Source organism: Lepidothrix coronata, unplaced genomic scaffold, assembly GCF_001604755.1.
Source record: "Lepidothrix coronata isolate B3197 unplaced genomic scaffold, Lepidothrix_coronata-1.0 Scaffold40, whole genome shotgun sequence".
Lineage (NCBI taxonomy): Eukaryota > Metazoa > Chordata > Aves > Passeriformes > Pipridae > Lepidothrix > Lepidothrix coronata.
Genome location: NW_016690220.1, coordinates 2,757,265 through 2,818,283, shown reverse-complemented (window position 1 = coordinate 2,818,283; position 61,019 = coordinate 2,757,265). Strand labels below are relative to the sequence as shown.

At 38.4% G+C, this 61,019-nt stretch overlaps 1 protein-coding gene and 1 long non-coding RNA gene across 4 annotated transcripts; one reads left to right on the top strand and one right to left on the bottom strand.

The window, feature by feature from the left end:
* Positions 1-7,261: 7,261 nt before the first annotated feature.
* Positions 7,262-45,815, bottom strand: ELP2 (elongator acetyltransferase complex subunit 2). Of its 3 annotated transcripts, none has more exons than XM_017813269.1 (22): positions 45,666-45,815; positions 45,485-45,563; positions 43,667-43,752; positions 41,772-41,922; positions 40,478-40,555; positions 35,823-35,887; positions 29,976-30,042; positions 28,941-29,075; positions 27,893-27,988; positions 26,034-26,134; positions 24,756-24,887; positions 24,127-24,276; positions 20,678-20,866; positions 18,547-18,616; positions 16,244-16,339; positions 16,058-16,115; positions 12,904-12,976; positions 12,282-12,468; positions 10,543-10,664; positions 9,896-10,038; positions 9,244-9,357; positions 7,262-8,272 (listed from the first exon to the last, which is right to left on the bottom strand). In XM_017813269.1, exons 1-22 carry the CDS (start codon positions 45,795-45,797, stop codon positions 8,116-8,118), a joined length of 2,481 nt encoding a protein of 826 aa, XP_017668758.1. In that variant the 5' UTR covers positions 45,798-45,815; the 3' UTR covers positions 7,262-8,115. The 3 variants fall into 3 exon arrangements, with proteins under 3 accessions (XP_017668758.1, XP_017668759.1, XP_017668760.1); XM_017813270.1 differs by having other exon boundaries at positions 18,547-18,613; XM_017813271.1 differs by lacking the exon at positions 27,893-27,988.
* Positions 45,816-45,903: 88 nt separating this feature from the next.
* LOC108496506 lies at positions 45,904-50,406 on the top strand. Its single transcript, XR_001874496.1, has 3 exons — positions 45,904-46,340; positions 47,906-48,100; positions 50,063-50,406. It is a non-coding gene; the product is annotated as an uncharacterized LOC108496506 (long non-coding RNA).
* Positions 50,407-61,019: the final 10,613 nt, after the last annotated feature.

The following is a 61,019-nucleotide window of genomic DNA, read 5'->3' as shown; positions in this document are numbered from 1 at the left end:
AAACGACGTAAGAACAAAACAGTCCAAAGATAAGATACTACACTCTGTCACAAATACCCAAAAGACAGCACCTTAAATGCTTCAAATAAGAAAGTTTTGACTTGTTTAAAAAAAAAAAACCATAACAAAACAAAAAAAAGAGAAAATTATTTGCCAGCACAAACAGTGTTGTTGACTAGGCTCCCAGATAAACATGAATAAATAAAAAGGTGCAAAACCAGTAATAAATATTTCTTTATTGGTAGAAATTTTGTAGCACTGAGGAAGAGGAAATAAGTTCAATGAAAGGAAGAGTACAGCTGCCATGAAAGGAACACTTAATTACAACAGGACTCTTCAGACTGGAAAAGAAATCCATGGGTGGGAAATATACTAAAGGTCTATAAAATCAGGAATAACAAGAAGACAGTGAAAAACAACTAATCCTTTTCTAGTATAAAACCAAGGAGGCATTAAATGTTCAAAACAAACAAGACATGCATCTTCTTATTGGTAGAGACTGAGGATTTCCCTCTAATTTCCCTGAGGATTTCTCACTAATCACTAGGGGAATTATGGGTTTGCATGGATTCAAAAAGCAGTTGGACAAACACATGGAAGGAAAAGGAAATTCTTCAATAGCTAATAGGCATTAGGGCTCTTCCTCTGGTTGAAAATGTTCCTGAAACATAAGTCACTGGAATCTGGGAGAGTTTCATCATATGATCCAATACGGTGACTCTTTACTTACAAATTATAGAGTCATGGAACGGTTTGGCTTGGAAGAGACCTTAAAGACCATCAAGTTCCAACCCCCCTGCCACACACAGGGACACCTCTCACTGGGTCACACTCCTCAAAGCCCCACCTGACCTGGCCTTGAACACTTCTAGGGATCAGTCACACACAACTTCTATGGGCAATCTGTTCTAGAGCCTCACCACCCTCAAAGTAAAGAATGTCTTCCTAATATCTCATCTAAATCTACCCTCTAATCTAATCACAGCTGTCTACAGGAGGTGCATGAGACTTCATTAGCTTAAACCCTTCCCAGGGGCATCCACATGGTTAGACAGCCTTTTAGAACACAAAACACAGACCACAAAACACACATAGGAAAAAAAGTCCCATTTTACACTTCAACAAGGTAAAGTAAGAAAATTACCATTTTTAAAAATCTTCTTCAAATTGATACGTTGCAGTGAGGGAGAATATCTATAGCAGACAATAAGACCCTGTGTGATTAGGCGGTGCTCATCATTTTCTGAAGTTTACAGTCAGTTTCCTGACTGCAGGACAAAAACAGAAGAAAGAATGCTTTCAAAATCAGTATTTCATAAGAAATCCTTATCACTGAAACACTGCATTTAAACATCTCAGAGGAGACCAAATACCTGTGTTTGATTGATAAATTTCTATTTTATTTTGATTTTTTGGGTATATATGACAGGTGCTGGAAATTCGCACTTATCTTTTTTCTTATATTGCCACCTGGTGGTCCTTGGCATGTGGAAGCAATCAACTCACTGATTTTTCAGTGAAATGACCACAGTTTAAGCATTTAAAATAGCATCAATTTCTTCTCCTCTGAGACAGACAATAAGTAATTTTTTTAATATAGAATTTGTAGGGGTGAGGGGCTGTTTGGGTTTACAACCAATACGACAGCTCCTGTCTGTAGTGCAGTCAGCTCTTAGTTATCTAAACACAGGGCTGCTCTGGCCACCCCAGGTCACAGGGAAACAATTAATATGGATTGCAGCTCTGCTGTGGGCTCTGGACAAAAACTTGGGCTGGGTGCCTTGCTCCCTACTGGCAGACTCCCCATGCTCAGATGGAGGCAGGAGACAAGCAGAGCTTCCAGCCAGACCCAAAACATCTTATCTTTCTTCTGCCCTTTCCACCTTGCCAGTGGTGGAAACGTGGCGTAAGGACACTCAGTAGTGTGATGGGGGCTCTTTTGTTCCCAGAAGCTGTGTTGCCACATGGTCAGAGCAATGTCTGAATTCACATCTGGCAGAGATGTTGGAGCACATTGCACAGTGGATACAGGAAAGGCCCAGCTCTGCAGACACAATGTTAAAATCTGCTGCTCTTGGTCATGGCATTGCATCACTACCACACACAGTCAAGTGCATGCAAAGGAATAGTGTAGGAAAGGGACATGGTAAGTTTAAAGAAGAGAGTTATAGATTTGAACTTCGTAGGGGAGGAAACTGTACAACAGACTTTAGACACACCATTGTAATAAGACGCTACTGTAATGAGACCATGGGTACCTGTCCAGTTTGGAGTTTCCCAATACAGGAAAGATGATGTAAACTGTCGCAAGTGCGGCAGAGGGCCACCAAGGTGGAGGGAGCAGGGGGCAGTTGCCCTGTAGGGGGAGGCAGAAGAATGGGGCAGGTTCAGCTGGGGAAGAGGGGTCTTTGTAGGCACCTGGTAGCAGCCTTTTAACACTTAGGAGGAGACTGTGAAGATGATGGAGCTCAGCTCTACACAGTGGTGAGCTGAAGGAAGGTAAGAGAGGGCATAAACTGAAACGAGAGGTTCAGAACTGAGAGAAGAACAGTTTTCACCATGAAGACAGTCAGCAGTGAAACAGGTTGCTCAGAGCAACTGTGCAGTCTCCACTCTGAGATTTTCAAGATCAGATTGGAAGAAGCTCTGAGCAACCTGGTGTGATTTCATACCTGACCCTGCCTGGAGCAGAAGCATGGACTACAGATTTCCTGAGCTCCCTTTCAATTTTAATAATCCTGTGATCCTATTGCTCTGTGAAACACAATCCGGTTTTATTTCAGGTCTGAGCTAAAAATTTTCAGTACTATTAACCTGTGGAAATGCACTTTTGCACAATTAAGAGGAATTGCAGAATTTCACGTCACAGAGCTATGTTTTGAGCTATGACAATACTTTTTACACGAAAAAACACACTAGATTTCTTTTCAATGGGTAGAAAAAGTTGAAGCGGGCCTTTGTCTAGCAGTAGCTAAGCAAACCCAACATTTATACCTTTTTATTAGCTTTAATATTAGCTTTAATATTAGCTTTTATATTATAGTTACAGGTACATTTCATGTACCTGTAACTATAGGGGAGGTCCACCAGCCTGAATCAATGCTCACCAGCTGTAAAGGGGTTCTCACCTTGACTAGTCCCCTTGGGTTTAGTGAACCAGAACTGTTACTGAAGGCACAGTAATGTTTGCGGTATAAAGAGACTGTATGCACACACCGCAGAAGCAGAAGTTTGACCAAAGGATCCCTGGCAGGCTTCTACATTGCACCTTTAGCAACTGTGTAGGTCAGACTGACCCATCCTGAAGACCCACACAGAGCAACCTACAGGCATCTCAGGCACTTCCCTGAACTGCAGCTGTTTCAACCTTGCTGGCTGAACCTCTTCTGCAGAGAAAGAGAAATGTGTGGTAGAGCTCAGTGCTCTCTGTGGACAGTGGTGAAAACTAGTAGCACCCAGAAATACGAATATAGAAATGCCTGCCATGTCAAAGCAAAGAACTTAAACAGCAGAAAGCTCCCATGCTCTAAAAAGTGCATCCATGCAGTACAGATATTCTCTCAGAAGTACATCTTTATATGATAACTCACAGGAAGGAGACTCTCCAAGATTATGAAATGGAAAGACAAACATAACTATTGTTTCATCTTGAAAAGCACTTGGAAAGCTTCCCTTGAGGGGACTGCAGTCAATTCATTTTTGTGGAGGAGAAAAGTTCTCCCCACTGGCAGGTAGATAGCTTATGCTTCAGCAAGGGAGGAAGGGCGTGCTGCTCACACGTATGCCAGCAATTTGCCGTCAGGGAGAAAGTAGGTAATGAGACTGGACAGACTGTATAAATACCAAAAGCCCAAAACATAGCAAAGGAAGAATCAGGGACATAGAAGGTAGAACAGAAAATACCAAGAGGATGTTATACTATATATGAATTCTCTTAGGATCCCGTATTAGAAAGGATAGGATTATCTTACAAGAACAATAGGAAGAGAGACGAGGCTGTTGAGAAAATAAGGATTGATTAAGTGAGGATTTAGGGGCCAGCAAGAATGGAGAAGGGACTAAGAAGGCAAAACATCTCCTTAGAAGAAGGGTGGGTGAGAGAAAAGAGAGAAAAGGCTTAGAAAAAAACCAAAATGAGGCAAGACAACAAGATCTGTGTTTGCACAAGCTCTTGATTCAAGGGGAATAGCTCCTCTGCAGTAAAAAAATCTCTTTGCTGCATCCCTCATTATTTCACTCGGGATCTGCTGGAGTCTATGCTGAAGTCTATTGTAACATGGTCATTACCTTGGCCATAGCACCTCCTCTCATCTGTACAGCAGTAATGTTGGCTGAATCATGCAAACACCATATACATGGTGGAGCTTTCTTAGAGGACTTCAAGTCCAGGGCACATGTGGTTGGCATAGCTACCCCAGGGTACTGGAACTAACCCCATTATTACGGTACAGCATCGGGCTTTGTCACATGGTCTACCCTTTTCCCTCCAGGAAGAGCAAGTGATCATTTCTAGTTTTATTATTGCATTATATATTATTTTATTATTGCATTACAGCATAGATCAGTTACTGCAGAAAATAAAATGATGCTGCTAAGTTTGTATGTGCCATTGAGGACAAACTGCTTGCATACCGTCACTAGAGCTGGTCGCACAAGGTGAGAGCAGGAGCCATGCTTGAGTGAGAGTCTCAGGGGCTGGCAAAGGGAGGCCACAGCCCTCCAGGCTCTCTACCAGCAAAGGCAGAAGCAGGATAAGAAAATCGGGTGGTTGGCACGGGCAAAAAGGCAGACCCTGGCTGGGGAAAAGAAGCGTATGAAGGGATGTCCCAGAACTCTCTGAGGATGTGCCAGTACACAGGGCAAAACCAGGAATGGCTGGAGGGTCAAGGGCTGGGAAAGTCATGGGGTAAACACGCTACCCTGCCATCCCAAAACTATCACTGTAGATCCTGATACAGTACTGCTGCTAAAATAGCAGTAGTAGAGCATCATTAAAATGTGCTCAACAACTCCCACCTCTACCAGCTTCCTAAGGCACTAAAGGCAAATTCTGATTTCTGTCCTGTCAGTGATTTTGTCTCATCTTTTGTACAGCTCCAGATGCTCCCTAAAACAGAGCAAGTAATATTTTTGCTTCCCATTTCAGTTATTTTAAAGTTTCCTTATTTGCAACAGCCACTTCTTTAAAGATTCGATTCTAAATGAGGACACAGCTGCTGCCTCCTCTTTTCTCATCTCTGCATTAGCTGCAATTGGCAGTGAGCCTCAGAGCATTCTCATTTTTTCCCATTAAATATTTTGGAAAACAGAGATTACTCAGAGTTACCAAAGTGATGTTTTCAATGGCTGAGAGTTCAATAATTGACTTCCTTGAAATTTTCAACAGCTTCTAGTTACTTCTGAAGTCCCAGCCCACCAGGCAACAGCAGAAAATTATACTTTCTTTTTAAGGCTTAGCATGATGTATAACCTGCTTGTTCTTTCCCATTTCATAACAGAAAAAATTAACACAATCAATAGCAGTAGTGTGTAGGGAGCCTGCCATGTGGAGCCCACGCAGGAGTTCCTACGGCTGAATGTCAGTATCTCTCATCTTCCCAGTTTACACACACAGTATATTTTGTCCTTCTAATCCAGTAGACACCACAGCATCCTCACCTCTAAAGTCAGTGTTTCCATGCCTTTTTGGTCCAACACAGACTTCAGGATGCCTACATCCTGGACTGAAAGACTTGAGATTGCTTTGGATCACCTCAATAACCATTTGATTTTAGTTACAGATCTCAGATTACAAATAACAAGATCCGTGCCATTTCTTGCTTGCTTTTTCATAGATATCTCTCCTGTAAGACAAGACAATCTTCCTCCTTTAAGTCTGACTACATAAAACAGTTTGTTCATATCCTTGGCCACAAAGTCTTCTCAGAACAAGCATAAAGCCAGTAAAATACTTTTGATAATGTGCATCCAAAATATTAATGGAATGGTTTTACCTCAAATGTATCAAAAGATATTAGAATATTCTATGCAAAACTTTAGTTTATCCCATCAGTTTTCTCAACTCTACTTTCAATGGCACTGTACAACAAGCAGAGAATTTGAGTGCCACATACATGGCCAGCAGCTCATTTCTAATTTTTTTTTAAAATGCTGATTTACATGCTGGTTTTAAAAGACTTTAGTGGACTTACTGAGAAGGTAAAGGTGTATGTAAAAGTCATGCCCACTAAATGCTTAGCAAAGATATATATAAGCAAAGATAATATCGTACATAAAATACCAATAATGTGTCAAGGTCTCTCTTGACAATCTCTAACTTAATCAAAAATTAATAGTGTCTATTATAAACATTTAGACTTGTGAGACCAACAGACTAATCTGATGTATTTAAAGTTGGAACAACGAGGTATTTGATTTGATTGAGTCACAAAAGTCCCAGGGATAATGGAAAGGATTACTAAATCATCTAACAGCTGATGCTTGTTTAATGACAGCATTTCAGCAAATAAAAGAGAGGGACAACTAATATGATGTTTCACTTTAAACTATACATAAGAATGGCCACATGGCAAGACATACTAGTATTGGAAAGAATTATCTGGTACGATCATCAAATTGGAGGTAAGACACCAAATGACAACTGTGACATAGAATGAAGTTCCACCTTTGGCAGCTTTTTGAAACCTCATGAGTGATAAGTTATATCTTTTGCTTGCCAGGACACGACTGCTTAAAAATTCCCAGACAAGTAAAATACACTACTCAAATGCTTAAATGCTTAAAGCACACAAGTAAGGAAAGCACTGGGTAAACCACAAGTAAAATATAGCAAATCACCTTTATTAACAAGTCATTTTTTATTCCCCTGCCCCCACATTAAAAGTTGATTTTTTAGTTGTTGAAAAATGAAACTGAAAATTAAAAGCTAAAACACAAAATTGTTTAAAATATAAACTATTATTATCTGGAAAGAGCACGGCCCACTCTGAAAGAACTGTACTCTTAATTTGAAGATGCAACACAGTAAAAAGTTAGACGCAATTCCAATTACCTCTGCACTACCAGTTCTGGGTAGCAAGTGTTTCTGGAATAACAAGAATTTCATTCTCAAAGTTTAACAAATTTCTGAATTAGACTTTGGAATTAGATACAGACTTGCTGAGGTAAAGGCTTCTTTCTGAAGTACTAACTGTCTTAGTAACATTCTGCTTAAATTACAACACTACTGGACAACCAAGCTAATCTGTTTTCACCAGAACAGATAAGGAGCTGTCAAAAGTCAGGAAGAGTCCAAAGGCAGTGGTAAGGAATGGCTGCCTCCTTTTAGCTCCTGCCTAGTGATATCTGTAAGTTTTTCCAGTCCAAACTGTAGAGGACAGCCCTCCAAGAGATTAAGAGGTGGCTCTTCTACAGCCCTCTCTTCAGAGAGAGCTCACTGGTACACAGGGGAGATATCAGAAGATTTAAATGGTCTGTGAGTTTGGCTTTAAGCCCCACATGACCAAGAAGCACAAGCTCAGCACTCTGCACAGCAGAATAAAGGAATAAAATCAAACACGCAGGCCTGTCCAAGCATACAGACACAACTACTCCTTCTAACGTCAGGTGGCCTAAGACTTGGAACAAGACTGTAATACACATTCAGAAGGCAATCAGAGAAAGCTGTACGTTTAACTCTGATCTCTGTTTGACTGCACATCCTGAAACACGTCAGCACTGGCAAGCCAATTGACAGTAAAAGTTTGATAGGAATAGGAGTTTAAAAAAAATTCAGTACTCCACTTGGAATCCCAAGTACATAACCCAAGCGTCGCCAGCTTCCCACCCACCCTTGGAGCCAGTGACTAAAGCTGTCTCATTATCCTTCTCCCATCTCCCATGCCTCAGTTCCAGGATATCCACCAACCAAAACATATAAAATATTTCATATTTCCAGAACTGCAGGATTATAAAAATATTTGACATTTCAAACTTCCACCAAAGTTGCTTTAATAAGTTACATGTCAGATGTTTCACTTCCCAGAGCAGAAAACAGAAAATTCAATAATCAAAATGGCTAAAAGTTGACATAAAATATTGTGAATCTGTTTGGCACAGACAGGCCTGCTGTCTTTGCTAAAGAGCAAATCTGTTGACATTGAATACTTTAACACAGTGATCAGCTCCACAACTTGCAAGCTGCAACCACTCGCTGCTGTTCTGATCATTATGTCCAGCTCTGCCTGCATGATGTCTCCAACATAAACGCTTCACAGCAAGAGCATGACTTTGGCTGCAACAAAAAGAAATCCATACATAACTGCAAAATGTCAAACACAGTTGGGCATGTGACTGTAAACATCAACATTCATATAATTAGTACTCTTCAGTTAACACTACCAACTGAGGAAAAACTGATTTGTGACAACCAGCAGGTATTAAATTCTTAAAATAAGTAGGGCCATTAACACTAATGACATTTTATCCTCTCGCTCATCAATAATTCAAACAGCTATTGATTTCCAGTTTTACCACATTAAGCTACAGGTCTAGCATCTCAGTTACTGAGATATGACAGAGTTTTGGCTTTTAGCCTACAATTTCCTGTTATCTGGTATCCCTTCCCAATTCACTTCACACACATACAGGCCAAAGTCACCATCAACTTTCATTTCTGTTACTATCAATGCCAGTATGTGACAGAAGAATCTAGGAGAGTGCTTCAAGTGAAACATTCAAAGTCTTTCTACAGAGTCTCTCTAGCTGTCACTGCAGCAGCACCGCATAGATCTTGTCATTCCTTTGGTTTCTGGTAGAAGCTGCTCTTGAAAGCTTGCTGTCATCCACTCCAAAATGTTTTGCTGATGTATATAGACAGGGATTCTTTCCCCCGTCTCTTCAGTGTTTTTTATCATCTTATTTTATGACTTTTTTATTTTTATTTCTTTTTAAGTAGGGCCAACAAAGAGAAATATTTCTCAAAGCATTTGCATAGCATGAAGTATTTATTTTGGGGTTTAACCCCCTCTTGTTTTTTGTTCACATTCATGGGTGAGTTTTTTAATACATCTAAATGACCAATATTTTTTTTTCCCCGAGTTTTGCTTTAAGGTATCTTTACACTTTCAGGGATCAAAGGATAACAATTTTGGTATACAAATAAACCAGTTTCATATCATTTTATATATTACAAGAGCATAACTCCAGCACTATTAGTCTCAAGAATAATATTTCATTGCTCCTAACTTACTTCAAAAGACATACCTGTTACCTATCTCAACACATGTGGTCCAGTCAGCTGCTGCCAGTTCTTGTCCACTTTGCTTCCACGTGTACAAGACAATCTTCCCAATCTCTAAGCCTACTGCAACAATATATCTATCAAGAGAATAACTGCATTAGTTAACAGAAATTACAGTAGGTAGCTCAGCAAGGCCTAGTTCTAATGCAGGATAGAAAGAAGTAGCACTCAAGTACTGTTTTGCACTTGCCCTTCAAATCAGTATTTACTTTTCCATGAAAATTAATAAATCACAATTAAATCAAAGCCATTTCATTAAAAAAACCAGCAAAGCAGAAACCTGCAAAATATATTTGGTTAGGAAAAAGTAAGGAGCTTATTACAACATCAGATCAGTCAATACTGCTGGAAAAATTAATGCATTTCAGGTGTGTTCATGCCTTTCTCCCTCCCGCTCCCACTTCCTTTTTTTATTGTTACACTGTTTGGAGAAGTCACTATACAGCTGAAAAGGTGGCTAGGAAGGAAAAAAAAGTAGAGGTCGTTGAGTTAAAGAATGGTTGAAATAATTGACAGGTAGATTTCAGGAGCTGTTTAGCCACAGAACATCAGTTGACTATGAAAATATTAATTTTGAATTAAATACAAAATGACATTACAGAAAACCAGCAATACCTTCCATCGGGGGTAAGCACACGGCTGATACTAACAGCAGTTACAGAATCCCCAGCATCTAGTACTGTTGAACAAGGCTTGACTAAATCCAGCATATTCCCTTCAATATTCACAGATAAATCACACTGGCCCCAGATAACGACCTGTAAGAAAACAGAGTCATCTAGGAATTTTCACTTTGAACTTCTTGTAAATGCACTTACAAAACATAAGAAATAACTTAACTAAAGGAATTCTAGGACACAGAACAAAGTAGATGACTCTGAAAATAGTAAAAAATCTCTATCTACAAAGATTCGTCTTTGTAGACAGTCTGTCTGATATCATTAAAGTTACTGACAACAAAAACAGATTCTGTTATGAAAGTTGAAGAAAAACTTGAGACCCATAGAATTATGCGACATATGCTTGTCTTACTGCATGAAAGAAGAAGGGAGAAAGTCCAACTGGCAGCCCACAGTCTTGTGTATATATATATATATTCAAGCACTTTATTTAGCTTATGAAAGTATCACTGATTTCTGCGCTAAAACACACAATAAGACTTTTTTGTATTTATAGAAAAAGGGCTCATTAGAACAAAGCATTTGCTAATCTAAAATACATTAAAATAATTCTGGGCTTTCCAAACCTTTAATATTAATTACCTTTTTGTCCCGACTACCAGTAATAAAATACTTGCTATCTGGTGTCCAATCACAAGACCAAATGATTCGACTGTGAACAGCTGTATTTTTGTCTGTGTATGAACAGCAAGCGAAGACTGCTCCTGGAATAAAACATACAGAGCAAAACCTTGCTTCAACTACTTTACATATTAAAAGTAATCGTTACTCTTACCTAACTCTATGTAAAAACTGCAGGAATACTTGGATATAATTCCATTCCTCTTTAAAGCAACTGGGAATACTTAGGACCATATGGGTATTTTTTGCAACACTTACTACTACTAGTGATAACGAGCAACTGTTCAAGACAGTATCAGTCAGCCCTTATAGCCCTAAAACAGTAGGAAAAGTTCAATCTTTTACATACATTTCTGTTTCAGAAGAATTTAAGTCCAAGTATAACACCTTCAGGTTATTTCTATCAAGTTTTTTGTAAGAACACCGACTTCAGAAGTTTTTGAATAGTGCAACATTTACCATGTGTTCACATATTCCCAGTAATTTCACCACAGTTCTTATTTACCAGTAAAGCCCCAAGAGCTGAAATTATAATGGTCTAATTGTAAAGATTCACGTGTTCCCAAAGAGACAGGCTGCCATTTCAGCATGTATACAATTAAGAACTAAATCTGATCAGCAGATCATTAAATGGAACTGCTTTTCCTAAGTAGGAAAGGTTGCCATTTTGGAGCACAGACTTTGAATAACCACTTCTGGGGATGCCAATACCAGCACTTTCTCTTTACACTGATAATGATGTTATTTGTAGACAGAAGGGTTATTGATGAAGAGATGAAAAGAGGATTTCCTCTGCTTGCTGTGAGTATTCATGATCCTTATTCTGAAACATTGTGTAACTACTGTGGACAATATGCCAGGCTTTAGAATAGAAGTCTGAATAGAACAGAAATTCAAGCCAGGATACAACTGGACACTGTCTGAAGGGGCCAAAACTCACTGCCAAGTCTCTAGGAACATTCTATAGAGCACAGCAGTGTTTATATGCTATTAAGCCAACAGAGCAACGATAATCACTTTCAGCACAAGCATCTGGTCTAGGATTCCATTAAAGTGTTCAACAGCAATCTCCTCATGATTTTGCAAGGCTCAAAGTCTTAATGAGAGGGTCAACTGAATCCTTACTATGAGCATTTTTTCCAGACAGAGACAGTCCTAGTCAAATTAATCAATTGTGTAGGATTATCAGAAAGCCACACCAAAGACAGAGATTAATCCTGTCAAGAGTCTCAAAGTGCCATGCCCTGCAAACAGGGACAAGGCAGCTCTATGCAGGATATGGGTGTAGCAATGAACCCTCCAGCTATGCCTGCATAGAACACCGCGATGAAGGCTTTTCTTGACAGAATGCCAACTGGAAGTTCAGGCATCACACGCCAGCTTGTATACTTGATTTCAATAAGTCAAACATACAATCACATGCAGAAGGCAGAATAGTAGACTTCATTACATCCATCAATTAAACAGCATTTAAAGCCTGATTATATTCTTCTCTGCATTTTAATTTAATTTCTAGCTTTCCATACATTATTAATTGCATTTCTTAAAACCACAAGAGTCTACAACAATTAATTCTTCAAAGTTGTAAGGAAAATGTCCATTAAAATATTACATCAATTCTATTTCAAATATTCTGCAGCCAAAAATATTGAACAAACTACAAAGTCTTCAAATGTGTATATCCACTTTGCATATCTTACCTGACTCTGAGGAGTCTTCTTTCCTCCACAGTGACCAATTCCTGTCTCTAGAAACTGCTAGTAAAAATCTGTCATTAGGAGAAAATGCCAGCTGAGTAACAGTCAGATTGTGAAAAGACAAACTCTGCAGTTTTTTCCAAGAAGTAGTGCTCCACAAAATAATTGCTGCATGTTCTTTTTTGGAAGCCTGTATAGATGGAAAAAAAATATCAGTAAGAATTAATGAAAGCAAATATAAAAATCGCACATTTCAAAATACTGAGATGTTAGGGGGCTTGTTTTAAGGCTTGCAATCAAGCAAGATCCAGCTTTCCTCTGGGAATTGTCAAGATTGTTTTACTATTTTTTACTAATGCTGACAATATATCAGCAAGAAAATATTTCAGACTTATATTTGTTAGAATTTATCTTATTAGTGTCTTCAAATGAATCATACATAATTTAGGAATAATTTATTTGCATTCACTCTCACCTTTGCAAGGCAACTGCCATCTATAAAAAAATCTTTCACATTTATGTAAAAGAACAGAATTCAGCCCAAACTGAATTCTGATTTCTGCTCTGTCAGCCCTAGAAATCTGGTGGGCACTTTTCACTAGATGGTGCTAGAATCTTTTCTTACCTTACATGCTGAAGCAATTACAGTGTTTGAATTATTGCAAGCAACACAAAATATTTCATATCCATGTCCATATCTGAAATACATGTGAAAAGATATTTAATGCATCATAGCCATTTTCAGTATTACATCCCAAATAATTCCAAATAATGTTCAGCATTCAGTTTAAACATCTGCATAAATTCTTTCAGAATTAGAAACTGACTACAGAAAAATCTCTCCAGCCCATTCCATAGTCCTGCAGAAGCTACACTAATGATTAACAAAGCAAACTAAAGCAGCATTTAATGTACCCTTATTTTCTTGAAAAACAATTTTAACACTACCAATAAAAATCAGAAGCCATATATTTGAATACCACTAAAGAAATATACCAGAAACACCCAGTCTGTTCTGTGAAATACTGAAAGATTTTTGAACCAAAGGACAAGAATCATGTTGGAAAAGGAAAACACAATGATGAAAGTAGTACTGCATGGCTTACTCTTAACTTGCGACCAGCAGGAATTTTATCATAATGCTTAACTTTAAAGCACATTCCTGGAGACTATTTTGTAGTGGAAACCACTGAAAGTCAATTTTCTAAAACTAAAAAATATTTATTCCATCAAAAGCATAAATTTCCTGAAATTCCATGAAGGAAAAATAACCTGTGGAACAAGTCATGAAACAAGTCCTCGGTTGTTTTGGTTTTATCTCCTAAATGTAGTACTGAAGAGGACTTGACGGAAAGACTTCAAGCTTCTGCATGCAACTTTGTTTTTGCTAAATGGAAGCTCCAAAATGTAACATTTCTTGTTAAATTAACAGAAAATATAAAATACTGTCTTTGGCAGAGTCACATGAGCAGGACTGTCTTAGGTCAGACCAGCTGCCTGTGCAGGCCAGTGGTGTCTCCAGTAAAGCAAATTAAGATAGCAGCAATAGGAGATGCTGTCTACATGAGTATATACGCCTTGCCAGTATAGGAGCTCTAGTACCACTCTTTTCCCTGATCCCATACACACAGTCTGATTTCTTCATTATGTAGTACACCACCAAATAAAGGTTCACAATGGAGAGAAGTAACTGCATGAAAGAATAATGAAATGATATTTTCACACAAACCGTTTTGCCTTAGCATTGTGCAGTTCATAGCATTTTTTTAGGCACAGGTAAACTGACTGGACCTTCAAAGTGTCCAGACAAATGAATACAGTAATTTTCTAGTGTCAAAAAGGATCTCTTAGACTTTCAAGTGTATTACATGAAATGCACATACATATGCAGATAAACACATGTCAACACTCACACTTTAATCTCAGTAGGATGCCTACAAACTCTCTACAGTAATTTTCAAAGAGGATAAAGATTAGCACATTCTCACAAGATTCACCATATTTTTAAGTTATTAGATTATGTAAAAAATTCAGCAAGTTCTTCACACTAAAACCTCTTCAAGCAAACATTTCGCAAAATCCAACACTAATCCTTCAAAATTTGGTGTCAAGTTAGAGCTAGGAATACAGAAATGTCAATTACAAACAAGCTATTTTTAGCAAGTCAGTGCCTCACACTGGTTTTCTGCTGCTATGGCGACTTGAAATCTACATTATGAGTTTTTATGTTACTGCTTTCAAGATTATTCTGAGCAAAAAACCTCAAAGTCTACGAATGCGTTACATCTTGTTGCTCTTGCATAAAATAATCCCTATCATTAGCTGTGGCTCTGAAAACAGAAAAAAATTGTCAGATAAGTCATCTGAAGACCATCATAAAATGGAACTATTTTAATGAATGCAGGATATACAGGAAGATAGGCAGTACTCCCATAGCAGAGTATCAAATATTAATGTCCCACTAGACTTGGCAAAATGTCAAAGGGAAATGAAGAAAAATCTTGCCCTTGGCTCCGCTTCACTACTTAAACATCCCTTATCAAACTTCTTATGTGAGTGCATTAGCAGCCATAGCATGCACAGAAGAAGCAGTTAATGTAACAGTTAGAATTACAAAGTGTGCAGATATTGTCTAACATCCACTGGCTTTCCTCTCAGGGAACCCTCCTTTGAGTACAAACATAGTAAAAGAGCTTAGAAGTAATCAAAGGAGATTTACTGCCCAGTTGAAAGTAAAGATGAGTTCCCACAGAACTTCCCCCTCAGTCAAATGAAAGCAAGCTGCAAAGTGTTTTTCCAAAGCTTTTTATTTCCTGACCCCCAACTGAAGTCACAAAACTGGTAACGTATAAAGGTAGCTGTAATCATGAGCAAAGGCCCAACATTCTTCTTGTTCCTGCCTCAGACCACTCTTTTAGGAGATTCAGATAAAAAAACTCGTAAGAGATTGAGATTATTAATTTCTTCATGTTGTAGTTTTAAGATTGATACTAAAGCTTTGAAGATTGTGAAAGGATAGCCTCATGTTACTGGGATCCTTAGGGAACAAATTAGGTGACAACCTTCATCTGCAAATTGACAATTTCAGAAAAGGAAGAAAACATAGCTGAAGAATTCTAAAACTCTGTAACCACAAAACAATTATTATGACCATATAAGTCCAATATCTGCAATCCACAACCACCCTGTCAGCATTTAGTACCCAAATTGGGTTTGTAACCATTTTACTCAACATTCATCACTTTGCTCTACCACTAGGCACATCCTATTTTAGCTGCTGCTTCCATCTATCCCACCTTATAACTCTGTTAGGCTTTAGGGGGAAGCTCCTCTATTGATGCCTAAGCCTTTACTTCCATACCAGAAAGACAAACTTCATCTGCAAGCCTGTGCCATGAAGTGGAAAGAAAGCACAAAACTCCTTACAAAGAGACCCTGAGCATAGGCAAGGTTTTAAGGAGAAACAACCAGTAAAATAAAATTGTGACACATCAGTTCTAAATGCCATTTGTGGCACTGTTTCCTAAGGTTTATATATAATTTCCTAATTTTATATACACATAATAACATATATGTTTTATATACATATAATAACATGCATACATGTAGGTATTTTATATTTTCTAATTTTTATACACATATAATGTATTTATTTTACAAGTATTTGTAAAGACAAGGCAAATCAGATAGTAAATAGGAAGAGTTACAAGACCACACTACATTAATATGTTACAATAGTGTTCTGGAAATTTTGTGATTTCAATAAGGAAAAAACTTACAACTTCTGAATTTCAGGCCATAAGGTATTCTGCAGCAAGTGATCCTCTGATGGAGGTTCTAAAAAACATTTGTACAGTGTTTTCAAATTTGGTACTAAATAATCTAAAAATCAGCTAAATAATGCTTCAAGTTTATATCCAACGAACCTCATTCTCTATTTCCTACAACAGAAATGAATCTCATACCTGTAAGGATCATGGGTTGAAAATAAATCTCAGGATACTGATTCGAAATTGTATTAAATGATTCTTCATCCTCTGCTGGTTGAAGAGCCATATCTCCTATTCAAAGTAAGGACTCCATTAGCTAGAGAACATACTTGAAAGGAGGGAAAACATGAGGACTTATTATACGCATAAAAAGCACGTATTGTTTTTACAATACAAGTAACTGAAACCAGGTTTCCCTGCTTGCAGTTACAATAATATGATTATTAGAAGCTAGTTATTCTGATGCATGTGAGAATGAGATTTCTAAAAAAGATAAAATCTAACCTTCGAGAATGACCTCTCTCCATCAGCACAGGTTCTTTCAGATATTCTTAAAGAAAATTTGATTTGACTGAACAAAGCAGTCACCAGGAGTTCAACCTGTGTTTCCTCAATGTTAAACCTTTCCTTCTATATTTGAAAATGTTTAAGACAAAAATCTCTGACAAAAGTGATGAGTTCCTAAATTTAATGTAGATCCCTAAATGAAAAGCCATGCTTGAGCAAGAGTATCTACACCATGCAAACTTCAGCAAAACTGCTGAAGGCTCAGTCCTTAGCTTCAGGCAAAAGTACCAGAAGTAACTGAAAGTAGTTAATTTTAAGTTAAAATTCAACTCTGTCCTTCACTCTGACAGTATTAAGAAAAAGGTACAGAGCTGGGCAACAGTTTCTCTCAGATGTAAACTACCTTTTTGCCAAATGTACATCTCAAATACAGCAGTTTCAAAAAGTAGGTATAGAAAAAGCAAAAAAAAAAAAAAGATTACTTTCTCTTTCATACTGTCTTCTCTCTCCTTGGAAATGAAATGAGCAACGTTTATCTGAGACCACTATCTGATCATCGGTCACCATGAAGATTCCTCTGCAGTGTGAGAACAGAGGTCTGTGGTGCTTTACCCCAAGCCATTAGTGCTGACAGCATTGGGTGAGCAATGGTGGACAAGGCAGGAAAATTCTATTCATAGGGTTGCTTCTGGGTGGGCCATGTGAAATCAGTGGATATTAGTTATTCTCTGTGAGACGATAGAGAAGGAGGGGTTTTTCTCCTCTCTCAGCAGAAGAACTCATTAGAAAGCATGGGAAAAAAAACTTTGCCAAAATATGTTTTATGAGTTATTTCAAGTATGAGTTGTATTTCAAGTACAACAAAGCTGGTTTTTCTCTCACAAATGGCTTAGGAAAATTTGGCTTATTGCCACCAGAGACCCTGGAGACAAAGCTTATTAAAATGCTTCCTTTTTTAGATCACACCTTCTGAAAAAGCTTTAAGAAGACAAAAAACAGGTCTGACCTAATTTGTAGATTCCACTATAGTGCATTTTTACCAGAGACTTTATCAAAAACCAGACTACCAGTCTCATCCTCACTCTCAAGAAAATATTTTTTTATCACCCTACACAGGTGCTTGTCCCTCCTTCCTTGTTCCCCCACAATGTAATTTCCAATGCCCCTCCAAGAAATTCACCTGGTGCCCCACCAGTCTTTACAGACACAACATTACTTGCTGCTGGTTAACTAATTCTTCCCTCCCAATACTTTCTACAAAGCATCATTTACCTGGAGAAATGGCTATTTTCAGTGTAAGAGAAAATCTGACTGATTCCCCTCAAAGAAGCATTACTTCTATAAGCTTCTACAAAGGTGATAACATTTGAGGAGAGTGTGAAAAGGACTCGAGAATGTAGCCAGGTAGGTATTTTACAGAGCAACTGCAAGTAGTAACAGGTAGTTTTGCTTTAATAACTCTGAACCTAGTTTTCACAGTATGCTATTCAATACTAATTTTTTGACTAGAAGTCATTAGTCTTCTTAGGGCAGGGAGGTGGGGGGATAGTGAGCATGGAAAAAGAAGAAAAACGGCAGGTGAGGAATTCTTATAGTATCCTGCCCTGGCTACTCCCAGATGCATCACAGAAGAGCAATCAGGCTCTCAGGAGCCCTGTTCAGACTGAGTGAGGCTAATTCCTACAGAGGTGCAGGACACAATACGGAGAGCGGAGAAAGCATTTTGGGCTTGCACAAGACATTTGGGAATGTGTAGGGGGAAAAAACAAAGGCAGAGAAAGGGAGAAAAGATCCTCACTCGTGCTTTTATTTTTAAGCACCATATTTAGGTGCTACCAGAGAACTAAACACTTTGCACAATTTTATTTCTAGACTCTGAACTTGCAGTAACGCCTGCACTTACAGACCTACAAAAAATATGTACACTAAAACAATCACTTAAAAAACGTTTCCAGATGAAACATCATAACCATTATTTCTCACTGCCATACCTTCAAAAACAGCTTTATTGGATAATCCCAACGCTGGCACAGTTGCACCTTCTGGAAGATCAGATGACTGCTGAATTAAAAAAAAAAAAGGTTACACACAGATTGTTATGTAGGTTTGGATTTCAAAGGCCACAGTTTAAGAAATATCTAAGAGTTACTTTCCTAGAGAAGTGAAAGGGGAAACTTTGAAAAACTTCCAATCCTGGACAAAACAAAGACCACTACTCCACCAGAAAAAAAAGAAAAAAAAAACAAACAAACAAAAAAACCCAAAACCAACCAACCAACAAAAAACCCACATACCTTTTCTTAGGCCTCAGGTCAAGAGTTTTCTTCATCCCTAATTACAGGTTTTCTTCCAGCACATACATGACAATTAATCTATTAACTGAGAGCACTGCAGATTTTAACACAATAGAACTGGAAATAATTGTTCTGAGGTGAAACAATAAAGCAGCATTTTGGAAAAGAGAGGGGGGGGTTGAGTGCCTGTGACCACAACTTCAAACACAACTCAGTAAATAGCTGAGATGTGGCTAGAATACGTGCCTGTTTAAAGCAGCACAGGGGAAAGACAAATCATCAGTCAGAAATTACTTTTATAATGGTACAGGGAAAAAAGTAAAAATTTAGAAAGGGTAAGTGAACTTGCGGACCTTTGTGCAGAGATGAAAAAGATTTAATAGCTGTAAAATCCCTTCCTTACAGTGTCTGAAAAGTTCAAAGACTGTTTTACAGAATTAAATCAATAATTTAGGTGACAGCTTAAAATTTATTTATATGTTCATAATTAGATGAGAAAACATGACAGACACATACAAGTCTAAGGCCCCTAAAACAAAAATGCCTCTTCATTACAACCCTAAGTATAATACAATCCAATGGATTTGAACTGAATATAATCCTATTCAACCCTTTTTGAACATAAAGGTGGCTTTGTTGGTTTTAAGTACTTTTTGGGGGAAGGCATGTGAGCCAAATTACAAAAAAGCTTACCCACTTTAACGATAAAAAGCTTTCACAGAAAACAATTTCAATAAAGCTACTTAAGAGTAGCTGTATCATTAGAGCTCACAAAGCCTTCCTCTTTAACCAAAGCCCATATGAACACTTTGTGATATCATGAATCAAAAAAACAGCACTCAGACGAAGAGCCGATAAGAAAAGTCTACATAAAAGTAAAATAATGGTATCTGCCATCATTATAAAAGCACAGAGTTTTTTGTACAATGGTCATTAATGCAAATGCTTACAAAGTCTTGTGGAACTAAAGCACTAAACAGCTACTTGTGTGACTTCTTGGTATCAAAAATGATTATACTTGTTTCCCAGATATTTCAATTGTTAAATTAAATTGAAAGGCCAATCCATCTCTAAGACACTGCACAGAAAACACTGCTTTTGAGCAAGAAATCCAAAGAGAATGCAAGGCACTGTACAGAGGCATCTATCTTGAACAAGGTCTGCTCTACAAAATGCAGGGAAAACCAGAATTAGATCTTAATGCAAATGGGGAGCAAAGAAAGGACAGCAATGCAGGACAGCATAGGTACCAACAACTAAGAATTGGAATGTAAAGGCCTCAAAAAAATTTTCAGTGTCAAGAGGAAATTAAGCATGAGCAAGTACATCTTTATAAATATTTATATATAAGAACTAACAACAGTGCTGAAAGCTTTATGCTATTTCCAAGCATACAATTAAAAAAAAAAACCAACTAATAATACCAACACATAACCACACAACAATAATTACATCCAGCCAGGACTACTACACCCGTAAATTAAGGAGAAGCACATTCCCAAGCTTTATTGTTTGCTTAATCCCCAAGTGTGTACAGTGGTCTACATGATCTGACTTATTTAAAATTCACCCACACTCTTTACAATCTTTTGACACTAGGTCTTGCTTGGTTTCAAATAGAACCTGTTTCATATGACAACACCACAAAAATACATATGCAACAACACACATGGAAGTAAGCAGAAGGGAAAGGAAAAACAAGGTTAAGGTTTCAGAATGATTAAAGGAATTTATACAGAGTTTAGTGCAATCTGAAATTTTCTAAAGCATTAACTTTATTTACATCTAAGAGGGTCATCTTCATTTAGCATTTCTTTAGCACACTTACATGGGAGCACAGCTTCTCCATTGAAATACCAGTGATGTTACTGAAATTTTCTATAAAATTCCTGGGAGCACGAAAAACTCGAAGCACTTTTTCATCTGCTCCTGACACAAACTGAAACCGGCCAACCATTGCCAGACAACGCATGTCGTATCCATGAACTTGAGGCCTTGCGATTTCATGCCAGGTTACCTAAATGAACACACACAAAGTTAAAACACAATCCTTAACCAGAGAAGCAGTAAGATTTCAAGTTTGAAAAAAGTACTAATCCTTTACTTGCTAACTTCATTAACATAAAGTAGCCTTCTACTGATGTGCATAAAACTGATGTATGATCACATAACATTAGCTGAATACTAGTTTTCCACCACACAATTCCTGTAATTAGTAAACTGTGTCCCTGCCCAGATGTGTTTAAGGCACTTACTGTGACTTCTTTATGCTAGACAGTCAGGAACAGAACATAAATTGCCTAAGCAAAAGGAGGATTGTATGCTACTACTTTAGAAACTGTAGCTCTGAAAGACCTAAATAAGGTAGTGATAATTACCTTGCTTCCTTCATCTGTCTTTCACAAAGCACAGCAGCACTGCTGTTATCAGGATAAAGGTTCCTACTTCCCTCTTTTCTTTAAATACTTGATTTTAGTGAGACCATTTAATATAAGTTCTGAAAAAAAGCTGTCAAAACCAAAATAGTTTCTTGTAGAAAAAACATCTGGAAAATTATAGAAGTGTTTTCATTTAAGTATTAGTTTTTCCTACTTTTCTATATTCATACCCACTCTTCAAGTTTTAACACAAAAAAACGAGAATTAACAGCTAATCAAAATAGATAGACAAGGTAGTTTTATAGTCATACTAAACAAAGAATATTAGTAAAAAATATATTAAATTATTTAAATTGCTTTTCTAAAAATCTGATTTATTCTACACATGAGAAAAATTTTTTTTCAAAAAGCATCTTTGTTTTCTAGCAAATACACTGTCATGAAGAGATTTTTCTGAAGTGTCATTTGCTACTGCTCCTATATGATACTTTAGTTGGAAAAATACAGTGTGCACTTTAGAGTTAACAGCTAACAGAATTAGAATTAATTTCATCGATTAAAATTAATTTAGACTACTTCAGTATTACAATGCCTGTAGCCAAGACAGAATCTACATTGTACTAGATACCATATGAATATAAACAAAGACTGTTATTGACTGTAAACTGCCTCACCCTAAAAATTCAATTGAGTTTTGAATGCTCAAGTTTCTAACAGGACCTAAATGGGAATTTGAGACATCCTACAAAACCTCATGATTTCACAAGGGCTTGATTACTTCCCAATGCAAAAAATAGCATTCATTCTTAAAAAAAAATAAAATCAAACAGTGCAGAAAGCCCTTCTTACCCTTTACATACTTTAGATCACAGCACATAACAGGAATGAAAAAAAAAAAACAAAAACAAACAAAAAAACCCCCCCCCAAAAAAACTCAAACCCCAAAACAAAGAGACAGCTGCATAAGTCACACAATAAGCTTCTTCCAGAAAAATCAGGATGCAAATTTGCATGACAAATTGAAGCTGACCATTATCCCCCATTTCTGATATTCTGTTATCAGAATTGAGACTTTAAGAAGGGATAATTATTTGCATTTAACACTTAGCTTCCTTTTTATAAAGAAAAACATGAATATTGAGCTGTAATACTAACTCTTCATAGATATATGAACCATTCATTGTGTCTTGTTAAGATAAATATCAGATGTCACCTGTTTTAATTTTTCAGATACTAAACTCATACTAAAAAATCTAAGGCATTTTAAAGGCCTGTGTTACCCAAGTTCATAAGCAGCAAAACTAAATGCCTGGTTTTCAGGGTTCAGAAGTCCTGAACAGACTCCTTCAAATGACCCATTTCTATGTCAACCCTCCACTTCATCTCATCAAAAGAATACTATAGCTTTCTCCCATACCCCATGCAGCAAATGCTGACACTACTTGGATGCAAGGTGGCTGCTCTGTGTCAGAACAGAAAGTATAAGAATTCAGTTCACACCAGATTTATATATGAAGACCACAATCTGTCTGCTAAATCAATTGATTCAGGAGTTTCAGGGAGAGCTGATCAGGTAAATCATACAAAGCTCAGTTCTTTCAGAAATAGGATTAAAATTTAGCAAGCAGCATATATAACAAAGAGTGGTACTTCAGCAGGTCACAGAGAAAGTGATATTGACAATTCTTGAAGGCTGCCAACTTACATCATGTGCTAGTCCTGGACTCTGCTTCACTATGTCAAATCCAACGTACTATCTTTTCCACACACAAGTATTGAGGCCATGTTGCTGAGAACACAGCTGTGTTGGGCAGGGCACGTCTCCAGGATGAAGGACCACCGCCTCCCTAGGTGAACTTGCCACTGGCTGCCGCAAGAGAGGAGCCCCAAAGAGAAGATACAAGAACTCCCTGAAACAACATCTCAGCCTTGGCCATATTGATCAACTGGTCTACTCTGGCCTCCAGTCGTGAGGTCTGGAGACACACCATCTATAACGCTGCTGCTTCCTTTGAGAACACACACAGGATCACTCTGGAGGAGAAAAGACAATGCAGAAAGAACCCTGCCTTGCAGAATATACCACCTAAGGAGTCTTTCTGTTGTGCCTTTTGCAATTGGACATGTCTATCTCGTACTGGCCTTATTAGCCACCAGCGTGCTTGGAACAAATGTGGATGGAGCCTTTCCCAAATCTTCGTTTGCGAAGCCTTGCCATGATGATGATCTTTTCCACAAAGCTGCTGTACCCTCCAGATTGGAGATTAAGGAAAAAAGCAGAGAAGGAAACTGGAAATGCCCTTCCTACAACACAACACTTCTCCACTCCTAGACAGGGTTCCCCCCAGTCCAATGCAGGAGGCGTGAGCAAGCACCTGTGCAGTCCTTAGTTTCTGACTGCACTCACGTAGTTCGGATAATCGTTCTAGTAAAACAGTCAGTCATAAACAAACTAGTGTAAAAAAAAAAACATAGTGAGAACTTTTTATAGATTAAGCTTGTGTAAAAAAACCACAACCAAAGTTGAGTTTCTTTATGATTACCTGCAGCAGTGTTTAGCCAATTGTTAAACAACGGCAACAGATGGTTGTTAGAATCAGCCATATATTCCTCCTTCTGAAATACTGCAGAGCCTTTTCCAAGACCCTGGGAGAAGACTAACTGAAGGTAATCTGGAGGTGAACTCAGGATTAAACAGCAGTCATATGTGATTGCAAAAACTCTGCCATTTAATATTTTTACAGTGAAAACAGGACACATTGAATGGTCAAACCAAGCAATTTTGAACAGATCACCTCCTGGGGATATTTAAGGTTTGAGTTATATTCAGGCAACTTATTCCAAACTCAGGACAGACAAGCCCTCTTAACCAAACTCACAAAATCTTTGAAGATCATACCTGTGTCTCTTCTTTTCTTTTCCATGGAGCAAAGAGTCTAGTAGTTTGATCAGAGCCCACACTGATGATAAACTCTCCTTCTGGATCCCACTTTACATCCTCTACACTGTTAAAATGTCCTGAAATCACAACTTCTGGAGTCCATTCTTTCTATTAAAAAAGTCACCCAAAGAAGCAAGGAGTTTTCACTTGACTGATTGGCATATTCTAACCAAAATAAAAGAACTGATGTACTTTCTAAGAAAGCAAGAAAAAGACATTTGAAAACAGCAAATTATTAGAACTCAAGAGTGACTAAAGAGATACAAATACTGATTTATTGCTCCAATCTAAGAGAAACTTGTGTTATTGGTTCAGTTGTAAACAAAGCACAACCACAAATGAGTTCAGTCTATTCAACTGATTTCATGATTCCCATAGGTAAGAAACAGGTTTTAGAGCCTGGGAGATTTCAACCTCCCTCCTGTGCAGGAGTAAGATTCCTACAATATTATGTTCAGAGAAGGACTATTTCAATCATTAATTTTAAATTGTACTGTTACACTTTTCTATTAATAACAGAAACTTACCTCAAGTGACATAAAAGCATAACTCTTTTAAGTAATACTACTAACAAAAAACCAACATACCTTATTAATCGTAGCCTGTTTCCAAAGGTGTAGTGCTCCATGAAAAGCATGAGCAACGATCATCGAACCATCTGGACTAAAGTGGCAGTCAAAAAATCCAAGAGTATTGCCACCCACTTCACCTACCCGTACCTGAATTAATGAACAGAAGTGAAATATCTATGAAAATGGTCTTCCACTCACAGGAAATCATTCTCATTTCATAAGATGAAAATTTACCTATAGATAGAAGTTCACATTATGCACACAAATACATTTAAAGAATATTTTAATTGCAAAGTTAAGAACTGATCTGAACTTCAAGTTGCTCACTTGTGGTCAAACCAATGGAAATAGAATGTAAAATGAAAGAATAAAAGAATAACAACTTGCAACAAGCTTTACTGCACAACCCATTTTTAGAAGTCTGTAAATTTAGCCACAACTAAGCATTACAACTAAGGACATCAAATGGCATCTCCATGTCATCACTTGATTATGAACTAATTTCTACTTCAGTACAAAGGCACAAGAACTTTTCAGTGAAACAGAGGAAAAATAAATACACTACTGTAATTCTCTCTTTTTCACCCAAGAGAGGATTAGAACTTCCTTTGTGACAGGAAAGATCACAAACAATGGTTGGCATAACCCAACACAAACAATTTCAGCTGAACTACTGCAATTTGGAAAAGCAGGTCAACTGAAAACAAAGACATCAATCAAAGCACTAGAGAAATCTTGTGGTACCACTTGTTTATTTAGGATGTTCCACATTAGAACAGCTTTCAAAATACTACAGTGACTTGAGTATTCAGTTCAAATGGAAGAAAAACCTAATGACACAGCCCATGAACAAGTTATTGTGAGTAAAACCAAGCTTGTGAATTTCGTGTCAGCTGCTCTGTAGTAACTGCTTGGGTCACATTCCCACAAGGATTAACTGCAAATAGTTCAGGAAAGTTTCTTCCTCCTCTTACCAGGACTGCAGAGCATGTGTAACTATGCAGCACCTGTTTTGCTATACTATGAATGACAGTTGAGCACAAATACACCTTATAAACTCTCCAATACAGTAATTAGAGAGCAAAGAAGCGATAAAAATCATTTTGTATCACATTACTTTTTTTTAAATATAGTTTTATTTGCAACACAGCATCAGAGTGAGTATTTTTGCATGAAACCGCTTTTGCCTTTCTCTGTCAGAATTTTATAAAGCTTTTGTTCCCTACAGTACACACACTATACTGAAAACACAAGTTGAATACAGTACATATTGTGAGAAAGACTGGCACTTGCCTGTTCTAGCCAGACTCCAGATTCCTTATCAGGCTCCCAGATGATCACAGTTTTGTCCATTGATGCAGACAATATCCTCATTGGTTGTTGCATGCTGCCACCTACAGTACAAGGAAAATTATTACCCTACAACCTAGGAGAATACTTGCTAAAAAAATTTGGTCATACTGTAATCCAAACAGGATAAGAAAATTGCTCAGCATCAGAGATGTGCAATGCAGTACCTATATGCCAGACTTAAAGCCATTGCAATTCTTGCCAGGCGTTCATTAGGAGGTATTCTATTTTTCAGCCATAATCGCCCAAAGAAAATGCAAAACATGTACATGAGAACAACCGTATTCCACAGTTTACTCACTCCAAACTGATATTGAATTAAATATAATTTGGAGGATAAGCTGGAGCTTCACAAAGAGAATGCATAGCAGTTCTCAGTTCCATTCCTTAAGTAATTTTTTACTGAGAGGTTTACAGTTTAAAACAAAACAATCTCCTAGTATTCCCTGGGTTTTTTTTTTTCCAAACTGTTAGATTCACTACAGATTTCAATACATAAAGCAGTCAGGACTGCTTCCCAAAATACAGTGAAACACTCCAGAAAAATGCTGAACACAACTAGAATGGGGAAGATGAAACTGGCTGTGAAACCTCTGGGAGAACCACTGCGGAACTTTTCTTGATAATAGAGATGTTGGTGGGCATCTCATGATGAGGTGATATCTTATGCCAGCACCAGACCTCCTACCTTCAGCACTGAGAATATGTCTCAGATCAGTCTGCCTCTACTGACAATGTGTTTTGGGGAACCCAAGATTGGGCAGGCCACAGAATGCAAGCAGCTGCACGTATGTAGAAGCCTGATGTAAGACACTTGGAAAACTTCATGGTCTGACAGGACAGTTTTCAAATTGCAGCACAAGACTGACAGGCCTATATTGTGCTCTAAGAGGAAAAATCTTTTACTAGTGTCTAATTAAAAAAAAAAAAAAAGTTTAAGGACCAGATAACTAAGCCAAAATTTTTAAAGCAAGTCCTGTGTCTTTCACTACAGTTATTTTGGCATTCTAATGGCACTCTGCTGTTCAAGTGTTGCATATACACCAATAAAGATGTTGTTCATACCACTGCAGTCAGCTGCCATCAGTAATTCTAAAATATATCAGAAAAAAAGGCAACTTTGCCAGTACAAATACACAAGGGCATTCTGATTGTGCAAGCATGTCAAACCAAGAATCTCCTTCTGTTATACACCAGGTAGACACCTAACAGCAAATCAGTACTGCAAACAAGGCTGTCAAAATTTAAGGATTTTAAAAGAATGATAAATACTAGAATAAAATACAAAATTCAATTTAAAATAACACTTTTTCAATGAGAATCTGCACTAATGCTTTATGGCTAGAGAAAATCAATACTCCAGGAACCCCTGGTATGTTATCTTAATGCATGGAAGACTGAAGATTAATCTTCTGAATGTTGCTATTTTTTCTTTCTACTCCACAAAAAAGAAAGGAGTGCTTTTGAGGTAATGTTTACCTTCTGAAGAACAGACATTTCAAATACATATATAGAAAAAAACTATTAGAGCTATTAATTCATACTGATTAATTAATTCGTACACCATAATCAATAAATCAATTACAGTAAAGTCATTACAGTTCAGTTATTTTATTTCATTTTTTAAAGAAAACCTGAGTAAAAGGCAATATCCATTTACTCATAAAACCTTATTTGCAGAATTAAAAGGTTTTCATAGTCTACAGTAACAAGTGGACATGCAAACGTAATACAAAGGCATGTGACTGTACTCTGTGTATACAACACTTAACACAGTTGCTACGTTTTTGGTATCTTTTTACCTTTGGAAAATGAAGGTTGCCAGTGAACTGCATACACCCAGTTTTCATGACCAGCCAATACCGACTCCAAAGTAATTGCATATGATGTGTCAGTATCTACCAGAAATCAGAGAAAAGCACATTGCTTTCTAAAAGCCACGACAAAACCAGGTCATTTCTGGTATCTTCAGTGAGAATAATCAACTGCTTTCAACGTCTTCCAGTATCTCAATAGCTTATTGACATTGAACAGCTCCTTGAAAACCTACTTTGCTACAAGTCCTGAGTACCAGATTGAAGAGGTCAGTGTATTGCCTCAGAGTGGTACCACAGAATTCCTGGAGAACTCTCCCGCAATTTTGAAATAAATGCTCTGACACTGGCTCTACCCATAGTCTTAAGCATATTTGCATCTCCGAATGACTCAAAATACAAGCATTAAGATACTTCAGACAATGAATCAGGATTTGCAGGAAGTAGCAGGAGCATTTTTTACACATAAAACACATAACATCATACACACTTCATTATATTACCTATGTTGCCTGATAATTTATCCCACAACAGCAGCAATGCAAACCTCTGGTGCTACAGTGCTCAAACAGTACGTTAAACAACCATAAAGTAAGCTTGCACATACTTATCTGTTCTCTCCAGTATGTTTCGAAAGTTTAAGTAATAGAAGCACCTTTTAATTAATTGCATTTGAAACAAAATTAAAGATATGCTATTAAACTGGAGGAGAGCTGCACAACAGCTTACTTCCCACAGACAAACATATGTCCTACATACAGCATTTGGAATACACATAACAGTGCATGTTAATATTAAGCTCTCTCACTGCTTCACCATTGCTTGTAACACATCATTAACTTTACATAGTCACGGCTTTAAAACAGTTACTCCGCTTTTTCTAACAGCTAAAAATAAGCAGTCAAATCCATCTCACAGTCTTTTTATACAAAAAACAAATCAAATTAGATGGCAACCATCTTGTTAGCTCACCTAAAACCATGAAGAGATACACAAGTGAAAAGTTGTGCAAGAGAATTTTACAGCTATTACCTACCTTTGACAGTAAAAACATTCTCTTTCAATCTTATGGAATCATCTTCAGTTTCTGGAAGTTGCTTTGATTTTGTACACACTTTCCAAATTCTTATCAAACAATCCTGAGCACAGCTTGCTAGAAAAAGGTCTTCCCCTGTTTGTTTTCAAAGAAAAAATTAGACCCACATTCTCATTGCTTTTTCATTCAGTCACTGCCATAATTAACCTACCCTCTTTCCAAAAACGTACCTACAGTGTTATCCAAATTTTCCTATTGTACACAATATCAGACAAAACATATTGTGTACAATATCATACAACATACAACATCATACAATATCATACAACATACGACAAGTCGTTTTATTTCAACATCAACTCACTTTCTAATTTCAAACTCTCTATGAATTTATAACACACTGACTAGGAACATGTCCCTGCTTACAAAACATGGAAAACATGGTAAATACTGTACATGTATTGTTCTACATATGCTTCCCTACTACTTATGGTTGTTGCTGTTGGAATTCTACCAATTAGTCTCAATACTTGTCAAGAACTCCTTTCCTCCTTTCTTTTCTTCAGGGTTGGAGCTCCTCTAATTCCATCTATTTTATTTGTGCCAGCTATTTGATTAGTTAACAACTGAAAACATTATTCTCTTAATTTCTTATTCTTAAAAAAAAAAAAAGGAGGGGGAAGCAGGAGAAGAAAAGAGAAAAGGACTATTTCCCCCTACTCTCCCCACTGAAAAAGCAGCCAACTCTTCCTCACTCAGGTACAGATATCTGTTTATTGCTAAAACTCCAATTTGTTTGCATTTAGGTATCAGTCAGGTAAACATACTTGAAGCAAGCAAGAAAAATGTTTACATCTTAACAGGACACAAAGTTCCATCTTGATTTTTAATATTAGTACCACCATCTCAGGAAACCAAACATCACAACTGCAAGAGCTGAGGTGCTACAGTGCATCAAAGTCATCTGCTGGAGGGGTAATACAAGTAGTACTGTCATTAAACCAGTATTCGACTTTATTCATCTTTCATACTGACCACAGACTGCCCACTCAACACCTCTTATCCAATCTTCATGTCCAGGGAGTATTAATGTTTTCTGAAACTGAACAAGAATTCCTGTTATATCACAGAAATGCACTTAATTACTATGCACATATCACCAACGAGCTTTGGTTTTTCAAGTCTTTTATATTTACAGCTCCACTACTTGAAACCGGAAAAAATTCAGCTGCTACTAAACATTTTTGTATACAGATAGATTCTCATAAGCCGTTTTGGTTTTGCCACCATTAGATAAACACGTTAAATTATGGCATTACCCATACATGAGCAGGAAAGAATGTGAATTTAAGGTGCACACCCTCAAGAGGCTACAGTCTCCCTATGATAAAGATAAAATTTTTTTTTATCTTTATCAGGTTTACTGCGGTACACAAAGAATAACATAATGCCAGTATGACCTGACAAATAATTTCTCTTATAATGTTACCATTTTATTTTGATTCAATTAAGTGTTTACTGCTTACTTAGCGTTTAAACCATTTCTATTTTTCTTTGCCCAGAAACAGCTCTTTGACACTTTCATGACACTTTTTTATCCCAAGCTGACTTAAAATGTCTGAAATAACCATTACCGTTAAAACACTAGTGTAGTTTAGTATCAATAAATATCACATTATTTCTGGCATTTATATTCTGCTAAATCCCTTACCTAGGCCTACTAAGAGCTAAGATTAAATGATAGCCTCTGCTATCAGCACAACTCTGCAACTGAGCTCTTTCTCCCTATCTAGGAGCAAAAACAAGAGCCTTTCTCACTGCATGTCTGCTCTTTCTCAAAATCTCTCTCTTCTGCTACAGAGTTAACGGTAATCAACAGTAACTCAGCCAAAGGAAAAATCTGCAGTATGAAAAAACCATACTCAGAAATTGGTGCCTCTCTCATTCACCCAAACTTTCTGATACTCTCCAAAATCACCTTCCCATCATAGTCATTGGCTTCTCCTTGTTCTACATTTGCAGTCACAGAATCTTACAATGATTTGCTTTGGAAGAGACAATAAAGATCATCTAGTTCCAAAGCCCCTGCCATGGGCAGGGACACCTTCCATTAGATCAGGTTGCTGAAAGCCCCATCCAACCTGTCCTTGAACACTTCCAGGAATGGGGCATCCACAACTCTCAGGAATCTGTTCCAGTGCCTCGCCACCCTCACAGCAAAGAATTTCTTTCTAGTATCTACTCCAAACCTACCCTCTTTCAGTTTAAACCCATTGGCCCTTGTCCCATGACTACATGCCTTTGTAAAATGCCCCTAAAATTACAGAACAATCTATATATGAAATACCAAGCTAGAACAGCTGATCAGATACTTCCAAATCAGAAAGTTTTGGTCTTAAGAATGTGTTCTCACGGCCATCTAAGCCTCATTTAGCTTGTCACTTCTGGACTCACTGGTACTTCTGGATGTGGCATTCCAGATCAATATTTATGTTAAGCACGCAACATATTATGTGTAAGTAAAGGCAGGAACACCCCAGGAAGCAAGATCAAACAGCAACCTAAGATTTTTCCTCAAGACTACATGTTTCTGACAATACATTAAAAAACAAATTTAGCAATTCATATTTCAGACAGTAGATAAAACATGTATTTATTTATTCATTTACACCATCTTTGACATAATGCTCTGTATTTTATATTCACCAAGGTAAGCTGGTAAGGTTTTTTCCAAATGAAAGATTGGCTCAGGCTGAACTGTTGCTAAAATACTTCTCTTTTATGGTTCTGTTAATGTTAAACAGTGTGCCCATCTCCTAAAACTTGACTTTAACATTAATCTAAACATACATCTAATAACTTTCCTTTTTTTAATTTCAAGGTGTTGTGGTATGTTTTTTCTCTAATCACCCTCATCGTCTCACATCAAAAAGAACTATTACAAAAAGCAGCCATTTGTTCTTTCTTTAAAGAGTAAAACTAATTACTTTGAGATTATTAATACCACCCCAGGTTTCTAAGTCATTTCCCAAATGGGCTTTTATGCACTACTTAGCTTTAAGTCAAGCATTCAGTTTCTTTGTGCTATAGAACAAGCACTCTTAACCAGTCAGCTAGAAGCCTATTAATTTTTATTTTTACATGCTTACATTGCGTAGTCCCCTTGAACTTGGTGGCAATTCACCTGGTTTAAGTTGGAGGTTTCTGAATTTCATTACCTCATATTCACTCATCAGCAGTAATACTAGCACCAGATGGTGTACGTGGTCCCATTGCTGAGGAGGGATACCCCCATACCTCTGTAAATACGTTCACTCCCTTAAATGAAAAACTCATGGTGCTGTCTTTCCCATTCCTATCACATCACCCTCAGCTTTGCACCTATCTGAACAGTGTCAGTACAGTGGCTGGAAAACAGCGGTGAACACAAGGTCCTTTACCACGTACAGAAGGAAGATGCCACGAAGCATGACTGTGACCATTCCCAGTCATACGATTTAATTTTAGGTAGTCTTGTGAGGAGCAAGGAGTTGGACTTAATGATCCTTATGGGTCCCTTCCAACTTGAGATATTCTATGATTCACCCAAAGTTTTCAAGATATTGTTTCCCATAAAAATAAAAATTGTCCACTGAATCTGAGCAAGCAGTAGTGTTGCTGTTATGCCTTCTGCTAGGGTTTCTTGTATTGTTTTTGCCCTTTTCTTTGAAGACTGTGTTTCCTAGTATCACATATTCAGTTTGTTAGATGTATTCTGTTCTAAAATTGAATCAATATAAAGCTCCTTGCAGATGCATGTGGTCATTATTTTTAAGTGACTCAGTCAAAGTTTTTATTATTGTCTAGGTTATATTCACCAGTATTTTGAGCTGTCACTCTTCTCTTTTTTACAGATTTTGTTTCTATATCTCATATTTCTTCTTCTCTATTTCAGTTTTCCACTTGGTCTTCACTGGTTACATAAGAAGTTAGAGTACCAACAGTTAAATTTAACAAAACCTCATGGTCTGACTCACCTACTTCACAGGCTTTCCCATGCTTCTTAACTTATCTCTGAACATTGCTGCTAAGCAACAATCTGGTCTCTTTTCTTTTAAGCAAAGAATAAAGCTGTTCTGTAGGTAGCAAAACTAATGAAGCCAGTTTGTCTGTGGACGTGCTCAGCACACTCTGAACAACTAATTCTGCCCACACTTGGGGTACATCTTCTTCAGGACCAGGCTAGTAGCATTGTTTGGCAAATTTGGCAACAGAGGTTCAAGTCTTCTCATTTTTTCTGCAGCAGATGCTAGATGTGATATCCCTCTTGCATCTGTATATCTCATCAGATTAGAAAGAGCCTAAATTGTCTTTGAGTCTCTTACTCCACTTTTCAATTAGGCCAAATTATTTGGGTGAAACCCAGTCAAACATGCACTGCACCATCTTCTCCTAGAAGCCAAGCTGAATATAGAAATGTTTTGGTTTAAAGCTCTATCTTGATCCCCTGGTTTACTTATTTCCCCTCCATAGGCCACATCCATAGATATTATACCTCAAGCAGGAAGACATATAATGATTTCTGAAAGATTTTTCCCTGGATACTTTCATAAATCAATACCCTCTTTCAACAAGTCAGAAAAGCAAATAGTTTATTTTTCTCTCTACTACTTAACACAGAAAGGGATCTATGGGTAGGGAATCTTAAAAATATTTAAAGCCTGTCCATTCAATATCATAAACCAAGCAGTTGTTAATGAATAAATGTTTCAACTGTAAAATTAATGAGTTTACCAAAAGGTAGCCTGAATTAGCTAACTGAAGATGCCTCATCCTCCCTCAGCATCTAACAGTGCCCTTTAAGTTTCATTAGAATGCCCCGTCATGAATGTACATTCTGTCTCTGGATTCATACAATTTTTTTTAGGATGTTAACTGAAGTAAGTGGTTTACAAGAGTCACAATTAACAGGACAGAGCCACAAATCCTTACCACTGAGGGAGTAACAGAGTTTAGATTCTAATGACTCTCCTATGCTAAGTTCTAGTAAAAAATGGTGGGACAACGGTAACACTTCCTTCAAATACCTTTAAGAGTACTACAGAAGCCATATAAAAAGGTGTCAGCAGATCTGAGAGAATCTGACTAAAGAGGAGAACCTGCCTTTAGCAGCTAGGAAGGAATTTATGTCAGAAGGCTTGCAAGGATGTTTTAATTCTGTTAGCAATGCACCACACAAGCACTTTCACAAGGAATCAGATTTGGTCTCTTCTCTTTGAGACCTACACAGTCCACTTAGTTAAAAGAGATGTTCTGGAAAGTTAAGATAGGCACCAACAAGAAGTCCCACCTCACTTAAGAGATACTCTGAACACCAACTCTGCCAGAACAGCTGGTGAAAACACTTTCTAAAATTGAAGGTGTGAAAAATAACACATGTAAAATAAGAGAAAATTACTCATCCCTTGTACAAATAAAGTTTTCTACTACTTCCAAAAAAAAGAAAACACTACAAACTTGCTCATGAAGACGAAGATGAAACTTGAATAAACAAGTTACCTTTCTTTATCCTCCACAGACTGACTGCATTTAAGAATGGCTAAGACTACTGCTATACTCAAAAGTTTGGCCAACAATTGGCAAAATAAGTTATGTATCTCTGAACATTTTTGGCAGTCAAATCTATACAATTTGTTAATCTGAATCATACAAGAAAACAAGTTACAGACTCTGAATGAGAAAAATCAACTGCACAGCCCCTGAGATAAGTCTTTCTTTAGCACACTGAGAATCATGTGGCATTCTGCCATTGCTAATTCCCACAGAATTCACTAAATTAACTCACGAGCTAAATAAGAAAAAAAAAAATTTAAAATCTTAGACAGCACCCTTCTTTTCTGCTTAGTGTCACAAAATCACTGAACATAGCAGACAAACAAGGAAGTACTTATTTTATTGATAACAACACCAACCAAAATATCTTATTGTTGTATATGGCAACACGAACTGGCAAAATTATCTATAAAGTAGCTTTAATCTTTCTCAGAAAAAAAAAAAAAGAAGAAAGAAAAAAGGAGTGTCTATTCTTTAATCTCCAAGGGCACTGGGCCTGAACAGATCCAGAAGAATACACATGCCAGTTTCCATGGGGGTTTCTTAGCTTCACTGGTGCGTTGGGGCAGTGCTTGTGGTTTGAGGGGTTTTTTAAGGGAGTGAGAGAGAGAAAAAAAGTGACACTGACTTCTGTTTTGGAAAACAGTCATTCAACACATGCTTTAGAATCTAACAGATGCAAGGGAGGACATAATGTTTTTCTACTGCTCCAAAGGAACATTCATCTGTATGAAAAATTAAAATTGCCAGCTTCCAAATAATACATGAAAAATGTGTGTGCTTTTAGAAGATCAGATACTCCTAAAAATATGTTTTTTGATGTTCAAAAGCATTCAAACATCAAGAGCATACTTAGTGTAAAATTATACTTAGCGTAAAATACTTAACAAAAAAATAAACATAAAATTCCTCAGATATAAATCATAACAGTTTTATTATAAGAATTTATAGACTGAAAGTAATATCATTTCCATATGAACCACTCAATGCATGGATACTTAATAAAGAAGGACAGTTGCAGCTATTTTGTGTCAGTGGGACTAGAAACACAGGCTATCTTGACACAGGGAAAAAAAGTTAAGAAAAACTAACACTTTCATACACTGAATCCAACTTCAATATTCCGTATGTGCATTTCACCATTACCTAGAAAAATGGATGAACTATTTGAAAAGGGGCACTTGTATGTGAGGGCTATCTAGACACAGATAGTACTTAATCTACAGCACATATGAAAAGAAGCAGAAGAAATGAGTAATGTTCTAAGCAAGAGACAAAAACTGCAATTACCTGACCATTCTGCTGTGTGAACAAACTTATTTTGCAGTCGTCACCACCGCAAGCCAGAACTGGTACTGGAAAGGAAAAGAAAGTCTTCATTTTTCATAAAATCTAATACTCTAAGATATGAAAAAAATATAAAGCTAATTTAAAAATTAATATAGTATTAAGAAATATATTACCATCTACAGACAGGCAAGTGTGATACCACTTTTTAATGTTTTCTACACTACATGCCTAACACTATTTGAAATAGGCTAGTATCTCAAGAACACAAAACTCAGAAGTTATTTTGGCATGCAAGTAATATCTGCAAATATTTAAGATGCCAAAAAGAGTAGTTCGCCTCACGCTCCCATATCTGTAGGAAGTTCAAGGTTTTTAATTAATTATATTTTATCGATATCAACAGGTATTTGCTCTAAATAAAGTGGAAGTAAGAAGCAAAACAAAATTACTCAAAACTAATGCAGTTCAAGTTCCCAAATCAACTGAAGTAAGTTTAGGTGAAGTTAGTACAATTATTATACAGCAAATAAAAAGACAGACCAAAAAAGGAAGACAGATCACCACTATCTGTAACCAAGAATATGAAAGCAAAGAACATTATTATAAACGTACTCAAGTCTTGAGTAGTAGTTTACTTCCACCAGCTATCCTAGAAAGTGCATAAACCCCATAAGTCTATTGAATCAAACCAGGCAAAGTTACGTCTAAGGGTAAAAGAAGAGAAGTTAGGCAGTGTATTAGTTCATCTCTCCCATAGAAGATGATAGGGGGAAACAGGTAACCCTTACTCTACTCTTTTTTTAGGACCTAAGGATGAAGTACTACTGCTAGGGACTGAAATACTAAAAGAAAATGAATTAATTATAAAATTATGAAGAAATAAGTTCTCAGGGCTAGACATTCACATTTCTCAAGTCTGGGTAGAAAACAACATACTAAATTCCACTAAAATCAACTATTTCCTTTACTGTGGATAGACCAAGATCAACTTGAATATTCATAATACTTTTATGCTGGATGCTAATTTCCTCTTTCTGCTTGTCCCAAATCTGTGCCTAGTTATCCGCTGTTCCTCTTGCACTTTTAAGTTGCATTCCACATTCTTGTACCTCCATCATTTGCCACTTTTTTCCAACATCTAAGTCACATTTCACCTCCATCTCCCCCTCATTTTACATAGGGCTAAAAGAAATCCCCCTTTGAACTGGAAGCAATGAGCTGTTGTGAAAGAAGACCTGGTTGTCGGGTCCACAGAAACTGGGCAAGAATGAGGTTTTCATCCACAAAATACAATACAATGGATGTTCTTGGAAACAGTCCATTACTCTAACCATATATTTACTCCATGGAATGAAACTTTAATAAAAACAAGGACAGAGTTATGATCTAGTTGCTGTAGCAGACAAATGCAAATAGTTTCACTCAAAAGTTCTATCAAGAAATGTGTAACTGGCAAAAACAGACCAGTATACAGTTTCTAGCTTATTAGAATCTTACTGAGATAAAAGTCCTACAAAGGAAATAAGAAAAGTAAGTTGGATCAGCAAAGCTTTTTCAAGTTCACTTGCTCTTTTTTCCATCTGTTGTAATTCAGTTCTGAGGAGACAATTATTTACTGTCAAAGGCCAAGCTACATCATGGCACTTATCCAAGTGGTAGGAAGAAACCCAGAATGTGACAAAAGAGCTGATCAAGATTTGTAAAATAGTAAATCCTATTCCCAGCATTTTAGAAGCAGAGTTCTGCAGACAACCAACCAAAACAGCACAAAGATCTTCTTCAAGACTCAGAAACAAATGTACAGAAACTCCTCAACTAAGAGACTGCTCAGTAAAGTGCTTAAGCTGTATTCCAGCTGCAAATGACTGGTCAGATTTTCATGAGAAGTCTATCAGCTTTCCCCATTTGACTTCTTCACAAAAATGGGTCAATTTTTTTTTAATAATTTATTTTTGAGGACAATCAGTTAAAATACTAGGCATCATGAACATCAATGCCTTCTGAAAGCTAAAGCATCCATTGTGTACGAATCAAATTTCAATGTAAGCTTTACATTTCTTTGCTTGGTGAAATTACAGGTTACCGCAAATGCTTCTAGTTTAGAAGTGTAGTTTACGATTTTCAGAAAAATAATTCTGTATTTAATTCCTGACTTAAGAAATAAAGATTTTCCCCAAGAGAAGAGATTTTTTTACATCTTAATACAGCTGACAACACAGCCTTCATAAAGATTTCAGTGCAACTCCTGAAGTTTTCATAGATCATTTTTCCCTGAAGCTCATAAAAATTCCAAATTGCCACTACAGATTAATGTTTCTGACAAAATGATCAGTAGAGATATTTTTAATAATATATTTTAAGCTACTTTATTTAGATTTCAGAATTAACATACTTCTCTGAATAAAAGCATTTCTGTTATATGGATGATTATGTCAGGTTTATGGAGAAAACAGAGAACATGACTATGCTATATTAAAAGCCCCTCTATAGATTTCTCCAAGAAACATTTCTAATAGTACATTTGTGGTTCCAAATCTAAACTATTCTGTGACAATTATAACAACACAGTTCATTGGCACTAAAAACACCGAAGTACAGGAATTTTTTTTCTAATTCCATACAAAACCTATGCAAATAACTTCTCATTCGAAAATAGTTTCAGTTCTTCAGAAATGTAAAGTACTCTTTCTCATGTTATGAGCACTGTGTTACTTCGGATAACTAATTTGAATGGGGATGGAAAGAGTCCATAGTAAAGGACTGTCAAGCTCTTAACATAACTTTCAGTAAAATTGTGTTTGGGGGACTTTGGAAGCTTTTCACAGCAAAAGAAAATGCTTACTATTCCACCATTTAAAGAAGCTCCAACTACTCTATGCAATTTTGGTTTCAAAAACATTTAGTTTTAAGAATTAATATGATAAATCTTAATTTAAGGTGTTTCCAAAGCAAATAGTCACTTCTCTTATATACAACATTAAACAGATGCACTACTCTAGAATGTGACTATTTCTTATCTGTACAGTATCATAAATGAAGAAATAATCCATTGCTTTGCAATATGAATGATATACTCATTAAGCTGGCACCACAGATGCTTCATTTCTAACAAAATTCATATTGGAGATAATGATTTTAATTTATCCTCAAGCCTTTTAACTTCATCTCAACAACCATCTGTTAGCACATCCACAGGAGGAAAAGAGAGTGAGGTTTAAAAGCTCTTTACTGGTGCAGACGATGCTTTTGGTATCAGACACACCCTGAAAACAGAGACTGGTATTTTCAAATGGGACAACATATCTTGATAGAGCTTCCATATCTCCCAGAATTATCACAAGCCAAAGAATAAAATAAGCTGGTGAATAACTACTCTGGAGGCATATAAGCAAAACAACATATCAGTGTGAAATGCATTCAGCAAAGAGTTGAAAACTCTAGATACAGTAAGAAAATTTAGTACTTTTTCTCTTGGGACCCCAGCACATCTCCATCCACGTGAAAGACTGTAATGATACTTAAACAAAAACTTAACTTGTGTATCTGGCTTGAGGATACATGTAGCGTAAAAAAAAAAAAAGGCTTCTACATATTTGCAAAAAAGAATGTGCCTGTGGCAGGCTACAAAATCTGAGCATTTATGTTAATAGAAAACTATATAAACTATACTGAACAGTCAGGTTAAACTAGTTCAGCCTCTCAGGTTTTTTCACATTTAAGACTGAACAGGTGATAAGCACTGCTTGTTAATCTGTAATTTTCAATGCAGGCCTGAGAGTTCTTTTTCTGGCTCTTGCCCTTCAATTCAAGAACAAACATCCACAGCAGCACCATAAGGAGTAGGTGCAACTACTGGTGCAGCCTCGCCTTGAGTCCTATGTGCAGTTTTGGGCACCACGATACAAAAAAGACATTAAGCTTTTAAAGAGCATCCAAAGGAGGGCAACAAAGATGTGAAGGGTCCAGAGGGGAAGCCATATGAGAAGTGGCTGAGGTCACTTGGTCTGTTCAGCCTGGAGAAGAGAAGACTGAGGGGAGACTTCACTGTAGTCTACAACTTCCTCGTGAGGGGAAGAGGAGGGGCAGACACTGATCTCTTCACTCTCGTGACCAGTGACAGGTCGCGAGGAAATGGCACGAAGCTGTCGGGGAGGTTTAGGCTGAATATTGGGAAAAGGTTTCTCTCTCAGAGGATGGCTGACAACTGGAACAGGCTCCCCTCAGAAGTGGTCACAGCACCAAGACTGACAGAGTTCAAGAAGCATTCGCACAACACTCTCAGGTACATGGTGTGACCAGGGCCAGGAGCTGAACTAAATGATCCTGATGGGTCCCTTCCAACTCAGCATATTCTATGATCATCCTATCCTATTCACATACAGCATTGTTACCTCCTTTTAAAGCTCTCCGTTTCAAGAGTTCAACTAAAAACTCCATTTCAGTGTCATTTTGAATACACTGTAATCAGTCAGTGTTCTAATTACTAAGAAGAGTTCATTGAAAATCTTTAAATACAAACATCAGCTTAGGTTATTCCATAGAAAACAAAAACTGTGGCATAAGAGTCTGGAGTCAGTCAAGTGAAAATTTGTTTGGGGGATTTCTTAGATTTTATGTTTCCTGCATTGATATTCAAGATGTGCAGCTGTACTTACCATTGCTGCCAGGCAAGAAGGATAAGCAGACATCCATAACAAATCCATTTCCAAACTGTAGAATTTCAATGCATTTAGCTGGAAAACAGGAACAGACAGTGTTGATCTTATTCTCTGTAAGTAATACAGTTGCACTGTCCTTTCCTAATACATTATATAGTTAAAATTTCCCATCCATTTTTCTCTTAAGGAGCTAAAAATCTTCTACACTTTTTAGAAGCCTAAATAATAACATTATCTTCTGTGAGGCCATAGAAATACATCCAGAATCAGTTAGAAGATAAGTCACTATTCTCCACTGAGTATTAGAGCTATACAGCTTCACTGTGATAACACATCAGAAGCAATAAATATTGCAAAATATATCCTGTGGCAACAACATTCACTACACAGGCAGCTACAACTGAATCCATTTGCTAGAAAAGTAGCTAGAGAGATGAAGAAAAACCTGCAAACACCTCTGAGATCTAGAAATGGCTAAACTGGTAAGCCATCCAGATCAAAATAAACAACAGGACAGCAAAAAAACCTCTCTACAGCCGAAGAATTGGTCCCTCCATCTCTGGAACCCAAAACAGCAAAACAAAATGGAAAGGACAGGATTTCACAGTGTTTTCTGGGAACATGAGAAATGTGTTCCAGCACAAGGGACTGAAGATTGGCACCTCCCACCTATCTCTCTCATGCAGGCAAGGGAATGCAAAATCTTCAAATACACCAGATAAGGAAGAAAGTACCTCAAGAGATGCAGTCACTACAACTCAACTAGCAAATAACACTTTAAATCCAGATTATCTACCCTATTTATTTCTTATGTATTTCAAAAAGCTGTTTTCCCATGTGTCCATGCAAGAGTGTAGTTCACAAAAAGGTCAAGATCCTGCTATCCTAAACTTCATTGGACTCAAATCAATAGTAACAAACAAGTGACACCTTTCTAATGCCAGCATTAATAATTGTACTACATAATTTTACTTCACATGCACATACAGCTAGTCTGCTCCCACGTTACAGGGCAAAATGATGGCTCATATAATCAGATTCTGAATACATATTAAAAAAAAGTAAATTTAGCCAACACATCACTGATGAAAAATAAAGGTAAATCATTCTGCAGAACAAATCTGACCCAAGGCTTTAAAAGAGCAATACAGTGTTTTGATGTACCAAAGTCTAAGAGAAATCAACATAGTTGCATTAAAAGATGTTAGTATTTAGTCTATTACTTAAATGGATAAGCATTCATCACTTTTATTCAGCCAGTATGTTGTCCCTAATGTTACAAAAATGTTACCTTCTGAACCATGCCGAGACCAGATTCTCACAGTGGAGTCAGAAGCTGCAGAAGCTATTAGCAGGTTTAGGTCAGGTTCATCTGACTGGTAGAGAGCATCCACAGCACAAACGGCTTCCGTGTGGCCTTTGAGGGGAACGCTTTTGACAGGCTGAACAGAAGAAAATGTTACAAATTTTTAAATTCCAGTAACTTATCCGAGAGAATTTAATACTGAAAATGAGTTCTGTACCTGCAATGGCAGAGCATCTACAAACTATGCTTAAGCTATAGCATATTCTAAGAAACCCAGAGAAAGGATACAGCACATAATGAACATTAACTTGATTTTGCTCAAAGCTGAACAGAATTAAATGTTGCTGTGTACACTATACAAACATCATCAGTCCTTGAGGAAAGTTTGAAACAGCATAGAAGTTAGGAAGAGCACTTTTCCTTCCTTTTTCTACTTCTCTTGCCCCTCACCCTAAGGAACATCTCACAAAAGTCTGGAGAACCTTGGTGAAGGAGAACAGAGAACACAATGAAATAGAAGCACTAGAGCAGCTCTAGCAGCAATGTTTAGTGTGTTCTCACAAATCAAACCAGCTTTTTATTCCTTCAAAATGACAACATGAAAAACAAAACCTCTAAGTCTAGACTTAAGCATCTACTTTCTAAATGAATAAATAAAGGTGATTCAATTTGCAATCTGTTCCTGATAAACACAAAGACCAAAATGACTTTAATTCTGCAACTACCAATCATCCAGCATTTATACAAATTTTATCACAAACATATCTGACATCTCTTTCCAAAACATAGCTTGGTATGCTCCAGCAAGAATTTTTGATCGGTCTGATATAGAATTCTGTCTGTTTTTAAGAGTTTACACTAGTCTAGAACTGTCATTAAAATGTGTATATTTAGCCATATTCTTTTGCAATGATTGCCATAAGGCTGTGCACCACATCAGCATAAAAAGTTAATAAGAAGTCTGTATGTTATCTTAAATAAATGCATAAATAGTTACAATGGATCAGGATCAGAAATAACTTACTTCCAAGAACATTCCCACATCAATTACATTCTCCCTACTATGCATTTCCCCCTACTATGCATTCTTATGCACTTTAAAGTGCCAAGCCTAATCTAGTTTGAGACAGCCCGTGAAACGAGTTACCTACACAGCCATTCAGAAAACAATGCCTAATAAGCAAGATTTTAAAAGTTAGATAATAGAAGGTTTTTTTCATCTAAATTTCAGTTCATTCTGAAGGCTCTATTACACAGGACTCCATCTTTTGCCTTATATTTTACAGTATGAATAATAAGTTAGCATGTCTCCTTTCTTTTCTCAATTTCTCTGACAAAACTCAATTCTTCCACCCATTTTTTAATTTTATTTTTGTTAAGCACCTACCCCAACTTGTATACCATCCTTCTAAGACTACCTACAAACAAACATTACACTGTTGCACAGATTGACTGGAAATCACTAGAAATGGACATAAGGAAATGAGGAAGGAGAGTACAGAAAATGTCAACTCAGAATGGATCTCATAGTTTGAAGATTTTAAGGCGGTTTAAAGAAAAGAGCCACATGACATCAGAAAGCTGATGAGTAAAGAAGAGACAATCAAGATCTTTCAGACATGCTAAACAAATCCACTTGATGACTGATTAGTTAGTTAATTTTCTGATTTGAAAAAGATCAACAATAGAAAAGAGGAAACAACATTTATAGTAAAACACAGCACGACATAATACCAACAATTACAAGGATACACACATGGGATTCAACAGTCAAAGTAAAACAATGAGGTATGAACCAGAAATATGGACAAAACAGATAATTTGAGATTAGTGAGAAACTAGTGAAGAGGGAGTTTTGAAAAGGGGTTACTCTAGCTTACCTGATTATTCCATGTTTCTACACCATTCCAGTCCCAAAGAATAAGTTGTTTATCAGATCCACCAGAAATTAACTCTGTTTCAGAAGCTAAAAAATACGTTTTGGTAAGTTTTGAGAACCCTTACCTTTGTAACAACAGACAACAAACATAAGCCGTTACATTGGTTACAAGTCAGAAAATATCACTGGTAACCAAAGTTTCCATCAAAATAAAGTATGGCTAATAGGAATTGCACTGGGCAGAACAGCTTAAGAGCAAATGTATTACCTAACACAGCATAAAGAGAAAAGTCACAGGAATATTTAAAGTTCTGGATGAATGTGATAAAAATATCTTTCCAAAAGAATGTCAAATCCAACACTGTAAATTAATATTTTGGGCTTTTGTTTGGTCTTTTTGAAGGATAGGAAAATACAGCAAGAGAAATCTAATCAAACAGAATTCAAAGGTCCCACATGAAAATTTAACTCCCACATTCCCTGAAAATAATTTCTTTTAATCGGTTTTAAGAAGAATTTGTTTTAGTGCAATCAGTTGAAGGATGGCAGGTCTTATGACCATTAAACACTAATGTTTTCACCTCAGTACATCTCCTCCAAAAAGGCAACCTGCACATTACATTAACAGTCTAATCAATGGCCCCATTTCTCTTTGTCAGTAATTTTCCATAAATGTCTAAGGGCAAGAATAAGTGCCTTTGAACAGTGGACTAAGCAACGCTAAATCTTGGAATTACTATCAAGCAAAAGCCTCCTAAGTGTCTCAAAGATTCCTATCCATCTAAAGATCATAGTTTTTCATGGATATGAACTCTATGCAACTTAGAACTGTATAGTCAGAGATTGCTCATAAGGCACTGAGAATCAGTTTACAAAGTTAAAACAGGCAAGACTCCAAACCCTTACTAAAGAGCCCGGTGGCAGCTCAAGCAGCACAGCCACCAATCTCTCAGGAACACTGCAGCCCTGGGCAATCATCCTCCCAGGGCGCCCTTGGCTGTGAGGCTGGAAGCAGACAGCCCAATCAAATCCCCACACTCACTGGGAAGCTCACCTGGGTTTGGCAAGTTACATTCCTGTGAGGAGTGATGTCAAATTGAGGCCACACCTCGAGTACTGTGTCCAGTTCTATGTCCCTCAATTCCAGAAGGACATTGAGGTGCTGGAGCAAGTTCAGAGAAGGGCAATGGAGCTGGTGAAGGGTCTGGAGCACAACTTTATGAGGAGCAGCTGAGGGAGCTGGGGTTGGGATTTTTTAGCCTGGAGAAGAGAAGGCTCAGGGGGGACCTTAGCTCTCTCTTGCAACCACCTGAAAGAAGACTGTAGCCAGGTGGGGGTTGGTCTCTTCTCCCAGACAGCTAGTGACAGGATGAGAGGATACAGTCTTAACCTGCATCAGGGGAGTTTTAGGTTGGGCATTAGGAAGAATTTCTCACAGAAAGGGTGATTAGACATTGGAATGGGCTGCCCAGGGAGGTGGTGGAGTCACCGTTCCTGGAGGTGTTTAATGAAAGATTGGACGTGGCACTCAGTGCCATGGTCTCGCTGACGTGATAGTATTTGGTCATAGGTTGGACTCAATGATCTGAAAGGTCTCTTTCAACCTAACTGATTTTGTTATTCTGTGAAATACCTACTGCAAAGCCTAGTTTAAGGCGAGAGGATACGCTGCAACTCCCCATTTCCTTCAGTTTACAGCGCAGCCCCTCCGTTGCCGGCCCGACCCTCCCCTACGGGGAGAGCAGCTGCCCGGCCCCGAGGGGAACCAGCTCCGAGCCCCCCGCGGCATCCCACACCCGAAGAGACAAGGGTTACTCACCGCGGTCCCGCCGGCGGACCCAGCGCACGCAGTTCACCCTGCCGGCGTGGCCCCGGAGGGTGGCGGCCACCCGCCTCGCCTATGGGACACAGAAAGCACCGACGTGAGGGACCGGCCCTGACCCGGCCCCGGCCCCGGCCCCGACCCCGGCCCCACCCGCTCCACAGCCCCATCAGCTAACCGCAGGGTCGTAGAGGACAACGTCGTGGCAGCTGCCGAAGGCGAAGAGGCCGCCACGGCCCCAAGATACGGCCCCGCCACCCGCCCGGTTGGCGCAGCAGGCGACATGACAGAGCGACACGGGCGCCGCCATCTTGGCCACCGCCGCGTGCGCGACCCCGCGCGGCTCCCTTGGCAACGACCCCGCGAGGGGCGGGTCCGGGGGAGGAGCGGCCTGGGCAGCTCCGGGCGGATCAGTGTGGGATGCTTGGGGTGTTTTTGGGGGAGGTCTTAGTTTTAATCTTTATTGCACCTTTTGCCAAGCGCTCAGAGGTGTAAAAGGTTTAAAACTTTTCTGTTTGGCTGGAGGAGGGGGTTTTTGTTTGTGTGTATAGAAGTTACAGAATCACAGAATCGGGATGGAAAAGACTGAGGCCATGGAGTCCAACCTGTGACCTAACACCACCTTGTCAACTAGACCATGGTGCTAAGTGCCATGTCCAGTCTTTCCTTAAACACCTCCAAGGATGATGACTCCACCACTTCCCTGGGTAGTTCATTCCAGTGTATAATCACTCTGTGAAGAAATTCCTCCTGACGTCCAATCTGAACCTCTCCTGGCACAGCTAAAGACTGTGTCCTCTCATCCTGTCACTAGTTGCCTGGGAGAAGAGGCCAATCCCCAACCTCCTTTCAGGTAGTTGTAGAACATGATAAAGTCACCCCTGAGTCTCCTCCAGACTAAACAACCCTAGTTCCTGCAGCTGCCCCTCACAGGACTTAGCCTCTAGACCCTTCACCAAGTTGATTCCACAGGTACTAGGAAAGAGCTGAGTATCAGAGATCATGTCATTGTTAGCCATTTCTAGTCTGGTTCAGTCACTTGTGAAGCCACCTTCTGATAAGGATTCATGCTTAAATTAAGTCACTGACCTCGGGGTGTGTTTATTACCATGTGTATGATGTCCTAAAATTAGTGTCACAGAAAGCAGGAGAATTCGCAATGAGCAATGGTCAGGGCCCAGACGGGTGATCTGAATATGTTTGAATACCTCTGTTTTTCAAGAAAGGATGTGCTTGAACTGCATCAGCCATTTGGCTTCACAGGCTCAAGGGTTTTGCCAGTTCCCAGTAGCTACAGGTGCAACCTGCTGCCCCACAGGCTGTGTAGGAGTCTCAGTAGGACCTTCAAGACCTCCACTCTGCCTCCAAATGCTCTGCACCACACATGCAGAAGGCCCTGGAGTAGAGGCCAGGCTGAAGTATAAATGGAGAACTCTGCAATGAAAGTGTGGAAAGGCAGAGAAACAGAGATGTGCTTCCTGTTCCCAAATCGCACCTGGGATATCCTGAAATAATTAAAACTGAACTGAAAAGCTGGAAAGCCTGGGCTAGAGGTAGAAGTCATCTCTATGGGGCTGTGCAGGGAATGAGGCAGGGATCAGGAAGAGAAAGCAGAAAGCAAGCAGACATCCAGAAGAAACACTCTGCATACCATAGGGAACACTTTGGGCCCTGAAACTTTCCTGCCAGGCCTTCATCTCCCCATGTGCCTGTGTGTTCTTGAATGCTGGCTGTCAGCAGCGCTGTAACCTGACACAAAAACGTTCCAGCTAGGCACAGTTTTTTCCAGAGGGTATGAGAGGAAGGAAGCTGTGCCTGATCACACACAAGATACAGCCAGAAATGTTAGCTGCTAAGGGAACAAATGACTCCTTGCAGAAAAATGCATGGATCTAGTAATCAAAGCATGCTTTAACTGAGGAGTGCTGTCCTGAGGTGCCAAGGATGGCTGTACAGCAGTCAGGTTGCACAGCAACCCTCTTCTCAGCAAGCCCTGCCAGGGTTGGAGTCAGGGCTCCGGCAGAAGGAGGTCGGGCACTGCCAAAAAGCTGGGTCATGTTATAGGAGTTGCCTCTGTTGCTGTGGGAACAAAGCTGGCTCTGACTGTGATTGTAGGCATAAGTGTAGGCTTTTCCAAGATGGATTGGGTGAGGGATTCCTCTGTGACACAAAAAGTTAGCTCAACTGATTGATAACCCACTGCTGCTGCTGTCCTCTTGGAGAGGTTTGAGGTGCACATTATGCTGGAGGGTGCAAGGGCACTGTACCTCCATGCTGCAGGGTTTTGTGGCACTGGTCCTCTCATTCTTAGGCCACCACCTCGAGGATGGTGCTTTCCCAGCCAATTTGAGAGAGCACATTGTAGAGGGTTGCTAGTGCCAAGTATTGCCACTGATTGCCTCCTTTCTCCAAATAAAGGTCTGTCGCTACGACCTTGTGTCACTCCAATACTGCCCAGCACTGCGAGAACTGGGATAAATCAACACAGATTATGGACTTGAAAGTACCATGAGGAATGCTGTAACAGCACCATGGCAGCATGGCCAAAAAGCGCAGGAAGCTGGATTTGTGTCAGGACAGATCAGCCCAGACAAGCCTCATTTCTTACTTTTTGTAAGTATTATGTCTGACCAAGTCCTCATTCACGCGAGACCCTGAGCCTTGGGTCTAACCCAAGAAAGTTTTTTTGTGAATTCTCTTGAAACTGAAATATCTTGAGGATAGTATATGAGAAGTTCAGAATATTGGATAATTATAACAGAACCAATATGCCTTTTAGGAATGTGCTTTATAAGGAATTAATGGTGATGGTCAATGATGTTACAAGGATGAAAAAGGACTAGTCAGCAACAGCCAGTCTTCATTCATAGCTAATGTCCTTATTCAATTAAAATCTGTCCTTGCTGTTTTCCTTCATAGTCCTAGAAAATAACTTCACTTTTCAGAAATATATGTAAAAATAATCTTTTGCTTTTTGCCACCTTTGGTGTAATTTTTGAGGCATAGGAAGAGCTCAGTTCATTGAACAACAGAAATAGTTGCTGTGGTGCCTAAGCAGACTTCAAAAGTCACTCCATAGCTTTATTCACATCTTTTACATGTCCCAGTTTGGTTCTGCCAATGGAGTTACATCAACAAACTCCCATAAGGGAGTTTGTACTTACACTGACAAAAGGTTTCCTGAGCTTAAAATAAATTTGCTAGTTAGTTAGATGTTGGAGTAACTTCAGTTATTCCGTTATTGGAATAAGTTTGTTCCAATAGTAAAATAGTAGCAAAATAGTAATTTTGATGGTAAACTCATCTCTGCAAGACAGGTTTTGCAGGCAGAGGTGGCTTAGTGCTCTTCACATGCTCCCTACTCAACTCAGTTATGCTTACATCTTTATGATAGAGACTGAAAAAATACACCAGTCAAAAAGTTATATATAGTATTTAATATATTTATCTATGTCTAAACATTGAGATGAAAATATAATAACGTTGCAAATGCGTTTTCATTTCCTGCAGAATGTTTCCAAAGCATGTTTAGCATGTTTAGCCTCATCTTTCTTTTCTTGTTTTCTGAGGAAAATATGGTGTTGGATATAAATTGCATGTATTATTAATTGAATACATGTTGAGAAGAACTCTAGTCTTTGCTAGGTTAAATCAAAGTTTTATGCTTTCTGTTATTGGGTGGAGTCTTGTTGATGTAGAGGAACACATATTAATAGACAGGAGTCATCACACATGATACTATGAAAAGCAGCAATTGCATGTTAGGTTTAAAGTTATATGTAGTTTAATGCTATAGAAGAATGTTCAAAAGTTGCTAAATTAGCAAAGCCAAGTCCTCAGAGGTTGGGAGGCCTTGTTCTTGTAAGTTTTTGACCTTAGCCTATCTTTATGTGTCTTCATTGTATACTTGCCTTATGAAGTAATTCCTAATGCAGTTCCCTCATATACAAGTTACTGCTTGCTATTTTTACTGTAGGTTGCTTGCCTCCAATATCAACCTGGACAAATAGTGTCTGGAGAATAAGACAGCTATTCAGTATTTTAATTTCTCCTCATTAGTTATATCATGGCTGTATAGTAGTCTTAGCCCAGAATTATCTTTTTCCTAGTAGCCTTCTTCTACAGCCACAGCACCTGAATGTCTCAGGAAAAAATTTACAAGTTACATTTTTTCTTTATAAGATAACTGTTAGGCAGAGGGGTATTATTATATTCATTTTCTGGGTGACAATTTTTTCATAGACCAGAATTCATAATAAAATCACAGACTCATACAATGGTTTGGGTTGGAAGGGACCTTAAAAATCATCTACTTCCAATACCCCTCCCATGGTCAGGGACACCTTTCACTAGACCAGGTTGGTCAGGGCCCCATCCAACCAGGATTTGAACATTTACAGGGATGGGGCAGCCACAGCTTCTCAGGGAAACCTGTTTCTGTGCCTCACCACCACCACAGTAAAGAATTTCTTCCTAATATCTAACCTAAACCGACTCTCTTTCAGTTTGAAGCCATTCCCTCTCGTCCTACCACTACACTCCTTGATACATAGTCCCTCCCTCTCTTTTCTGTAGAAATCCCCCTTTAGGTACAGGGAGGCTGCTCTAAGGTGAACCCAGAGACATCTCTTCTCCAGGCGGAACAACCTCAAATCTCTCAAGCACCATATATCTTCAGTGATGAAGTGCCTGTTGTGGAAGACAAAGAATAACATCCAGAAGAGGAGCAAACCACCCACAGCATCCATTGCCTCCAGCTTGGATTGAGAGGCTTGAATTGAAACTTGGAAATCAGATTCCAGCACTGGGGCACTTCTGATGGCTTGCTTGGGGCCAAGGTTTCATCTGTGGGATCAGAGCAGGAACATTGTGAAAATAAATAATAAAAAATAGTGACCAAACCCATAAAGACGAGTTTAAATTACTTCCAAGCTTCACAGAGGATACCCCATACAACATAGAGAGGCTAGGAACAACTCTCTTGCCTTTGACATGTTGAGTACAGATCCAGCCTCTTCCTTTTTGCCAGCTGTGAGATCTACTTTGGAAGGCCATTTCAGTGCATGAGGAATACTTATGGGCTTGCTGGGATAAAAAAAGCAGATATTGTCACTTGAATAGGTTTAATTTAAAATGTTTAGAATAAGTTTTTAGAAACAATTTCTCCTTTAATTCATCTCACTGAAGACTGAAATCTGAATGATGCTGGTGAAAGAAGTTGAACTGAACAAATCTTAACTATAGCTATTTCCATTTTTCTTGAAGGCTGTATTCTAATTATTTTATGAATAGCTTACATCCCCGCTGCCAAAATGGGTTTCTGATTTTCTAAAGAAAAAATAAATTAATTATTTAGAAATATCATTCAAAATTAGTTCTCCAAACAATGATTGTAATTGCTGGCTGAAAGAAATTCCACAGAAAATCTCTCTGATTTTCTTTTTAAAGGAAGACCTAATGCAAACATGACCTAGAAAATTGCTTAGGGAAAAAAAAAGAGAGAAAAAGGATGAAACAGCTTGTCACATAATCCAATTGATTATGCATTATGTTTTTGAAGCAGAAGCTCTAAAAAGAGACATGATAATAGGCATTCATTCCAGAGGGTGTACGTGTATAAACACACACACACATAAAAGAAAGAGTATGTGGAAATGCCATCTGGAATACTTAAAATCATATTTTACACTTGCATTCTGTATGTAGGTTTGGTATGGCTTCTATAGGATATTGTTTCATACCATAGAATAATATCTTCCAAACCCCAAAATAAATTGGGTAATAATCTCCTGACACATTTCTTCATTTTGAAAAACCCAAGCTTAACATGTTGAATTATGGTCAATGGATTATTTTATTTGTACACAAACATATATATATACACACACACACATAAATATATATGTATGCAACAACATCCACTGCATATATATTTATAATGGATTTGATCATGAAAGGTTGTTGCACAAATTATATGATATTTAGTAATCTCCAGAAGGATAAGCCTGATCCAAAGCCTTCAGCAGCCAAACAGATTCCCAGTATTAGATGAGGCTGTGAGTCAGGGATCTGGTTACTGACACTAGGAACTGGCAACTTTTTTAAACTGTATGATAATGCCACATTTCCCTGTTCTTTTTCACTGTCTCACACCTGGTACCTTGGTGAGCACAGGTAGGAAAATTAATAACCTTCTAACCTTCCCATCTGGAGCTGTCACGGGTTTCAGCTAGGAGGAAGCACAAACAGCATTACAAATTTGTATGAGGAAATCCCCATTTCCAGTGCTAAGTTCTCAAAGGCAAACGTCTGCTGAGTCTCAGAGCTGCAGGGGAAAGAGGAACATGCCACAGCATATTCAATACTCATACAGCAGCCTGCTTGTGTTGGGTCATACTTCCTCTTCTAGGAAAGGTAACAAAAAACTCTCTAATTTCTGTCAAACTACAGTTTCCTTTTAAAAATTTGGGGGGGGAGGGGTGTTCTTTTTTTTTTTCCTTTTGCTATTGGTGTGTATTGGTGTTCGAAGTTTCTGTAGTAGACAACAACTTCTCTGGAGTATTTGATAAACTGCTATACCACAGGTTATAGATGAAGTTGTAAGAAAGGTTTGAACCTGTCCTGATGTAGTGGCCACAAAGCGCCCTGTGCCATTTAAGTTGGAGTTGGCATCACAGGTGACTATTGTTTTTCCCCTGTCACCCACAGCAGAACACAGCTTGGGCAAATGCCACAGGCAACAGAGGAGAAATAAAAACAACTTTATTTTGAAAGGCGGACATATGCTTTCTGTTTAATATGGCTCAGCTTATATAAGCAGCTCAGAAGAAGACTTCATACCACACTAGCATTAAGAAAACATTGTTAATAAGAAAGATGTTTCCTACAGAGATATAAGGCTGAATAATAGTTGATGGGAAAGAAATTCAGAAAGTAAAAAAATTGACTGAACACAAGCAAAAAAAAATCCCAATGGTAAATCAATCAAAGTATCCCAGATTAGGAAATTGCAGTGTACTGAACAGGAACTTGTAATACCTCTTCAGATTTAAGGTAGTGAGAGCTGCTTTGCACCTAAATCTAGAGTTCAACTTCCTTCTTCTAAATAACAATTCAAAAAAACATACTCTTTGGACTTCTAGTTAGTATTTTGATAGTTAAAATTGACTCAGTGGATAAAATGGAAAAAAATGAAAATTAGTTTGCATAAGGAAAACACCATGAAATGGAGAAAATATGAAAAGCTACATTAGTTTAACCACTTGGAAAAATATATACAACATAACTCAATCTGGCATTTCCAAGCATATGAGTTAACTCTCATGTGCTAAAGTGTTTTAAGGCAAGTTATTTTGTTTTAATTTTTATTTGTTTTCATTCATAAACAGAACATTTAAAGAAGTAAAATACTGAAGCAAGCATGTCTAGAGAATGAGGGCAAAAGCAATCTCTGCACCAGTGAGCCTTACAGGACATTCTGCAAATAGCTTTGCATGAAAGAACCAGGCAGAAGGGGCACCTACCAAAAGCCTGCAGTGCACACTGAAATTCACTCATGAGAATCAAACTTCTGCACACTCAGCAATAATAATACTCTGACAATAGATGCTTACCTTTCATGCTGCATAAACTGTCAACAAAACCAAACTTACACAGGGCTAGAGTGAATTTTTACATCATTTTGAGGACATAAAAAGATCTCATTTCATGAAGGAATATTGGCAAGGTAAATTGCAATTTTCCTCATAGTTCCTTCCCCAGTTCTCCCATTTCTTTCATCCAAAAAGTCCTTCATCCATATTATCAGCTACAGCAAAACTTTATTGTGCATCAGACAAACAGGTGAAGAAACTTTCATCCACCCACTTTCAGTCCCACACTATTCCACGTGTCTTACTTCAGACTCTTGAAGCTCCAGTGTCTCCGAGAAGATCCAGTCCCTCTCTTTCTCATCACCCCTGGTGCTGCAGTCTGCTGACCTACTCCTGCAGCTTCTTAACTTGGTGACACAGATCTTCAATGAGGACACATCTACTACAGGCTAGAAGACCGTCTCCTGCTGCCCCAGCCTCAGTGAGAGGCCCTAGGCATTCCCTACAGGCCAAGACATGAAGAGGCCATTCCCTACAGGCCAAGACGTGCATCCTCCTGGAGCTCTCTCTGGGTCAAGGCCTCTGGCCCTGCTTAAGCAGAAAAAGGTTGGACAAGACAAATTTCAGATGTCCCTTCCAAACTCAGCTGTTCTGTGATTCTATGGGTCTGTTACAGGGAAATCGCTCCAGTGTCTGCTGGGGACTGTATCCTGCCGTGCATCACCACCATTGCTGAGGACATGGATGCGGTTCAGAGCAGAGTTGCTGTGTCCTTCTGCACAAACTGTTAAACAAACTGCTGCATCCATTTGCTCCCTCAGTCACCTCCTTTATGAAATGTTTTCCTGCTTTTGCAATTTGTCCTTTCAGTAGTGTTTCTTTTAATAGCAGGAGCTGGACCTTCAGAGACCCCATCCAGCCTAAACCATAGCGTAAGTCGCATATTTGCTCGAACAGGTGATCATATTTTCAACAGACATTGAATTCTGAGTTTATTCAACTCTTCTTCTCCTTCTGTAAAAATGTGGACAAGTCTGTAACACATTGAGTGAGCAATTGGCTGATGGATCAGGCTCAAAGAGTTGTACAAAATGGTGTTACATCAGGCTGGTGGCCAGTCAGCAGTGGAGTTCCCCAGGGCTCAGTTTTAGGGCCAGTGCTGTTTATTGCTACAGGAACCAAATATAAACTAAGTAAGCTTGCTGAAGTTGAATCCTTCAAGAGCAGAGAGGCCTTATAGAGAGATCTGGATGGACTAGAGAACTGGGCAACCAACCGTATGAATTTTAAAAAGAGCACGTGCCAGATTCTTCATCTGGAACAGTGTAATCCTTGTTATACAAACAAATTGTGGGGCAGACAGGCTGGAGAGCAGCCACACAGAAAGAGATCTGGGAATTTTGGTTGATGACAAGTTGAATGTGAGTCAACACTGTGCCCTGGCCACTGGCTTTCTAGCCAGGAGGGCCAACATTGTCCCAGGGTGCATCAGGCAAAGCATCACCAGCTGGTCAAGGGAGGTGTTTGTCCCACTCTGCGCTGCACTGGTGCAGCCTCACCTCAAGTCCTGTGTGCAGCTTTGGGTGCTACAATGTAAGAAGGACATCAGACTATGAGAGTGTGTCCAAAGAGGGCAACCAAGATGATGAAAGGTCTTGAAGGCAAGCCTTCAAGGAGTGGCTGAAGTCTCTTGGTTTATTCAGTTCTGAGAAAAGAAGGCTGAGGGGTGGCTTCATTGTAGTCTACAACCTCCTCAAAGGTGGCAGTGGAGGGGAAGGTGCTGACCTCCTCTCTCTGGTGACTAGAGATAGAACATGAGGAAATGGAATGGAGCTGTGTCAGGGGAAGTTCAGATTCTTCACTGTGATGGTGATTGGTCATTGGAACAGGCTCCCCAGGGAAGTGGTACAGTACCAAGCCTGTCAGAGTTCAAGGAGCATCTGGATGATGCTCTTAGTCATATGGTGTAATTTTAGGTAGTCATACGAAGAGCAGAGAGTTGGACTAAATGAACCTTATGGGTCTCTTCCAACTTGAGATATTTTATGATCCTTTTCCTAGTCTCTAATTACATACCAGAAACTTTTTTCCTTCTCATCTCCTTTTCCACTCTCCTATTCACTTCCCTGTTGCCCTAACTTCTGCACTGTGTTCAAGAACCAGCAATCCTGAACATCCCTGCTCTACTGGGCCTTATGCACAGGGCTTGAGCAGCCCATTTTTTAGTGTGAGGAGTCGCATTAGGAGGGAGCTTGCTGTCCCACACCAGCCTCAGCTGTGCTGGGGTCTGCTAGGATGGAAATAACCTTCCAACCTGTTGGAAAACTGTCTGCTAGCGGGACACCCCACTCAGATAATCTGTAACTTACAAAATGGTTGAGAAGGGTAACTTCTGTTTGGATCAGGGGTGGATCACAGCTCTCCTGCCTGGGAGAGAGCTGCCTTTGGAGGAGCGAGTAACCCCTGTCACTGTTACCCCAGGCAGGCGCACGTGTGTGCTGGGCTGCCTGCCCAGAAGGGTCCTTGAGCTGTGCCAGGCTGCACAGGTCCCCTGGCTGTGGTGTGGAGCCACCTCAGCTGCATCACAGTCACAGAGCTATCTGTGGGCAGCTCCCACACTGTACCGCAAATTTTGCCTCCTACGTGGCCTTGCCTTTATCTAACAGCAAAAAGTTCTGTGAGCGTCCTCTGGGAATAGAGTAATTTTCTTGTGAGAAACTCCTATATTAGCTCAAGTTATCAAAAGGGGGAGAGCGGGAGAATGTCTCTCCATGGACAGGGTCTGCTCTCTGCAGAATTCCTTGGGGAAATCCATGTGGCTCCATCCAATGCTGCATAAGCGCAAGAATGCCCAGCATCTGAAGGGATATGAGGTGTACTCACTATATATATTCCTCTTCTTTTCTTATCTTACAAAATCTATTTTATTAAGCTGTTTAGTTTATGGCCTTTCTTGTTGATATCCATAATGAGCCCTGCTCTGTCCCTCTCCCCCTTCACCTCACCCCCTGCCCAGTGCAGTACAACCTCCTCTGCCTTTTCCCCACTCCAGGTGCCCTAGGGTGCTGTAACCCTGCCCCCTTGGCCCACTATGTCTCTGCACCATTAGCTCACTTCCCACCTGAGAGCCAGCCCTGAGAGCCAGCCTATAGAAAGACTTTGAGGTGCTCATGAAACAGCGTACAGTCCAGGTACCAGGGGCCGAATGACTCTGTCACCTACCTCAGCGTGTTTGCACTACATTTACATTTCTCAAACTATAACATGTATAAATTAGTTCTGTTTTTACTAAAACAAACAAACAAAAAACAAACAAAAAAAAGAAAAAAATTGACAGATGTGCACTGAAGAGTTGCACACATGCCTCATGCAGAAACCAGCTAATGGGAGCTTGGAAACTGTGTATCATTCCCAGCCTATTCATGGTACAGCACACGTGCTTGATAATGCTACCAAGTCACCCAAAAATATATATAGCAAGAAAGCAAGGAAAAGGGGAGCTGCTGACATGACTTTTGCTTGCACACTTTTCTGGTTTTTGTTTAGCTCTTTGTAAGACTGGCTTTAAATTATTCCATTTTCCGTGGCCCTTTGCCTATTTTTTTCCCTGACTGTCATTAGTCATTACCTGATTTGTACTGGAAGTGCTTAAGATCTGGGGAAACCAAGGCATTTTGTTCAGCTGTTTACACGAGGCTTGTGACAGATGGCAAAACTTTATTCTTAACGAGGAGTTTTTCCACCACAGTCTCCAGTGAGGGAGTTCTCCCTCTCTGAGCCTGCAGTGAGCCCAAGGTCACTGCGGCAGGACAACCTTAGATGAGTATCAGGGAAAAGCATGAGCCCTACGGGGGGTCTGTACCAGTCTGCACATGCCATGAACTTAATAGGTGGTGGTATTACCCTGAGGACTGTTCTACCTTTTGAACACCAGGGTGTAATAATAAGGATGGCAAAAAAAGAATAAACCTTTAGCCTTGGGGAAAACTAAAAAAGATGCATTCATGTTGGAGCCAAAAAAAAAAAAAAAAAAGTGTTATTTACTTGGACTTTATTACAGCCTGCATCAAATATTAGTCATCTTTATAGAGTTTTTAGTAGAAGGAATTACTAATTTAATTATAATAAACCAACATTCCTACTTTATAAAACAGTAAAAAACTAACTAAAATATTAGCAGGTAAGCTGTAAAACCATAGAGCCAGCTTCTGGTCATATTTGAAGGAGATAATCTCTAATAATTCTGTTGTATTTTTCCAGACGTACATCAATGGAATTGTATCACAACCTTTTCCAAATTCCTGATAAAAGTCATCAATATGAATAGAAATAGAGTTATGATTTCTCTTGTATATTTGTAACTTTCTGTATAAAAATTAATATCTAAACAATATTTTCTGATCCTCTTTTGAATATGTAACATCTGTTAGGAAGTAAACACAGATTTTCTTGTACTGTATAAAAGATGTTGATGTTCTAGAAAATGCTAAGAAAATGTTTTAAACATTATCTTTTTTTTTAAACATGATCCTTTTTTTTTTCCCCTGAGATCTGTGAATAGAATATGTTTTCCTTCTTACTATTTCCATCACATACAGGAAAATTATATTTTCTTTAATTTAATCACAGAATCATAGAATGGCTTAGGTTTGGAGGGACATTAACGATCATCCAGTTCCAACCCCCCTGCCATGGGCAGGGACAACTTCCACTAGACCAGGTTGCTCAGAGCCCCATCCAGCTTGGCCTTGAACATTCCCAGGGATTCAGAGAATTCCTAGAATAAATATAACCTCTCTCAAGACATGAAAAACATTACAAGAGTTGTCCAAGGCTGATATAAATTGTTATACTTCTCTTGGAGCAAATCTTTGGTTGTCTGCATCTTCTCAGGGTTTGCTCTTCTGAACTGTGATAAAGAAAGTGGAATTTTATTCTTTACTTTACAAACTGTTCACTATGCCCAGTAAACTATGACATGAATCAATTTATTGTAGCCCTAATACGTTATAAAATTCGTCTTCTGAATGTTGGAAATTTGTTCAATCTTTTTCAGGACTGCAGCTTAAAAACAACTTGAATAAATTTTAGGTGGGTGTTGATGAAATAGACAAAAAAGGATCCCAGGCCTCTTAGGCAGATTTTTCCCTTTCTGTTGTATTTTTGGTTTTATTTTTATGGCATAGAAATAGGATGTACCTTCCCTATTTTATCATAGATAATTGCATCCAAATCTTTCCAGATATTAAAAATAGCTCATCTTCATGTATCTTTGTAAAATACCTGGTGGGGATTTTTCTCTATTTTCTTCATCGGTATCATTCCACATTCTGTTATTTCTATTTGTCCAGAACTATTCCTTTTTCAAAAGAGATTATTAGATGCAATTTGACAATATGTTGGAAGAAGCTCTGATAAACATAAAAATGACTAATAGGGTTTTTACTGCTATTTCACGTCACTGTTCACGTCCAAGTGAAAACATCAGCCTATATTTTAGGATGCTATCTGTATTAACAGCCTATTGGTTTATTCAAATAATTTTCTCATATAGTAGTTCCCTTTCTTTCATTTCTTTTCAGTTACTTTAAGTTTTACCTTGATTCTTACAAACACATTATTACATGAATATTTTACTTTTCAGTACACAGACATCCTTCTGCTTTTAGCTTGTATATATTTTGTCCTTTTAAAACTTTAGAAATTATTTTTGTGTCTAAGAGACCTAAATATTTTAGCTGTTGTTTTGCTAAGTGATCTGCTTCTTTCTAAATATGACTGAATTCTAAATAAGATTTAGTGGTAAACAAAATATTATACACAGCTACAAAATAGATTAATTGACAGTATTCAATAATATGGCAATCATTCAGTACTTATATCCATAATAGCCAAAAAGGAGAATCATATTAAAGCTCAAAAGTCCTCTTGAACATTGGAGCCAGAGATAATCTGGTTTAGTGTTTACATTTTGGGAAGGCTCCACTGATTTATATCTCATTTGACAAGAAGGTATCTGATAAAGTTTTCATTTCTTTGGCTCCAAATTCAGGTTAAGCATTGTAAACCAGAGGTGACATACCTTGCAAAGGTGCTGAATCCCAGCTGGTGTGGACATGAGTTGTTCTCACTTGTAATATTATCCCACTGAAATCCTCATGTTTTGCCCTGTCTGCTCTCTGTTACTTGTGACATGTCTTCTCTTATCACACATTCCTTCTAATTCTCTTCCCCCAAATTTTTTCCTCAAACCTGTTTTCTCCTTAAACCCTTTCAACAAAACTGTGTATGCTTATAAATAATTTTAAATTCAATTCATACTTTTATAAGGCAAGACACTGAATAAAACCTTGACCATGACCTTTTCTTCATATATTATTCCCCCATTTTCCCTATGGTGTATTATTTCCCCTGTTCCTACCCTATTTAGGGGGCCCCTGGTGGTCTAGTGGTTAGGGTGCAGGACTCTCACTGCTGCGACCCGGGTTCGATTCCCAGCCCCCGGGCAGATGGAGCTCGTCAGCCCTGTGAGGCAATCCATCTAAGAGAAGGTCACTCTAAACAAACCTACGTCCTGGGGACCTCACTGCCACTGTCCAAGCTTGCTTGGCCCTGGCAGATGAACCTCAGGATTAAAGGGTGGGCTCAGTTCAGCGCACGCTGGGTCTCACCTAAAAAATCCACTGCGCAGGCTCGAAGGGTTAATGACCTTTCCCAAATCTTCGCTCATGAAGACTGGCCATTACACCCTATTTAGAGATTTACATTATTATGTTTCTATAATGAGATTTCGCATTTTTATTTCTTCACAGACAATAATTTATTCCAGACAATGAAAGATTTTTATGTCTGAGCAAATCTGTGTTTAAGACCATGCCTCAATGCATGACACTTGCTGACGATCCTGCAAATCTGATCGAGTTTGGTCATTTGCAGTTCTAAGTTCTGGTGCTTCAGTTGTCTGTATTTTGGGCCACTATTCATCCTTCTCATCCCCTCCTTTCTGTAGAAAGAGGAATGCAGTGGAAGGTGACTTATTTCTTCTTTCCGTCTTCCCCCACCACATCAATCCAGCCCTACTGTGGAGCCAGGGATACATATGAACCCACAAGACCGAAGGCGAAGTTTAGTATCCAGAACTCAGCTTAAGATGACCGGTTTTGCACTGAATTTCTGAGCAAACACTTCTGTCCTGCCAGCTTTGTGCTAGAGAGCTGTTACCACAGCCAAAGCACAGAGTGGACTAGCACATTTTGTTATTTCCTAAATTGCTGCAACAAGTTTTGCCTGGATGTTTTTATCAATCTCCTCAACCCCTAGAATGAATGGTACAGACAAAACACAATATGAACAAACAAGGATGCTTCTTATCTCACAGAGACATTTTTTTTTTCTGTCATGTTTTCTTTTTCAGCAGCTACATAATGGAACTTTTATCACGAGATATTGCGATATTCCTGTATTTACTAAACAACAGAGTTCCTTCAAGGCAAGTACTGTTATGTTTTCAATTAAAGTATGATGTCATACATCTGTTTCCATTTCTATCTTGTTGACAAACAGTGGACGTGAAGAATATATATTGTATTTTCATCCATTTTGTATTCAGTGGTCAGATATTTGAGAACCATTCATAGGTTGGCAGGGCCACTGTATCACAGTACTTATACAGCTTCTCACACATAACATGAATTTGCACAACCACATCTAGCTCTCAAAAGCATATCCATCTTTTCAATGTCATTTGATTTCAAGTAATCATTGATTTCAGTCATTCTATGTCATTTAAGTAATACCTTTGACCTGATGTTCTTCTCCACTTCTGAGTACTGTGATCAGTTTGATCTCTGTGCAAGTGCCCTCCCAAACAAAGGCAAGTTGGAGATGTAATACTGGTCTTCATTACCGGGAAATCTATTGCTCTGACAGAGAGGTATTTT

Bases quoted from the DNA above. Each gene is read 5' to 3' on its own strand.
- ELP2 (XM_017813269.1), bottom strand. From the start codon at position 45,797: ATGGCGGCGCCCGTGTCGCTCTGTCATGTCGCCTGCTGCGCCAACCGG. The intron at 40,556-41,771 runs GTAACATTTTTG...CCTGTTTTCCAG, and splicing joins GTCTCGGCATGGTTCAGAAG to CTAAATGCATTGAAATTCTA. The intron at 12,977-16,057 runs GTAAGTTTTTTC...CATGTATTTCAG, and splicing joins TGGCCTGAAATTCAGAAGTT to ATATGGACATGGATATGAAA.